Raw genomic sequence first — 72,089 nt, 5'->3', positions numbered from 1 at the left:
GGATGAACATTTTAAAAAAACTAAAATGTATCTAACTCTCTAAATGGAAATGTTTTCATTAATACATTTTAAATATTATATCTCTAAAACCAGAAAAATAAATTTAAATCATAATATGATATGATGGAAAAAATTTGCTTTTCAGATAATGTATAATACTTGTATTTCTGCATTCTCAAATACATTCCTCTTGCTGAATAGATTTTGGTTTCAATTTTACTGACATATGTTTGATAAACCCAAAGTTTTAAGCATTTTCTTTTAGTAAAATGTCAATTTGCACATATATTCAATTTGCTTCCAGTTTTTTTCCCCATAGGTATATTGACTTTTAGTTTAGTCCCTAAGGTTCTTAAAAATTATTTCCCCTTCCCTAAGATGAGGACTGACCTAACTCAAATTATGCATCTAAAAACTTAGTTGTGAGTAAATAAATACAACATTGACTATAATAAAAAATAGAGTAATAGAATTAACAACCCAGAGCTATGTCAGTCCTTTATTCTGTACTGCACAAGTCACTTTGATAGGTAACTCAGTGATTCTCCATTTCAGAATAGAGTCTCGACATGGTGTTTTTGTACCTTATTGTAGATTTTAATAAATTTTTGCTAAAACAAAGTGAAGTTGATGAGCTCACATAGTGATATCTACCTGAGGCAAATATATTCAGGGAATTTCTTTCATTCGGCTAACAACATCCCCCATTGAACCTCCCCACTCCATTTTTATCACACACGGAAGTAAAGAAAGGGAAGAGAAAATCTTTGGAGATGTTATCACTAAACACACAATTGTAAAATTGAAATGCTTGGTAGATGGTTCCTACTTTCTCTTGGAAAAAAATATCTTTCAGTTTACCTCTGCCTCAAACAATTGTCTGGTGGTATTCTGACATTGGTTTAGTCACTTGCCCTGAGCCACATAGTTTCTAGTACTGCTAGAGATGGAATCTAAAACTTGGGATGCTCACCTAATTCAGGACTGTATCTTTTTTTAACAGGAAAAAATGGAAAATGATTTTGAGTTAAACCGGAGGTCATAGATATCAGGGGATAAACGGGACAATCTGAATCCCTGAATTCTTTATATTCAATTGTACATGGTCCCAATGCCCAGATAATTCCAAAACATATTGTTTGAATTTTTTGTTAATGGCTGGCACCCATTGTGATTGGTTGCTGTATCCATTCTAATTGTCCATTGATATTTAACAGCTTTATTGAGGTAAATTGATATATAACAAACTACTCATATTTAACTGTATAATTTAAATTTTTCCATATGTATGCAACTGTGAAACCATCACCACAATCAAGATAATGAACATACTCAACACCCCCAAAAGTTGCCTCCTGTCTCTTTGTAATTCCTGCCTTCCGACCTCTCTCAATATAACTACTGCTCTGGTTTTTGATACTATATAATAGTTTGAGTTTCCTAGAATGTTACATTAATGATTGGTGCTCATTTTGTCTAGCCTCTTTCACTCAGAATAATTACGTTAAGGTTCTTCTGTGTTACAAAATGTATCAATGGTCTACCCTTTTGTATTGCTGAGTAATATTCCACTGTTAGAATATATTATGATTTGTTCATCTATTTACCTGTTGATGGACTATTCTCTAAATTTTTAGAGTTATTAGAGCTGTACAGGGTTGGGCTTTAGATGGATGGACAATTATTATTGCATTTTGCCTATTTACTTTTCTAAGCCTAGTTAGCAGTTCATCATAATGTAACTCTTCAAAGGAGTATTTCTGTTTCATGAAACATCAAAATCTCAGGGTTGGCAAGTTAGGAAGAATGGCTGATCTGAGACCTTCTAGAATGAATATAGCTTTTCACTGAGTTTCATTTATTCTTTCCTTATTTGCTCTTTTGTTTCTATTTGTCTGAGGAAACTTTCTAAAACTTAGGTATTGTTAACTTTTTTGTAATAAAAATTAATTGCAGCCTTATATTTATAACTAAGCTAAGAGTAAAAGAAATTTTTAGTTGAGGGAAAACTTTCATTTTTATTTTTTAATTTTGAGAGCTATTTTAAAAACTGAAAATATGATTTTTTTTGAAGTTGGAAAAATCTGTTGATGTTACTCTTTTAATTGAAGGGTATAGGACCAAGATGGGGCAGATTTCTAATTTTACTGATTGGCACTATAGGAAGATGCTCATATTTCACAGGTATACCATTATTAATGCCCAATCTTGTAGTCTTTTTTCATGCAGAACTCCCACTGGGAGTACCACATGAGAAAGAAATGCAGGATGAGACCCGATTATTATAATTCACAAAACTAATTATGACTTTGAGTTTTTCTGGATAAGCTAATTCTGTACCCTGGAATCAGTCAGCACAGAAGTAGTCTCACAAGGGTTTCACTGCATTTAACATTACATATATGTATAAATAAATTCAGAGACATTAAACAGCACTTTAGTCCTCCTCTATTTTCTTTGTGTTTTGTTTTTAAAATTATAAAAAAAATTAAAAGACAATGCCACAGGTGTAGTTCTATTAAAATGATAATAATAAGGCACACATCAATCATTCATTTTCTGGCTTTTGCTCATCTGTTTTAAATAGACTGTTTATTTTTATTGACATCACTAGTCAATAAGACTGAAGAGAGACATGAGAAAGCAAGGATTAAAGAGAACTTGAAAGAAAGGAGAACGATAGACAAATAGGAGGTGGAAGGAAAAGACAGACAGAAAAAGGCAGTTGTAGATAAAAGAAGACTGGCAGGAGGGGCTCTGCTTAATTTTCATTTTTATTTGTGGAGAGCTTTGTGAATGACATAAAATGATTAGATATTCTTGAATGATTTAAAATCTGTGTTTGATTTTTTTGGTTTGACAAATCTCACAAACACTGATTCCAGGGTTTTCTATGATGCCACTATCAACAAATCCCTCCAATAGCCTTTTTTATTCAGTCACCTATTGTACATCTATAGGAGAGAGAGTTTCTTTGCGTACTAAGTAATTTCCTTGTTGTGAGGTTTCTTGTCTTCAGATATCGCCAGTTGTATGTGTTAGTCAGAAAACTCACATAGCATTCAAAAAGGAAAACTCAAAGCAATATAGACTTTCATGCCTTTTACAAAGAATTAGAGCTGTGTGCCCCTACCAATATAGCAATACATTATATAAGGTCAATACTCCTTTTCACATTCCTCTAATACAGATACATTTTATGAGGTAGAACAGCAAACACTGAATCACTCTAGTAGAGATACACAAAACAAGTAATTATAGCTAGTTGCAGAAAAATAATTATGCAGTTGTGTGATGAAAACCAGTTTTTAACTGGGAGGCGAAATTCTACCAAAAAAGCATGTGGAAAAGCTAAATTTTGTACTCTGGGAAACAAGCCATTCTATGGGACTTCCTAATGCAGCTGTATCACCAAGAAGAGGAACCCTACTTTTTTAATAATAGCACATTGTACACTGGATGTAACACAGTATGCTTGTATACAAGGTACATATAATTACTGCTATTTTCTGTTGACTTTGTTGTCTAAGTGACCGTTTTCTCTATTATCAATTCATCTAATATTTTAGCAAGAATGCCCTTTATTGTCACTTAATGCTTACCAGGTAGTCCTTGATTATGATTAAATAGACACCTAGGATCACTAATAGTTCTTATTTGGCATCAGCTATAACTATCATAAATGTTACTGCATATTCTGTGTGTCTATGATATATAAAATAACATTTAATATAGGGGAAAAAAGCTAATGGGGCTTTATTTGTAATGCAGCATATTTTTCTATACATTATAGAAGACATCAATGAAATGTGTACATTTCCACAGAAGGTATTTATCTCAAATATCTACAGTGTTCGCTCTGCACTTACATATTTATTCCTAACCCCCATTGAAGCCAAGAGGATTTTGTTTCCTTGCTGTTAAGCATGGCTGTTCTGGGCCCTTTAACTAAATCCACCCACCATGAATGAACTTAGAGCAGAAACAGCAAGTACAGCTACATTTAGGCTTATATCAGCATTTCCGTTTAACACATTTTAAAACTACATTTAAGGAATGTGGAGGTTATGACATGAAGTGACAAAACCCAAGCGCGTGAGCTGGATGAAACTATCTTTAGCCAGGCTTCCTGGGCCAACAAAGTGAAGTATATGGTCTAAAGAAAGAGATTCGGCTTTGCCTCTGAATTTTCAGAAGTGTGAAGGCTCTTTTTAAAGTCTTAATATTAAGCATATCTTATCTAAATACTATAATGGCATCTGTGGCCAGCAAACAAGCCTGTGAAGCTTGAGGAAGTTTCCATCCTAATCCTTTCAATTGCTTCTTGCTACTTCCTCTCTCCCCCCACAGCCGTATACTGGGCTCCATACCACTACAAAATGAAAAGAACAAACAAATAAGGCTGCCTTTGGGGCATTTCCACGGTTGGTTTCAAGTAAAATGCAACTTTTCTGGGTTTAGTAACTTGAGTTACTAGACTCAGAAATTGGTTTAGTAATTTGAGGTTAGAAAAGAATTAGTCAAGATAGAACCTTTAAAAATCCATTTTATTATGTGATGGTCAGTGTAAAAAAATGACAAATATATCTACATTGAACATATCCATATACTCTTGTACTTTTGTAAAATAAAGAAACCTTGGCGCACGTATCTGGGGCTCTATGTTCATTTTAGCTCAGTTATCAGTACTATCTTTGAGACACATCAATTGTAAATCTATCTTTATCTCCTCATTTTCTAATCAGTTGTGGAGCTTGATAGTAAATACATATGTTGGTCTGATATACTGCATTGCCATTAATAATAAATTATTATATACCATATTCTAAATGTTTTAGTGGACTAATATTTTTTTCAACAACTTTAATGATGCAGTATAACCAAATATAAATTCTGAAATTATATCTATTGAGGTTTTTAATAGGCAAATATTAAGTCTTTGACTATTCTGCAATTTATTTTATTTTTTAAAATGTAATGTTTTCCTTTAAACCTTGGAAAAATAAATATTTGTTGCTAATCTCATACATTTATTTTGGCTTAGAGCATAGTTGTGATTATTCCAGTTATTTAATATTAATAATTGCTCTCTTTATAAAGCAGATCTACTCATTTTGGGGACTGGGTTTTTAAATATGTTAAGATTAGTGTGATTAAGTACTTTGGATTTTTAAATATTCATTTAATCATTTCTAAAAAAAAATCTAAGTGAAATGCTTTTAAAAGTTCTTCTAAAACCATTGTTGGTTTTATTTTGTAAAATCTGCTTCAAAAATTAGTCTACCACTGTGAAAGAAATGCTTTTAATAGAGAGATGAAAAAAAGGGAGGAGGGAGGATTCAGGAGGAGAAAAATGTCAAGTGAATCAATATGATTAATTAAATTAAATGTGGATTCATAAAATTCATATTCACAGATTTACACAATGTATTCACAGTGACATTTAAAACATGTTTTGAAAATCTCTAAAGTTCCATGTACATGAAGACATTTTTCATCTTTAAAAAATTTTAAAAAACTCTTACCTATATAATAGAATCATATATCTTTACTGGTAACTACTATGTATTTCAATAGTTCTCTGAAAAGAAAACAGGAACAATTTTAGGATGTAAAAGTTTTAAAGGAAATTATATCTAGTTTTACTATTTTCTGAGATGTTTATGCTTAAGCCATAATCTTGGCTATGTATATAACATAAATAGTTTTTCTTGTTTTATATCATATCAACATCATTTTGATGTCAACCCATTAAATTTACAACTCTTTATGCTGTTCTTCTACTGGGCCACTAAATTGTTAAAACTCACTAGGTCAAATATTTATAAGAACAAATGTTAATTTTTATAAGTGGTGAAATATAATATAGAGGAAAAGAACTGGTTCTTAGGTTTCTGAAATATATTGTTTTTAAAAAACTTGAGTAACACAAAGACAAAAGTGATGCCTTAAACCTACTTGTAGAATTAATATCTCTGAATGATAAAAATGAAAACAGAGTCTTTAACACAGCATAACACCTAAAATAAGAGATCTGGAGAGAATATTCAGGTTCAGACAGTACTTACTGGTGTGATTTGTATGTAAGTCAATTTAACTTCAGGAAATTAATAGTCTTTAAGTACTAATTCTGAGTTGTTTATGATTACTCTCTCACAAAAGTCTATTAATGTTAGTGGGTTTCTCCTCCAATCCTGTGTATTTCATATTAGTATAAAGCCTTTTATTCCTGCTTTCCTGAAGAGTATATTATATTGCTTCCACAAAAATTCAGTCATAGCTCAAGCTATTTTAACAAATGACAATTTTTTCCCTGTAAAAAAGGTTCTAAGATAAAGATTTTACATCACAGAGAAAAATGGGGGAAAACTGAGAGAATACTTTATTTCCTTTAGTAGCTTGCTATTGATGATAAAAACAAGGAAACAAATGTAATTGGCAAAACAAACCCCAAAGGAAGTTTCAAGTATCTCAAGCAGGGGGAAATTCTTAGTTGTAAATAGCTCAATTTTATTTCTAGAACCTAAAATATGTATTCCTACCCCCCCACCCCAATCTTGCTTCCAATTTCAATACTTCAGCCTTATCAAATAAACAAGCTATTGTTAGAATAGAGAAGCCAGCTAAAGGTTTGAAGGCTGCTGCCACGTCCCTCTCTTCCTAGCACAATTCGGTGCCAATAGCTTTTGGAAAAGGGAAGAAAGAAAGGTCTGCCACCGTGGTGTGTGGAAGTGAAGGGGCAGAGGGGCATCACTTCAATCTCTTGGCTCTGGTCCTTTCTCACTCTCGCATCTCCAGAGAAAAGAGATGCTCTTCATTCACAAAACAAAACAAGAAAATCTCTATAATTATTTTTGGCTCAGCTCCATTGAAATTCATTCTCCTGGAAGCATCTCTGTTTTAGATTAAAACAATGCTTAGAATATTCATTCTCTGCTTTCTCTTTCTTTCTTTCTTTCTTTCTTTCTCACTCACTACCCCTGCATGCCACACACCCCCGTCCCACCCTCCCACCCAGCCCCATTTTCCTCTTGCATTCTCTTTTTTTCAGTCTTGGTTTCTTTTGCTCTCTGCCCCAGCCTTGGGTTATATTTTTTCTTAATCGTTCCAAAGTTAGGCCTCAAAGGTTGCTAACACCAATGCCTACCAGTGCCTACTCGAGGTTTCCACGTTTCACATCGGTAGTTCAAGTCTCATCTCCCCTTCCAACCCCAGAATTTCCCCAATCCTGTGTCTCTGGTCATATTGTATGATTGTTGGTTTGCTATGATGTTGTGAACCAAAAAATAGACCACTTCTTGCCTTATTCTGTTCAATAAAATTGGGAACAAAATGTACTTTCTCTTTCCTACAGTCCTCTCTTCAATCCTCAGAAGATGGATAAAAATCTTTGTTGTCCATGGTAGGTGGTAGTTATTAAATTCCAGCAGCAAAGCACAAAAAATTATTATTTTAAAAATCTAAATTCTATTATGAAGTCACTGACAAAATTTAATGCATGAAACAAGAATGTAGCTATTAAAAATGTTTTTTTTTTTCTATCACCAACTTTAACTTTGATTTTTTTCTTTAAGGTTAAAACTTTTCCTTTTCCTTTTTGTTAAGGGAAAACAATGTCAGCAAATAGAAAGCAGAATTCCTGCTCCAGACAAAGTTTGTGTGTATGGATTAGCAAAAGTTATCTGTACTATGAAACATGGGATTCACTTTCCTGAAACAGTGGATTCATTTTGTATCCTACTACAAGGCAAGAATTTTATTTATAATGACTTATATTTTGTGGAATTCCAATTTCTTATACCTTTCAATTTTGGGTGACTGTAGACAAAAGTTGCTGATAAGCCTTTCATAGAAATAGGTGGATCTGACACCTACTTTCATTAGCATTAATGTGTTTTTCTATTTCTCACTTTCTAATTGGAATAATTAATCTGAGTTCGTTTCAAATTCTTGGTTGTTAGCAAAGTCATCCAACCTTAGTACCCATTACTCGTAAAGAGTGTGTATCCTACTTAGGGGTGCATTTCTGTTCCTTTGAACAATGAATGCTTTATGTGGATACTTTTTCACATATAAGTAAGCCCTAGCCTCCCTGCACTATCTTGACAAACAAAACAAAATCCTGACAGTTGCTCAGATGTGAAATGTCTCTGGTATTTCCTATCTGCCCCAAAACACTACAGCAATCGCACAATAATGTATTTTAAAGAGTTTGAAAATCTATTTCTAGGACTTCACAAAAACCCTGATTACTGAACTCCATTTGGTTTACCAAATAAAAAGGGGGAAAGAAAAAAAAAAAGGAAAACCACACACATTGCTGTTAATTATACTGTAAACATTTAATAAATATTCTTTCTTTCTATCCTTTGCCCTTTTCAAAAGGAAAGGTGGTAATTTACATGTACTGTGCCTCTTTCCTCCTGTTGTTTTATTTCTTTTCTTTCTGGCTTCTTTTTACTTATGTAGAAAAGAGGTGGACATGTTTGAAAGCTAGAAATGTTTACCTAGTACTTTTTTTCATATAAAGAAATAGCCTAGGCACCTTCTACTTTGTCTTATGACCTTTTTTAAACTACTAATCTGGGAGCTGCATTTTAATTACAAAATATTGTAAAGGGAATACAGTAGGAATACACAACCCCTGATTCTCAGCCAAATGAGAGGAAGTTTAATAGCAATGTATGGTTGCGGGAATGGTTATGTTTGGGATCCATATGCATGTTCAACTCACACATTCAGGCAGTGCAATAAAGCAAGGAAAAAACAGCTGATACACAAAAGGGACCGTCTAGACAGTACCCCATCAGTCTGGCTAAATTTGGTGCTGGCATTCCCAACGGGATTGTAATATAATTGTTCTGGTGTCTGCGTTCATTCCCCCTGTCAAACACCATTCCAAATATACATCCTTCTCCCCCCAACTCTTCTTCTTGCACAAATATGTAGCCTAAACTGTGCCATGTTGGAGAGGGTGTTAGATGGCTAAAGCCAAAGAAAACATCGTAACTTAGCAAAATCATGTTGTTTAATTCCTTTTAAAAATCCCCCTGCTACATCTTAACTCCAAATAGAATTAATTTCAGTAAAATTTTAATAATATAATTAAGAACATGGAAAAAACTTAAATGCAAAGACAAACAACCTTAAAATACTGAGTACTTTAGATGAAAGCAAATAGGCCTTTTTACCCTTCATATTTATTAGCCTCTGTCAGAAAATTTAACAGAAATCAGAGATGTGAAAGTGTAATGATGGACATGGATCATCAATTCTAATGAGGAAAAGGCTAATGAAAAAATGTTAAGCAAAAGCATTGAAAAAATGCAAATTGTGTACTTTTTCTTCCTTGAATTTAAAGCTATATAATTTTTTTATCTCTAAACACATTTTGAAAGTCAAACTTCTGATAATTTATATATCAATTATTTCATATTTTTGGCTTTGTGAAAGAGAAACCAGCAATATTTATTTACTCATTTGTAATAACTATCAATTGATATTTTTAAAATATTTCTGGTTTAAGACACAAGAAAATGAAAATCATCACTTATAGAATAAAATGGACCAAAAAGCACACCATTAAAATGAGTAATACATAGATTATTGACAAAAATGCTTATAATCTAAAAACTTCCACACATTGACATTAGAGCTGCCAGATTCTTTTATCTTTTTTTAAAGGAAAATGCAGATTTTAGGATTGCCATATAATATAATCACCAGATATACTTATTTTATTTTCTGTTTCAACGTAACACCCTCTGGGCATTGTTTATATATTAAAATTGACCAGGAAGCCTATTTTTTAACCTCTTGTTTTATACTCCAAGAAAAATATCTTGAGAAAGAAGCTAGTCCTTTTGTTTTATTAAGTGTGGGTCTATGTTTGTACTTCCAGTTTTGGAGGTTTAATAATCCTTTCCCTGATGCTGTAAACACAAATTTGTCTCCCACCTCCCAGCAGTTTTGAGATGCTAGATTAGGATCCCAAGTGAGTGGAGAAAGTCTCCCAACCTCCACTCTAGAGAAAAATCAGAGAAAATTCTTCAGGCACTAGATCCTGCCTTTATCCAACTTCAGGAGGTTGAGAGACAAACACACCAACCAAAACGGGACACAAGCGACAAATGGCTGTTCCAGAAAGAAGCAAGACACAGGGCCTCAACTCGCACAAAGACGGAGGACAAATTACACAGAAAATCACCACCAAATCAATCAAGAAATATCCAGATACGTTTTGTAGATGTTTCAACATTCTCATGTGGAAAAGATAAGAGTAAAAATAAGTGTAAGAGATTGTATCCTTCCATTTTTAATTTTTAAAAATGTCATTAGTGATTTCATATTTTTTCCTTCATTGTATGAAATTGCTATTCTGAATTTGCACGTGGGTACTAGAAAGAGTCATTAAAAAAGATAACATAATATTAGTTGAGCAGAGTGTCTGCCTGAAGCTGGGAGCTTTGCTTGTGATTTTTTAAAATTCAGTTTATCTTATTATTTTTTAGAATATGTACTTAGTACAAAGTGAAAGAAAGGCATACTGTAGTCCTCGGTGAGACGAAGCAGTGTAGCAAAATCTGAGTTTTATACTTAGTTTTCAAACTATTAAATAATATCCAAGAGACCTCTTGGGTCTTAACTGGATTAAAATGAATATATCTGTGCTCCGGCACTTTTCAGCTAACTAATGTGCATGTGAATTGATAGTGTTCGAGGGAGCGGGTGAGAGCAAGTGTGTATGACACTGGGAGTGGATGCAGGGGACAAGCTGAGTGTGACTGTGCGAAGGAGCGTGCAGGACGGTGTGGGCTGCCTGGACAGAGTGAGAGAAATGAAAATTAGCAGGCCTTGGGGTCTGGTGCGTTTTGTCGGGAGCCACAAGAGCAGCTTAGTTGGGAGATGAAGGGGGAGGGGAAGGGTCGTCGTGCAGGGAGGGTGGAGAAGGGGGTGTGGCATGTGCGTGTGCGCGCGCGCACGCGTGTGTGTGTATGTGTGTGGGGGTGTGTGTGTATGTGTGGCTCTGAGGTTTTAGTTATGGCTGAGCCTTGGGTTTTGTGTTGTCGGTTCCTGGCATAAACAGGCTGGAGCTTCAGGTTCAGGGTGGAGTGCATGTAAAGGCATCGTGGTTCGCTCCTAGTTTCTCCTCCTGGCCCTTCACCATGGTTGCTGCTCAGAACCTTGCTGCTGCGAGGGAGGAGTGGGGGGAGCAGGGAGGGATGGGGGTCTGTCTGCAGCTGCCCCTCTCACACTTGAATAAAAGAACTTTTTTTTTTTCAGGGGTAGGGAAGCTGTGAATACCTTTCCCAATAAGAGATGAGGCATATTGAAAACTATATTAAATTACCCTGATTAACAATTTAGCCACGAACAGGGGAGCTTTGGGAGATCTCTATAGGCAGGACTGGGGGCTATTCATGCCAGCAGCTAAGAGGTCGAAAGGTTTCTGAAGTTCACAGGCTCAGAGCCTTTGTTATGCTAACAGACAATCTCAAATCAGCTGCCTAGTGGAGTGTGAAATATAAATGATTCCTTGAGAACTTCCAATAAGTTGTCACTCTTGCTCTCCAAATACCAGGACAGGCTGCTAATTTCTAGCAGGCCCTTTTGCAACATTGCTAGCCCTAAATGAATGCCTTTGTAGTTCAAATAATCTTTTCAGGGGAGCTGTCCTAGCATCATAGCCCAAATGCATCTTGGTTTTGACTATTAAATGAAAATCAGGGCTCAGCCGTGCTTGACTTTTCCAAGCAGCCCGATGTTTGGGAAGGGTGGTGGCAGCTCTCATGCACAACAAGTTAGCACCCACTGCAGGAGGGCCAAGGCATTAATAACAGCCCACAGCCTGAGCTACCCCAACTCTCACCCCCACTCCCTACTAGAACAAAGCTCCAGGAGAGATTTACGTGGCTTCCCTGAGGCTGAGCTACCTTCCTCTTTCAACCACACCAACATTTCTCTGATTTATGGACCCTCTGTCCAAGAGGACAGCCAGCTGACCTCCTAGCATCTGACTGGTCGCTTCGAAGCATCAACTTTGGGAATAGATGCATGCATTCTTCAGGGCAGGCAAGGCCAAGGGGAAGAGGGCAAGGTGTGTGTCCAGGCCATGCCCCTACTATCAGATGCCTGTGGATATTATTTTATCATTTTCCCATAAGAAGGATGTGAACATGGCTTATGATCTTGAGTGTGACCTTTGAGCATGTCCAGATGGATAGAAAACCAGTCCTGGCTCTCTGAGTCTAAATTACAAAGCTTTTAAAATAAGGAAACCCTCCCTCCCCAGTTCTAAACCTCAAACAAGCTGAGGGGAGTGAGAATGAAAATCTGTCAAGGAGAGTGTGCTCAAATTAGACATTCTAGTAGAAAGGACAATGCAATTTATACAAATAAAGAAAACACACAAAAGGGAGGAAAGAGACCAAAGGAAATTAGAAATCCATCTGCATCAGTCTTCACAAAGGAAAGACTAAAACCTTAACAGCAATAACTTGGGTCCTAAAAATTTTGATATTTCTGACTCTACGGCCTCAATTCCCTTGCTGAAGCACAAAAAGATCCATGATAACACAGAAGCCTCTGCTTTTTCCAAACAGAGCAGGTTTGATTTTTGAGGCAAGGAATGGGAAAAACAATCAAATGGACTGTATTTCTTAATACATTCTTAGGATATGTTTACAAATGTATAAGTAATATTTTAAAATACAGCCTTAAGTAACTTTATAAAGGGAGATGATACAGCTATCCAGAACACCTGGAGGCCTTGATTTCCCTTCAGCTCATTCCTCTAACTACAATGATATAAAATTATTACATCAAAAATATTTAGAGGGAGTTAATTTTGATTGGTTAGGAACTGGTTTAAGTAAACACTTCTTTCTGCTCTAGATATACTAAGACTTATGACCACATATTAAAATATGAATTAGATATGAATAAGAATGTGGTATAACTTTCACCAGTTTTGAAATCATCTACCTTACATTTTTAAATCTTTAAAAAAAAAAAAAAAAAACAGATACAAAGTACAATTGTAAATGACTCTTGGATTCAACTCAGAATTTGGTACTTAGAATAGGAGACCACATTTAGGAACCAGGTCATTATTTGTCTTTCAAATCCTTATTTGTTTTACTCAGTAAAACAATCTGCAAATAATATTGCCTAGGAAAATTAGCCCATATTACTGATATTATGGGAGTAAAGTTTATGGTTTTTTCTGCCAAATATCAGAATTAGACAATAATTTGTTATTGATCCACTCACACCCTTCTCAGAGGGACTCAGCATTCCTGTTGTCTTTATTTCAGAGATAGCAAAATGACTGGCTCTGGATGCTTTCCTAATTATACAAAAAAGAAGGCTAAAAGTTCAGTGGATTCAATACAATATGCTTAAATTTAACTTTTCACACTCTTTCCATTTTTAAAAATTTAATTACTATTAAACTGTAGAGTATCTATATGTTATTGACACATGCTGGACATTCAAAGGAGAAATACTTTCCCTGCGCTTTCCAAATACTTATTTTACCACTTCGAAGTGTCCTCTCTTTCTGTCTTTAACACATCAAAACAGGGAAGAAAGCGCTTTTGTGTTATAACTACAGAGAAAACATTTGAGAATGTGTCAATGCAGTGAATACCAGCACCAGTTTGGGGGTTGGTTTGTTTTTTCCCCCTGCCGTGGTATTTCTTTTCCCTTTGCTTTTGCAGTCTTTAAACTCTGGCCACTTTGAGAAAGGCAATGGTTGAAATGAAAAGTTAGGACAAATTGCATTAAACCTGTGTGTTGCCCGAATATGAGCATGATGAAAGCAGTGTTGGAACATTACATAGCCATAGCAGCTCTCCATACAAAGAAAATTAGAAAAGTAAATCCTGCGGTTTTTTGGTTTTGTTTTGTTTTTTGCCTTTTTTTTTTTTTTTTTCCTTTTTCTTAAATATCTATGACCTAAGAGAAAGGGAATTCCCGTTAAAAAAAAAAAGTTTCCAGGGTTGCCATTTCTCCATGGTAGAGGTGTCTGAATGTGTGTGTTTGTGTGCGTGCATGTGAGTGTGTGTTTGGGGAGAAAAGAAAGAATGGGGGAGGAGGAAGGGCAGATAACTTTACTGACATATTAATTCTTTAGATAGCAGTAAATGAATGGTCCAAATAGACATTTGTTTCCCTTAATAGGTTTTGTACAGGTCTCTTACAAGCTGTGGCAAATGCTTCATTTATATGTATATTTATTTAGAAGGATAGAGAATAATAGATGTAGTCTGTCTATAGTCGCAGTTATTATTTAAAGTCCAAAGAGGTTACAACTTTTTTCTGCTCCAAACACGAATACAAAGGTCTCTTGTATATGCCTCTTGCTTTATGTTGAGGGCCAATTAAAAATAAAGATAATATTCTAACTGTCGAGCCTTAGGAGGAAAAAGAATGAGGCTAAAAGGCAAAATGACTCCAAGATGGCTGCCTCTTCCTTCTTCCTCCCCCTTACTGACTGTTTTCAACATAGAAATTAACGTAATATTTTGTTTAGAAATCACATTGTAGGTCATTTGCAAATGAGGCAGCCTCTGAGGCACCAACATCTGCCTAGAATGCCCCCTCATGATGCCATGGAGGTATGGAGAGAGATTAAAATGCAAACATTCAAATGTATTTAGGTTTGTACATAGTGACTAGACACACACATGCACACTTGAATGTGTGAACAACATACACAGCTGCAATGGAATAAAAGGCCAAAATCCTTCTTAATTCTTAGGACAGAAGGGCAAAGGAGGGTGCCAGGCCACCACCTTCTTCCCCAAAGGTTAGAAAATGCACTGTTCATGGTCTGGATTCGATTTTTTAAAAAAGATATATCTTACTGATGACTCTCTCATTAGGCGGACTTCTGAAGTCTGGGGAGACAAGATTTCCATAAATTATCTCTCTAACTCATCTCATGCTGGTGCAAAATGCAATGCTAAAATTGTTTTTCTATTTTTTTATATTTTTTTAAAAAGAGACAATATCAACTTAACCAGCTTCCTGACAAACATGTTAAAAGATTAAGATCACTAGTAATTATTACTATTAATTATAATAAATGTATACTTTTAATCATAAAATCCTACCCATAAAGCTAAACTAAAAATAATGTGGGGAATAAATAAAAGTATATTTGGTGCTTTCTAACAGATTTATAGCAGGTTACTGTGTAGACCTGACTGCACTAGGCAAAGAACAAAGCAAATGGTTTAGTTCCTATAGGAGATATATTAAAAAGAAAAAAAAGGAAAAAAAAAAAAAAAAAACCCACAACCCTTTATCTAAAAGCCATCAGGGACAAGCACTCAATACAAGTTAACAAGCAGGAACTGATAAGATAACATTTATATGAGGTCAGAAGTCAAATGCCAGTCAAAGGCTTTTAACCTCTTGGGTCATAAACAGGAATAGTTAAAAGTGAGAGGTAGTTATTTATCGGATTTTAAGGGTACCTGATCATTGCCAGAGAATCACCGATGATGAAACTAATTGGGATTTATAGAAAGGGAACTTTGTAGCTGTTCAAAGAAAATTAACCTACAAACCCACGATTCCTCAGTTGGTAGGGAGAAAAACAAACAAAAAACCCCTCTTTGGGGAGAAAAATAAATCTAACAATTTAAACAGAGTTACTAACAAAATCTCTCTCAGAAGCAATAATTTATGGCTAATGTACATATCAATTAATATATAGTAAATGATATTTTTATAAATTCTGTATTAACAATCTAACAACAAAAATAAGCATTACATAATTTATTTCCAATATTTTTTCTTTTTCTTTAATTCCTTTTCAGACCTCCTAAATTAGACAGAATATAATTCCAATATCACAATACTTCTTGCCCTGAGAATGCCATCATTTATAAATTTAAATATATATATTCTAATAGCAATTATTTTAAAACATCAGAATATTGAAACTGTTTAATTAAATTTTTATCTTAATCTGTCCAGAGAAACAGATGTCTCTTTTATTTGCTGTCAGAATATTTTTTCTTTGTTTTGATTTTTGTCCTTTTTGTCTTTTTTTTAGGTTTACATTCCAAACTCCCAAACAATTCCTGGTCCCTGAATCCATGCTAGTTTATATTTTCAAAGCATACCCACCCCCCTTTTTTCTTTTGCGATAAAAGAAAGCAGATCTAGATATTTCTTTCTAGAGAGAGATAGAGGGATTGTTGTTAGGCCTGCTAAGGCCCACTGTTTCTTTAAACAGAGTCCATAATACTCTAGGCGAACATTGTGGATTTAAAATGCTTTTAAATATTTATCACTAGTATTTTATCATCATATTCAAATGACACCTGGAGTGCACTCACCTTTATTGACAATCTCTGTTCTGAAAGTCCATTTGCTTCCTTAAAGCCCCCCAAGCAGAACAAGGACTACCCGTTTTCATTCAGTTAATGTTTAGTAAAAAACCAAGCAACCTTAATCAGCATGCTGATTGCATCGTCAACTAACAAATAATTTACTACTCTGAGCATTGCATTCCATTAAAAGCTCATTAAATTTTCTGTTCTCCAATGGGAGGTTTAGCTTTTGAACTGCATGCTTTTGCTTCGAATGATCATTTATTCAATCTTTGCAAAATGTTGTGGGCTTTTTTTCCTAAAGTATAGGTGAGCATTTCAATACCTATAGATTGCAAACATATGGAAACACAGCCCAGGGTTTGAGAATGTTCAATTTGATTTATAAACTCTGTTTAATAAAAATTCAACACGACACTTGTACTTTTAGGAAATCCTGAAATAACTGAGTGTATCTGTGGTTATGTGTGACCCAAACATAGTTTCAGAAATATTAATAAATAATATAAAATGTTAAATCCTTTCTTTAAAACTTAACTTTTCCTTTCCCACATATTATAGCTATTATTATTTTTACCCTTGTAAATAGTTATTTCCTAATGATTTAAAAAGAGGAATGATGCCACAAAGCCCTTACCCTATTTGATACAAAACTTAATACCTCTGGTGGGGGGGGGGAGGTGTTACTAGTTACCCAAAGAAATCCATATTTTCTAGGGTTTGTACATTTTTTTACAAACCGTAATCCCCTGAATTGTTTCCATGCCCAGACTTGTCTAGGAAAGAGTGTATTTATTATTTTTAATTTAGGGAAATGTAGGAAAATATCAGCACCCCAAGTTAACATGCATCTTTGGATTGCTAATTGTGCTCATTGCAAATTTGGGTCATTTTGCATGAGTGACTCTAATGTAGGGCTGAGATTGCCACACAGCCAGCGCAGTGGATTCCTGATTCCCCGCGCTAATCCTGAACTCGGTGATTGTGTCAGGTGCAGTTCTGTATGCTCTAGCAGCTGGCTCATCCTCATCAATGCAAATAAGGCAACTCCTACAATCAGAGCCTTGCGAGTGTGAGGCCTGATTGCTGAGGGCAGGCTAAAACACTACACAGACTCTCACTTTCAAATCCTGCTAAGTGAGAAGACAACTGCAATGTCCCTCCAGTTCAAAATCAACCTTTTGAAAACAAAACAAGGAGAAGGGGATGGCTACAAAGAAGAGGAAAACCCCAGTGTTTGGAAAGTGGACTTGTTTAGATGGGCTTTTTTTAGATACAGAGATAATGTAAAGTGCATTTCAACAAATAATTATTTAGGCTCCTATTCTGGGTAAAATACTTTGTTTTAGGAGCTGCAGGGGATCCAAAGGTGAGGGAGACACAGTTCCTGCCTCCAAGGAACCCTATCACTTGATTGCAGAAAATTGTAAAGATTAAGATAATAGCAGAACTATTATTAAGGAGCAGTCACCAAAATTTTAAATGAAAACCAGAAAACATACTTTTAAGGGAAGTATTTCGAGACGGCATTATGGCATAGATGTTAAGAGTGAGGCTTTGGAAGCTTTGGGCTCAAATCCCGGCTTTGCCACTTACTTGCTCAAGTTACTCTGCCTTTCTAAACTGTAATGACATCATCTGCAAAAGGGTGGCAACACAAGCACCTACCTCATAGGGATCTTAGAAGAATGAAATGAGCTTAAATAACATACCACAGTGCTTGGCACATAGTAAGTGCTCAATAATGTCAGCTATGATTATTATTATTTCCTCCTTAACACACAAAGAAGGAAGGGATCCAGAAATAACAGTGTGCCTCAGTTTGAAAGGCATTTATTTGATCTTGTCTCCAAATTCCCATTTTACATGTAGCACTTACCCTATGGAAGTAAAAATACTGTGAGTACTAAAAAGCCCTGTGTCTCTCAGTGGTGTCTGGACAACCCTGGCAACTCGGAACATGAAGGAGAGAACAAGAATTCCCTGTGCTTTTCCTTTTCTTCTTTTCCAAACACGTGTGCAGACTTCCCCTGCATTTCAGCCCCACCCTCTTTATTTTACTGCCTAATCTATAAAGGAGGATTAACAGCAGCACGCTGCTTTGGCATAGAGCAGATTCTGGGTGAGGACCTGTAGGTAGAGTTTAATGAATACAATTTTCTAGGACTGTGAGTGCATATTTTTAGCTCCATGCTGGGCTTCAGTGTTGGCTCTTGAGACAGATGAACAGACCCTTTGATCAGACTTGGGTGTTGCTCCAAGAAGAATCTTTTTTTCAGAAAGGAGTTGGGGAAAAAAATGTCTCCTCTTTCTCTTATTCCTAATGTGCACTCTATAGATTCAGATTCCAAATAGCTGGTCCTAGTCCCAGTAAGTTGCATTGCAACATTGAGATATACCATTGTGGGAAGAAAAAGGATTTCTGGGCAGGAATGGATCCGCTTTCTCAAGAAAGAGAATGGCTGGTGCTCGAGTGTGTGGTTGCCATCCTTTCCCTTTTGAGAGTAGGGTGGAGGTAGTTAACCTTCCTGGGGGAGGTTTGGCCTAGACAACATCATAGACACCATATCCCCCCCGGAGTTCCCAAACAATAAAACTGCTTCCTTTGCCAAACGTAAAGAATGGTCTGGAGTTGGATATTAGCAAACAGCAAACCACATAAAGGAGAAAGGAAGGGAGGGAGGGAGAAGGAAGAAAAGGAAAATAGGAAGAAGGATGGAAGAAAGGAAGGAATTAAATGGAGAAAAAAGCATAAAATAAGCTCTCTTTTCTGCTTTAGTTTGCCAGAGAGAGAGGGGCAGCCATCCAGTTTTGTCTTGATTTTAGCCAGTGCCAGGCAAGAATAGGAAGGTGGAGAAGAAGGGATTTTGATGTAATGCCAAGCAGGTCAGGGATGAGGCTTGGGGTCTTTTAGAAATAGCTGAGACTTTAATACCTTGGCATTGGAAGAGTGTGCGAAAGATGGGGAAGCATTTGATCTTTTGCATTCCTGCTCAGACCCTCTCCTTCTCTTTCTAATAGGATTAACAGATATTTTCCTAAGCAGAAATCAAAATGTGTCAAATCATCTGAGACAGTCAATTTGTTCACAATGCCCACGTTCTTGCAGTACCGATGCAGCACTATTCAAAAACAGTTTCATTTCAAGAGATACAATGCAGCGGAGAGGTAAACATTTATCTTCATAATCTTACCCTCCTTTCAGACTGCTTAATTTTTCCCAGTGATTTTCCCCTCCTCTTTCACTCCCCCCATTCCCCGCCCCAGCTCAGCTTCAAAACATCTAGTACAAAAAAGACATGACTTCCCCAGAGGATTCGGGTCTCAGTGATCCTGATGATGCAATGTGTGCTCTCCATTATTCCTGGGAGCTCACTGGATATGATCCTGCCTCACAGCTTCAGGAGTCCTTATTTTTGCATCCCTTACAAACCCTCCTCGTACACCTGCAAAGGTTACCTCCACCTCTTCCTCCCACCGCATCCCAAGTTATCAGGACTCCTGCCCCATCCCACCCCAATCCTATACTCTTTTTTGTTGTTATTATTGCTATTATCGTGCTCTCCACCACTAGCACAGCCCTCTGCAGCTTCTCCTTAGGGAGGCATTAAGTTGCCTTCCTTTGTGGTACCTTAAAACCGCTTGTCCTCGTCTGGCTCCCTTTGAACAAAACAGACCAGTGTCACCTTTGGAACATGAATGAAAGGAGTCAGAGTAGGATTCCAACTTCACATTATTGGCATTCCTGAAAATCTCATGCATTTTCATCCCTCCTCCACCTCCCTGTCTTCTCATTGAGACCCCATAAGATAGCAGCAATTAGAAGCTCTGAAATGAACAGAAACAATAGCTATCCATGTGTTTTATTCTTAAGACTTGAATAGCAGGCATTTAGCAAGCAGAATAAAGGCCAATTTTATTTCTTTTTCTTATCACTTGTATATTCAGTATACATGTATAGTTATCTTTTAAAAGTGTATTACTGACAGTAATTTCTATAATCATATATTTTCCATTAATATATTGGAGGTGTCTATTTAACCATAATGCTCTCTGTGATCTTGGTGTCAAAATATAATGAGTTGGTCCGTTCTACTGAGAAAGCTCTCTCCACCATTTTCCCTTCCCACCTGTTAAAATGCTACCCATTCTGCAGGATCCAGCTCATAGCACATCTCCTCTAGGAAATTTCCCAGGTCCTCCCAGAAGAGTTCTCCCTCCCTCAGGGCTCCCCTCATGGGTGTTTATGCATCTCCTCTACCACCTATCAGGGTCGGCTTTGTGATCTAGCTGTTGATGTCCATCGGCACACTAGACCATGAGGCCTGGAGTACAAAGAACTTATCTCCTCCTTTCTGGTTTTTCTGCCACTCCTATGAGAGGGCCAGGCACAACAGAGTGACTCTAGTGGCTGACGATGAGGTACTGATGATATCTCAGCCTTCTGAGCCTAAGAAAAGGCCAAAAGTACCTGTTTTGAGCCTGTCTGGGTGAGGGAGATGTCAAGCTACTCCTGGCCCACTTCTCCCACCCCATTTCCACTTATATATGACAATGATTTTGAGGCTTTCCCACATTAGAATTTTTAATATTTTTTCATCTAAATGCTCATCTTTAGTAAATACATGACTAGATGGATTGTGAAGTGAGGGAATTAAAAAGTGCTATCTTATATCTGAATGAATAAATCATTTATATTAGCTCTTCTGTTTCTAGGCTGGTCTGGAATTGGCAACAAATACCTAAGCATCAGTACTCTCTGACATAGTGTATTCATGTATTTTTATTTTTTTAAGCACTCTGACAACTTGTTTACTGTGTCAATTAGCACTGGCCTAAAAAGGAGTTGCTGTGCTACATGTGTTTATATTTAGCTTTTGAGTCATCCTGATTATTTTGGCTTTTATTTGCACAGGTATTTCTCTTCGAAGAATCACCACCACACCACCACCATAGCAAAAGCCCTACTTCAAATTTTAACATTTTCTTAAAACCATACCTTGTTCACAACCCTATCATTTCAGTATTGAATTTTTCCCCTGATAAGGCAAATGACACTTTAGCCTTAGTTAATGTAAAATAGGAAGGTGTTAATCTCATTTTCAACATGTCAGCTCTTCCAGGTAGGGTATTAATACGCAAGATCCCCTGCTGGCAGACTCAACAGAATCTTTCCGGCTGTGAAGTGAAGTCCAAACCTGGTAATTTTTGCTTTCCTTTATTGTGCATGCTCAGGTCTGCTTCATTCATTGAAAAAGGTATATCAGTAGCTAAATGCATATAAAGAAACAAAGGAACGTTTGCAAACTATTGACTTAACTCTGTACTCAGACACTATGATAGGTTTGTTTTAAAATATTCACACACTACAAACATTTGGGTATGTTTGATGATAAATAGCAACTAGGTAAGACATATTTAAAAGACTCTCTAAGATCTATAATTTTGCATCAGAGAACTCCAGTACTGTGTCACCATTTGTTTTGTTTAATTTGCTTTCTTTAAAACAATAATTGTAGGGCAGACTCCGTGGCTCACGCCTATAATCCCAGCACTTTGGGAGGCCAATGCAGGAGGATTGTTTGAGGCCAGGAGTTTGAGACCAGCCTGGGCAATATAGTGAGACCCTATCTCTACAAAAATTTAAAAAGTAGCCAGGCATGGTGGCACATGCCTGTAATCCTAGCTACTCAGGAGGCTGAGGCAGGAGGATTGTTTGAACCCAGGAGTTCAAGATTACAGTGAGCTGTGATCATGCCACTGTACTGTAGCCTGGGTGACAGAGCAAGACTGTGTCTCCAAAAAATAAAAGGAAAGAAAAATAATATAAAACAATAACTCTAAAGAACTAAACAAGGAAAAGTAGGGACTACGTTGCAGGAGATATTTCAGAATCTCTTATCAAATAAGAAAATTTATACACTTGAAGTAACATGGGGAGCAAACTTTTCATTTTTATTTTTTCTTCAGGGTGTAGAGATGAAAGAAGAAAGGGTTTTCATGGTATTGAGTTGGTGTGGACAGTGTCAAGGAAATATGTTTCCTACAAGAATTTTTAGGAATTCAGGGACTTGTTCTACTTATCATACTCGATTCCTATAAATACTAAAGGGAATTTTTTTAAGGGCACTTTCAAAAGAAGTCAGTTAGAAAAAGCAAAGAAGAAATCAGTAACTATAGTGAATATACAAGGACATTAAACTTAAGCTTTCTTATTTATAAATATGATTAATGGGTTTTAAAGAAAATTTCACATTGTTCTAATTTAAGGAAGAATTTGAATTGGCATTTTAATTTCACATAAGAATAGAATTTTATGTGGTTTTTAAAATTCATAGATAAACAGATTACAGATATTGATGAGCTGTTAGTTCATTTGAACTAAAAATACAAGAGAAACAGAAAGAATAAAATGGAATGGCAGCCCAGGCAAATAAAAGAACATTTCCAGGGTTGGGCAAGTAAAAGGCTTGTGGCTGTGAAAACAGATGGAAAGGCACGGGGCTCTGGAGGCACACACCAAGGCTTGTGCCACGTTGAGGAAAGATTTGAGAGCAGAAATAGCGATTATGCCACTGGGGAGGTTAATCTTTCTACACGTCCTCCCACTTGCTAGTCACATGTTCCTGTTCCGTAGTTGGGACGAGTATTATTCTGCCCACTTCACAGACGAAAAGACACAAGTGCAGAAAAGCTGAGACGCCTCTGAGTCATGTAGAGTTACGGGCAAGCCTCAGGCATGTGATTCTTCTTTCTTTCCTTTCTTTTCTTTTTCTTAAGTTTGGAATGGGAGCTTAAAAACTGAAAGGAAGGGAAGAAAGAGGAACCAAAAAGATGTGAAATAAGAAAAAAAAGGGTCACTAAGGAAATCCAAGCTGTCAAATCTATCCAGAAAAAAAAGACAGGGAAAAAGTGAGATGATAGGATTTTTTTGTTTATTCCTGTCGCAGTTAGTAACATGCTCAGTGCCTCTCTTTATTCATCTCCTGTCTGTACACATTTTCCCACACACCATTCTATAGCTGTAAAATTCATTTCCTTACCCACTGGGTCAATACTTTATCACTATACCAGTTTCTTTTTGTAATAGCTTTTTATACTCCTTGCCAGTGAAAGTATACCCCCAGAAGAAGAGGACAACAAAAGGAAGGAGAACGTGGGCAGGAAAGGCCTGACAAGCAAGGTCACTATTAGAGCCACATCTTGATTGTACCATCTCCCCAGTGGGCATTATTACGCATTTCCCCTTAAGCATGAAGCTATGTTATTTTCTGCATTTAGCTTTTACCTGAAACATGGATGAGCTTACCTAAAAATATAACAGAATTCAATTGTAGCATTGTTCATGGTAGCCACATTGCTGATATTTTGTATATTGCATCTTAAATCTCCTTTTGGAAGGGTAAGGCCTGTATAATTTGTATCATTGTTGACATTTTGATTTTCTTTGAAAACGATTTAGTACAACTTTAATTAAATGTCTTAAGCCTCACAAGTCAGTAAGTTTGGAGCAAGATGTGGAAATAGTGGGAAAAAACAACCCATCAAAGTAGTTAAATGATTTGTGTGTGTTCACAAAATTAGCTACATCTAGTTTGGAAAACTGGACTTTTATTCTAGGCTCTGTACCATATACATTGTCTCTCAAATTCAATTCAGTCATTGTTTATTGATCAATTGTCATGTGCTAAGTGCTATAGAGAACTGCATTGAAATTCCCCACTCATGGGCTTATTCTCTTATTAGGGTATGGCCCAAATAATTCTAGAAAAAAATTTAAAACATCTTTTGCAGGAAGAGAAATTTTTAAGTCAAAACCCTCTCCTCTCAAAAACCAAGACCCTATTTATTTATTATTTATTATTATGCAACAACATAAATGAGGGAAATCTTTAGCTATAAATAATGAAAAACAAACAAACAAACTACTAGCCTTATTTTTCTGCCTGCCAAAATAAGTAAGGATGTAGGCAGTGGGAGAAAAACTTGAGCACTAAGATGCCTTCCTTATTCAGAGCTACCATCTCTAAATATTTTCCCAGTCAACCAACAAATATTGAGTACTCCTTTCCTGTTAGGCATATGTTCGAAGCCTGAGAATGAACAAACAGATAAAATCCCTACACTATTGAATGAAATAATTTAGATATCTGTTCTTTCAAAATATACTTCTCAGCCATTCATATTTTAGTAAGAATTACTTTAGATGAATAATCAATTTTCTTGGCTATTTGCTCTAGGAGGATATTAATTGGCAACAGCTCAGTTTTATTGCTTATGGTGAGGCTGCAGAGCAGAAAACAGAGGAAAACAATAAAAAATGAGAGATCATTTTAGAGCATGGAGAATTTGGAAAAGGTGTCCCAGAATGGGATGTCACAGTGGAAACTCATAGTTACTGTAGGGCTGTGAATGTCTACAGAAAAAATAGGTGGAGGAGTGACCAGGGAAAACTTTGCATCCTTTTTGCCTAAGTATCTTGGTGGCAAGTCATTAACTCAGGAATCTGTGAATTTAGAAACTTTATTAGAGAATTTGGATTTTATCAACTTTGAGTGATACCTGCAAAATATCACCTCTTAGTCATCTTTCATGAGTGGTAGTTACAGCCCCTGAAAGATAAAATGAGAGACAGTTGTATGTTCTGATATAAGCTATATCATGAACCAGATAACTGATATTTTAGGTAGGTTTAGAGAAGTTTTCTAACATTTTCCACCAAAGTACCCCTAACTAGTAGCTGAGGAGGAAGTTTTGGGTGGCAAAACCCCATCAACAGAATTACACCAGTGGTGGCAGGAACCAGGAGAACTGTTGAGAGTAAGTCTGAAATGTCTTTAAAATATTGTGGTTGTTTTCCTTGAAACTTTAAGCGATTGTTATATACTACCCCATAACAGGTTCATGTTTGTTTCACATGAAAATAATACTTTAAAATACTTGCTATTATTTAAATTGACTCTCTGGGAAGAGATGCCACGATGACCGTGTGGGTCTTAGTCCACCCACACATTCCTGCACATGCATGGGTATGTCTACAGGGTTTCACTGAGGAGGATGCTAAATGCAAGGTTTCAATTGTCTGAGTGGTCACACTACCATGATTTGGTTGAAGTGGGAGTATCCTGAATTCGTTTGTAAGAGTGATTGCTCTATCTGCCTCATGATACCCATTAGTTTCTGGGACCCCAAGTTTCCGAGGATTTCTGTTTGACCTATATCTGACTGCCAGCGATATGGGCTCAGATGGCTAGGAGAGGTGGCAAATATGGGGCTCAGCATTCCAGGTCAAAATGAGTCTGGGTGAAGCATCACTGACAGCCAGGTCCCTCATGGGCTATTGATGGAGTTTTGCCATCTAAACTTCCTCCTCTGTTACCAGAGTGGGCCCCAGTCAAGGCAGCCTGGGTGTAAGACAATAGAGAGCATAGAGAACCTGATCCAACTCTGCCATTATCTAAGTTCTTTCGTTCCATCAATATTTATTAAGTATGTGGCAGGCATCATTGGCGACTGTGGGGATATAACAGGGAAGACAGACCAAGTCACCATGGTAGGCAGAATATTGGCCCCCAGAGATGTCTGTGCCCTACTCTCCCAGAACCTGAGAATAGTTGCCTTACATGGGAAAAGAGACTTTGCAGATGTGAGAGTACAGACTTTGAGAAGAAGAAATTATCCTGGATTATCCAGGCGGGCCTGATCTAATCATGTGGGTCCTTAAAATCTGAGAGCCCTTCCAAGCTGGGAGAAAGAAGAGACAAAAAAGGGACAGATTGAAAATGTGAGAGGGACTCAGCCTGTTGTTCTGGCTTTGAAGATGGAGAGAGGGGCTATGATAGAAGGAAAACAGCCCTATCAACACTTTCATTTTAGTACACTGAGACCTGTGTCAGATTTCTGATCTCCAGAACTGTAAGATAATAGGTTTTGTGTTGTTTCAAGCCACTCAATTTGTGGTAACTTGTCACAGCAGCAATACAAAACTAATACAATCTCAAATCTCTTTGTGCTTGTATTCTAGTGGAAATAACAAAAAATAAACATATATGAAAGGGTACTTACATATTATAATGAATAAGAGTATAATAGGCACATCTGAAAACTTTTTAACGCTTTGAGAATACTCCAATGCATGAATTTTGGTGATAGGCAAAGATTAGCTCCCCCTGTAGGAGTTATCTGTCTCCTTTGCTGCTAAAGAACAGGCATTTGTCCTGGGTTTCACTAATTAGTTACGGCCATGCTATTAATAGAATTTGAATCAGAAGCTAGTGATGCAAAAGGAAAGGATAGTTCAGGTAATTTCTTTCTCCCTCTCTCCCTCCATCCTTTGACCTTCCGCCCTCCTTCCCTCTCCCTCTCTCTCCCTATCCATCTCTCTCTCTCCTGTAATAGCTAGGGCTACAAGATAATACATGGCACAAAACAGCCAACCTGTCCTTGGCAGCTAGAGTTATTCCTTCACCAGATCTCTTCTGTAATATAGTTTTGGATGTTATTCTGGAAACTTAGCCCAAGCCTAGCTCTCCAGGCCTCTCAACAATACAGTAAACTACAAAATATCCTTTTATTAAATTCTTTTTCTGCTTAACCAACCAAAGTCATCTTTGATTCCTTACAACTGAAGGCCCTGATGAAAACAGACAGCAATTAGAAAAGACCAACTTTGGACACTGTGGTCAAGGAGGTCTGTTTGAGAAGATGAGATTTGGACTAGGGCAGAAGGAATGTGAAGGAACAAGTAATATGAACAGTGGCGGGGAAAGCACTCAGGCTGAAGAAGTGCAAAAACTACTGTATTGGAGCTGGGGTTCCAGAGAGCAAGGCAAATAAGACCCTTGCCTTCATGGAATTTACCTCTGGTTGGGGGAGGGGTTTAGAAAGTTAAAGGTAGGGAAATGATAGATAACATAATTTCAGATAGTGATAAGTGTTATAAAGAAATAAAAGAAAGAGTTGAAGACTGCAGGTAACGGACTATTTTGGATAGAGTGGGCAGGAAACACTTTTCTGAGATGACATTACATAGAGACATAAGAGATTTATGACTTAGAGAAAGTCCTTCGGGTACACTATTGGCACACTTTGCTCAGGGTGAACTTCCTAAGAGTTCTTCTAACAAAAACAAAAACAAAAACAAAAACAAATATTGCAGGGTCATCTCTGCCAAGGTTAGAAATGTTTGAAGAATCTAACAAATGTCCTTAGAGACAGATTTTTAAATAGCAGCTGTGATCATCTTTTTAATGATGTTCTCAACCTTGAACTTGCCAAATACACAGGACAACATTTTTTTAGGCAGATAATGCCTTACATTATGAACATTCTTTTACATCTACAAATTGGCTTAAATTTTGTCTTAGATGGTTGCTATGTGAACAAGTACTAAAAACAAAATAAAGGAGACAAAGGCAATTTTGGTTCTTCATCACTTTCTGAGAACCTCTTCTGGTTTGATCTAGGCTGTCAACAATGGAATGAAGCCAGCATTAATAGGAAGAAACCTCAGCTTCAAGCAATAGTCTTCCAAAACAATCTATCTGCAGGTGGAAGTTGCTGGTTTTATGTGAGCATGAAAAATTAATTATCAATGAAAAGGTATTTACTTCTTTTAGAGTTCATATATTTATTGACAAATAAATGGTTTTTTATCTCCCTAGAGGAAAGAACTATCTCTAAAATTGTTTAATCAACTTACTGACCTGAATCAAAGCCTTGGTGGAAAAAAGGAATGTATTTTCTCAGATAGATCCCAGAAAAGATAGGGCAGGTGGGTTTTTGGCGTGTTTGTTTTTCAGTAGAGCAGTTATCTGAAATATCTTTTTCCCTGAAAATAAAAAAATTATTCCAGTAAAATACAAACAGACTTATTGGTAAATGTGACAAATTCAACACATACATCTTCTTTTACTTTCTTCTCAAACCCCAGAAATGGCAATAAAAGACATTTTTAGGAAGTGCAAATCAGTAAGAACAGAGAGAACAGAAGAGCAGAACAAAACAAAGAAGCAAGTAAACGAACAACCTCGAGAACGGAAAGCAAATGAAGGAGTAGTAAAAAGAATGTAACAGACATGAGAATAGGGAACCCAAAGCCAACAAACGGAAAAGCTGTGGACTACCCCAAGTTTACACCAGAGACTCCACAAGGTTCTAAGATTGACAGCACTAGATGTCTCTGGAAATAGAGCTGAAGAGGGGTAGGTAAAATAGAAAGATTGGATGAAAATCCAAAAAATCAGTCAGATCCATCAACGACGTCCCCAACTCCCAGCATCCAGGCAACCACCACCCTTTTCCCCACCTGCTAACACCCTTGCCTTAGCAGAAGACTGGAGATCTAGTCTCTGGGGACAGTTAAACACAGGGTCTTTTGGCTGAGTTGGGGATGAAAGTGAGGATAGGATGCTGAAAGCAGGGAAAATAATACATGCTAAATGCTGAAAACCCTGCTCCTCTTACCTATTCAGCTTTCAGAATAGTTGACAAGTTTTTATCCTCGGCCTGGAGGTTGGACGTTCTTTCTTCACAGGGTCTGACTAGCTCAAAGGAAAAGGTTTAAGAAACACTGGCCTTCGCTTCCGGGGCAGAGGTCACCGTGGCCTCTGCTTGGTTTCTGATCTGTTAAGCAGGTTCTGGTTCAATTCTGCCCTTTGAGAAGAACGCAGAGTCCTCTAGGACCCTCCTCCAGGCGGGGAGAGGCAAGAAGGTGGACTCCACCAATCTCAGCTGCTTGGCGATTGCCGGCGTGAGGCAGAGCGGCTCCGAGCCCTGCGTGGATGAGCCGCCTGGAGCGGGGGGCGTCGCTTGATCATTCGTGGCGCCCACCTCGCCGCTCCGGAAATGCTCACGGCCTCCACCTCCCACGTCCAGGCCAGGGGCCCGGCGGGCAGTGGGGACAGGCTGGGCGCTGACAGCGCCAAAGAGACCGACAAGCAGATTTTAGCTGGGACTAGGGCACTTATCTAAGAAGAGCTTGACTTAATCATTCAAATCACTATCTGGAAGGCTACAGAGTGCAAAACAAAACACAAAACAAACCCGCGAGGCGTGTGGACGAACTTGAATTTATTTCACTTTCTTACCATCACTCACTGCTTAATCCTTTTGAATTTGGCTTCCCCCACACTCACTGAAGGTACCTCTTACTAAATGCAGTGCCAAAGAACACTGACAGACTGAGTGCGGTTTTCTCGGTTCTCATCTTTCTGTCTCAGTAGCATCTGCCGCTCTTAATTCACCCGCTTGTGGAAACTTTCTCCCTCTTGGGTCCTTTTTCTTAACCATAAAGGGGTCGTGTCCTCATCTTTCTTTTTCTTCTAGCTTTATTTTTGCTGAGGGATCTCATCTTCTGTCATAATTTGAACTGCCTTCCCTGGGGTTAAACCCTATATTTCTCTTTGGTTCTAATCCCAACTTCTTCTTTTTCCCCCTACCCCTACCTCGGGCAACACCTAATTCTAGAAAATGGAATGAATGTTCCTGAATCCCAACTTCTGTGCTATAGTCAGTTTACCTACTAACAATTTCCTCCAAATCTCCAGCTCCCACCGACACTTTGTCTAAATTAGGATTGATAATCTTATATACACATATACTTCCCCCCCACTTCCCCATTCCTTTTATTTTTATTTTTTAATTCTCCCTCCCCCTCATCATTCCTTTTAAAGGTCTGCCCGTCCACCTATGCTAGAAACCACAGTATTAGTATTTTCTCTGGTTCTGTCCTGTCCTTTTCCCTGCGTATCTGGTCAGTCAGTTCAGAATATTCTGTCTTTCAAAAACTCCTGTAATGATCTCTTCATTCCCATTCACTCTTCTCTATCATTGCATTCTCCCACCCAGTCTTTTTCCAAATTATTTTTGCTTCTGCTTAATTTTACCCTTCCAAAGTACATGATTGGTTTTATCTCCCACCACTACGTGTTTTAGAAAACAGTGCCTAAAGTGTTCAACATCCATTGATGTGAGTAATGAAATCAACTTAGGGGGTTAAATTGGCATTTTTTTAAAAAAATTAAAATAGAATAAAAATTATCAGAGTGTATGGCACATGAGAAAAAAAGACACTGGCATTCTAGGCTCCTCAACTAAACAGCCAAGCCAGATCACCCTAAAGTAAAACCGTGGTTGGAGAAGACTTCCCCACCTCCAGCCCCAATACTCCTACACAGACACACACACACACACACACACACACACACGGTCACACAGACTCACTCAGAGATGCCCAATGTCTTTTTTATTTGAGGGAAATGTTTAACTTGAGGGGTAAAAGGACCAAAATGAAGCAACAGATAAAAGCAGCTTGGAGGAAACAGATGCCCTACATGGAAAAGAAAACTCCAAAAACAAAATAAAACATAAGTCATATCCTCAGAAACTTAAAAAAAAAAAAGATATTACAATCATGAAACAAGGATACTATGATAAGTGAGAATATTCAGAAAACAAAACAAGCTATTGGAATTTTTAAAAAATATATATGTGATAGCAGTAATGAAAAACAGATTAGAAGGTGTTATAGTCCATTTTGTGCTGCTGTAACAGAATACCACAGACGAGGTAATTTATAATCAATAGAAGTTTATTCAGCTCACTGAAGGCTGGGAAGTCCAAGATTGAAGGGCTGCGTCTGGTTAGGGCCTTCTTGCTACATCATTCATGGTAGAAGAGCAGAAGGGCACAAGAGCACTTGAAAAAGAAAAGAAGGGAGCCAAACTCATCTTTTCATCAAGAACCCACTCCTGAGATAACTAACCCATTCATTAATTAATCCATTCATGGGAGCAGAGCCCTCATGACCTAATCAATTAGAGGTCCTACCTCTCAACATGATTGCACTGGGGATTAAGTTTCTAGCACATAAACTTTGGGAGACACATTCAAACTATAGCAGAAGGATTGGAAGGTAAAAATTTATGAAGAAATTTCCCAGAAAGTAGAACAGAAAAATAGAGACATAGAATATTAAAGAATAGATTAAAAAATAACTAGCCTAGGATATCCAAAATCCAAATAATGGGAGTCTCAGAAATAGGAAAAAAATTGTGGGGGGTTTGGGGGGGATTTATTAGTCTTCTATTGCTGCCTGACAAATTACCACAAACTTGGTATTTAAGACAACATATATTTATTATTCCACAGCTTCCATGGGCCAGAATTCAAAGTACACTTTAACTGGATCTTCTGCTCCGGGCCTCACAAGGCTCGTTCAAGGAGTCGGTGAGGACTGGGATCTCATCAGAGGCTCAGGGTTCACTTCTAAATTCATGCATTTGTTGGCAGAATTCATTTCTTTGCAGCTATGGAACCCACGGTAGCTTCCTTTTTTCAAGCTCAGCAAAAGAGAAAGAGAGAAAAAGAGAGAGAGACTCTCACTTCTAGACTGTCTTTTAAAAGTCTCACCTAACCAGGTCAGGCCCACCCAGGATAATCTGTCTTTTGATTAACTAACTTAAAGTCAACTGATTAGGGTCCTGTATGATAGGTGCAAAATTCCTTCACCTTTGTCACATAACATAGTACAATCATGGGAGTGCTGTTTCATCACCTTTGCCATATTCTGTTGGTTAGAAGCAAGCTCAAAGTTCCACTCACACTCAAGGAGAGGAATTCCTATACAGGCATGTATGTATACCAGGAGGTGGGACTCATGGGCCATCTTAGAATTCTGAGAAGGGGAGGCAACCACTAAAGAAGGATCAGACAATTGTTCAGATCTGAAACACATGATTTTCCAGATTAAAAGAACTCACTGAATGCCAGCATAATAATGAAAATAGATCCACTCCAGACTTTGAGAAAACTGTTAGCCACAAGAGGATCTGATAAACTTTCAGAGGGGCATGTAACAAAACAAAGGATTAGAGATGAAATTGGCATTGCATTTCTAAATGCAATGGAACAATGCCTTCAAATTATGAAGTAATGATTTCCATTTAATTCATTTTTGAAAAAACTTTTTAATTTTTATTTTTCATAGAGATGGGGTCTCTCTCCCCAGGCTGGTCTCCAACTCCTGGCCTCAAGTGATCCTCAGCCTCCCAAAGTACTAGTATTACAGGAGTGAGACAATGCACATGGCCTCTACACTTGAATGTTATACTTAGAAAAACTACCAGTCTAATTTTAGGATAAAATAAAGACATTTCACATGTGTAAGATCTCAACTATTGCTCATGTACCTTTTCTCAGAAGAGTGCCTGAGGATTTGCTCCATCAAAAAGGTGAAAAATGCAAGAAAGAGAACAAGACAGGAGAACTAACATAGGAATAAGGCAAAGGGAATCCCAAGATAATGGTAAAGAAGATCCCAAACAATCATTGTACAGGGTTGAGAAAGCAACACACCCAGAATTGGGACAGTGAGGGACTTCAAGAAAGATTTCTTCTGCAAGATGAAATTGAGACTAGAGGATGAAATTGATAGAATACATACTGCATCTTAATATACTTGTGAGAAATTTAGACAATTGACAAAGAGTCTGGGCTTGAATTAGTGGTAAATAAGTTAGGAAAAAACAAGAAAATAAACAACAATGTAAAGTGATTAATTCAAAAAGTTGTACAGTAAAGGGAAAGAAATCCTGGTTGACTACGTGACATAGTTATGTTTACTACATGGTACAGCTACATACATGGCACATGAATAATGTTTACATAGTCATAATAATGACTATGGGGAATAAATATATGGAGAATAAAGGAATAGTTAGGTTGTGTGTATGTTGTAGAGACATAGGGAGACATAGGGAGGGAAGTGAGCTAGATATTCAACTTCTATTGCAATAGATCAATAGATAACACTAAAACTGTCAAAAAAAAAAAAAAAGGAGGCTATGCAAGCATGCTATTTGGAAGTTAAATATCAAAAGATCAACCAAAAATGGTGAAAAGGAAGTGCTTCTGAGGAAAAGGGAATGGAATAGGAAGAGAAGGTAGGAGACTGCCATTTTCCTATAATAAGATGTATATGTTTATTTTACATTTTCAACTATGCAAATATAACTCTGATGCAAAACACAAAGGAAATAAGCATAAGCAGAAATGACTAAATAAAGCAATTATCTAGATAACTGTTTTATTTTTTATACTAGATATATTGACTGTTACATAAATTCACTATAATGTTCATTTTGTTGTTATGTTTTAAAATCAAGTTTAGTTGAACTTAAACATCAAACAAATGTTTTCTCTCAAAGCTTTCCCCTTAAGAAGTTGGGCACTTAGTTCAAAGTTGTTGCAACTACCTGAAATATTTTTGGAGCTGTCTGTAGAATTTCAAAGCCTGCAGCAAGCTTCTTTAAATAACTTTACAGATGTCAATTCATGAATTTAATATTTTAAAAGAATCAGAAATCATTTGGAATCACATTAGATTTCTGTGGTCAAACATCATAAAGCTATTTTGGATAAAAATCAAGGTATGAAAATAAAGTAATAAAATTTATTTTTTTGGGTGGCTTATTTAGTTGTAAAGAGGACTTTAAAAGGAGAAAGGATTTCAAAAATATTTTGTCTTTGAAGCATAATTATTACAATATATATATGAGGCTACATTTTTAGGAAAGTGTTCTCACAAAAAAAGTTTCTGCATGAAGCACACAAACATAAATCTATTTATATTAGATTCCTGCAGAAGTGATTTTAGGGGGAAAATGCCAAATGAGATAACATTGCTTACATGTTGTAGGTGCTCCTCACTCTTATAAATCCACATAGGATTGATCTACCCACTGAAATTAGCAAAGCACCTTGCATACCTGAGATGTATTTTCTTTTCTCAATGGAAGAGATATAACTAGAAGCAAACCATTCATTTGAAGGGACTTCTACCTTCTCCTAGGTGAGTTATCTAAGGGAAAAAATTGGTACCTCATGAGCTCTGACATCACTGCGTTGATGCATCCAAGACATTCCTTCCTTTCTTCAATGATGAATGGCATGGTTAACATGGTGTCAAAGCCTTCATGATTAGACTGGGATTATGGTGTGTGGGGGAGACGACAGGGGTAAAATGCTATTCTCATCATATTTTATTAAGGGTATGTACTATCAGTATGACTTATCCTTATTGATGTTAATCTTGATCATGTTGCTGAGGTGATGTTTGTCAGTTTTCTCCACTGGTAAGTTACTCTTTTTGCTTTTTCCATATCAAATTCTTTATAAAGCAGTCACTATGCATAGCCCACACCTAAAGAAGGAGTGGGGAATTATGTTCTACCTCCCTGAAGGAAGAGTATCTATAATACATAAGTTCTTTTGAATTCTTCTGCAGAAGAGATTTATCTATTTCCTCCTATATATTTATTTAATTATTTTTATATCAGTATGGACTCATGGCTATTTATTTTATACTTTGGGTTATAATTCAATCCCATTATATTTATTTTGTTGTTCAAATTTTTTCAATTTGGTCATTGGGAACTCTTTCAGTTAGCTCCTTGTGTCCCTTTGACATATGCCTATTGTGGTTTTTTGTTTTGTTTTGTTTTAGCACTTCCTTACTTTCTGGCACTATAAGATACTCCACACTCTTTGTGTATATTTTCTTCCCCAGTCCTAGAATCAGCCATTTCTCCAAGGAGCCCTGGTTCCTTTCATAGGAGAATGGTATTAGAAACCAAGGTCTGGGAACTAGATGTGCCTATCACTACTGGGAATGCCATAGCTTCTAGGCTCTGTCAGCTGATAAAAGGGAAGCTGAAGCAAAGAAATATAGATGTGTATATTAACTCAGGTATATATACATACCTGTAAATCTCTCTCTATATATAACTGCATCTATATTAAGCTGAACATGATTTCATATTGAAGTCTCCAACTCTAACCCATTACCATACGGATCATTCAAGCCTTTTAACCTTGCTGATCTGTAATCTCCCACTCCAATAGTGAGAAACCTGGGTCCTACCATTCATTATTGTCCTAGCCTTTTTTGTGCTTCTATAACAGAATACCACTGACTGAGTCATTTATAAACAATAGAGGTTTGTTTGGCTCACAGTTCTGGAGACTGGAAGTCCAAGATTGAGGGGCTGTATCTTGTGAGTACCTTCTTGCTGTGTCATAATATGGCAGAAGGCATCATGTGGCCAGAGAGCATATGCCAGAGAAGGCAAGAGGCTGAACTCAACTTTTTTCAGAAACCCCCTCCCATGGTAACTAACCCACTCACACGATAACAGTAGTTATTCATTTGAGAGCAGAGCCTAATAAAGTCTTAAAGGTCCTACCTCTCAACACTCACGCATTGGAGATTAAGTTTCCAACACTTACATATTCAAACCATTGCGGTCATCCATTTACTTAATTGCTCAATTCCAGTATACATGTATACTGGTTTAAGAATTAACTCATACCCCAAGGGAAAAAAGTTAATCAACCAGAATACAGTGCTTATGTACAGTTGCTTTTGCCTTTAGTCTTACAGACTTCACTGATTTCCAGAGTTACTTAGGTCAGCAACTTATTCCCCAACCACCTTTAGTGAGATTATTTTATATATCTGAAGTACAATTAGATTCTTATGTCACAGCCTGCATTTCATCCCGGGATCCTCCAATCTCCTAAATGATATTTCAAAATTTGCATACATTAAGGTTCACTCTTGATGTTACAGAATTAATTCTATGGGTTTTGACAAATGCATGGTGTCTGTAGCCACCATTATAGTAACATACAAAAGAATTTTACTACTTTAAAATTCCCCTGCAGTTTTCCTAATCAATACCCCCTACCATTACCACTACTGCCAAAAACACCTGGCAACCACTGATCTTTTTTTTTTATTGTCTCCATAGTTTTGCCTTTTTCAAAATGTTATATAAATGGAATCATATATTATATGGCCTTTTTAGAATGCCTTCTTTCACTTAGCAATATATGGTTAAGATTCTTCATTGTCTTTGCATGGCTTGATGGCTCATTCCTTTTTATTGCTACATAGTATTTCATTGCATGGATGTACAACAATTTGTTTATTCACTTATCTTTTGAAGGGCATCTTTATTGCTTCCAATTTTTTGCAATTATGAATAATTGCAAATATATAGGTTTTTATGTGGACATAACTTTTCAGATCAGCTATGTTTAACTTTATAAGAAACTACCAAACTATTTCCAATTGAATTAAACTCTGTGTGGCTGAAAACAGCAACAAAGTGGCTGTACTGTTGTGCATTCCATCAGCAATAAATAAAAGTTCCTGTAATTCCAGGTCCTTGCCAACAATTGGTATTGACAGTTTTTGAATTTTGGCCATTTTAATAGGTGCATAGTTGTACTTCATTGCTATTTTAATTTGTATTTCTCTAATGACAAATGATGTTGAATATCTTTTTATATGCTTATTTGCCATCTTTATATCTTCTTTGGTCACATTTCTTTTTAACACAATCTTTCTTTAAGAAGAGTGAAATATGGTTGACTGTATTTCATATTTTTTAAATTTATGTATTTATTTATTAGATAGGGTCTCACTCTATTAACCCAGGTAGTGTGCAGTGGCGTCATCATAGCTCACTGCAACCTCAAATGCCTAGGCTCAAGTGATCCTCCTACCTCAGCCTCTTGAGTATCTGGGACTACAGGCACTCACCACCATGCCCAACTATTAATAATTTTTCTATTTTTTGTAGACATGGGGTCTCACTATGTTGCTCATGCTGGTCTCGAACTCCTGGGCTCAAGCAATCCCCTTGTCTCAGCCTCCCATAGTGCTAGGCTTATAGACATGAACTACCATGCCTGGCCTGGATTTCACATTTTTAAATTACAGGCATATCTTGGACCTAATTTATCCTGATTGGTGTTTTCATAATGCTCCAAATCTCTGTCTCACTTTTAGACACAATATCTTGGATTATTTCTAAGGACCTAATTTCTTTCTTTAACTGTAGATTTTTATTAGTGTAAATCTCAAAGGGCAATCTTATTTCCAAATTCTTAATGTGAGGAAGAAAGAGGCAGCTTCATTGTTGCTACATAAAGTCCTATACCAGGTATTTTTTCTCTTTCTTTAAAAATATTATTTTATTCTATTGAACTATAGCCATACTTCAAATATTTTGAACTGCTTGACCTACTTCATAGGCTTCCTTTTATTATCCCAATATTTTTTTTAAGCTTTTGTTTAATGTAGTGGTTCCCAAACTTTAGTGTGTATCAGAATCTCAGAGAAGCAAAAAAGAACACTGCCCCAAGCTCATTAAATTAGGATAGGGCCTGGGCCTTTATATTTTTATCAAATCCCCAGGTATTTTTTATACCAACCAAAGTTTGAGAACCACTGGTTTGGTATTTGGAGAAAAGGCAAAAGTGAGGCAGTCCTCTCCAGCTGAGGGTCAATCTAACCTTGAGTAGAAAATACAATCAGCCTGTCTAGACCCCAATGATAGCTGCAGAGGCCAGTGTTGCTATCTTGCTAAGTTCTCAACCTAATACTTTACTGGGGTTTGTGTGTAAGACTTTTGTCTAGAGTTGAAATTGAACATCAGTAAAATATTTTTACTGTACAAGATACCATAAAAAACTGGCTTATTCTGCAGTGTTCACCAAAGAAACATTGTTAAGCCATCTGGACATATCACAGGTTAAATTGAAACTATTCAAAGATGTGCCCCCAGAATTTGCATTTTAAGAAGTACACTGTAACATACAGGATAGACAATCCATACGTCTTTTCATATTACTGGTTCCCTAATCTTCTATACAATAAAAATTAAATGGCTTTTTTTTTTTTTTTTACAACAAAGCATTAACCTAAATTGAGAAGACCATATTCAACAATGCAGCATTTTTTTATACCCAAAAAGGAACTATTTCTCAGATATTTTTTCTTTATAAACTCAGGTCTTCATGTGCTTTGTGTCCTAAGCTATAGCTAATATTCAATATAACTTAAGAGGGCACAGTTCCATTCCAAAGAAAAACTTCATCTTATCAAAACATTATTTGCATATTCATAAGATTCCACCTTCAGGCAGAGACATGAGCTCTTTTTCTTGCAAACTATTACATCAATAGAAATATACAAATAAGCATCAAGAAAAATGCGAATAAGGATATTAAATGAAAAAATGTTCACTCACCAGTGCACAGTTTAATATCAGGTGGCGAGTACGCTTGTTTGATTATAAGTAAATTTTAAAGGTAAATAATTGTGATCATTGCTCATATAGATATTTAATTGCCATTATTACTAATACTTGCTAATACTGATGAGTGTGCTTCTGAGTAATTGTTTGAATTTGCTAGAAAAATATACTAATATGAATTTTTTGGAAAATATATTTAAATTTTACCTGAGGGGCTATTTTTTTAATCAAAATAACACACCAAGGCATGGTTGAAAGCACTTTGCTTTTTCAAAGGTCTCTCTAAACTCAATTGTAATCCAGAAATGAGTATTTTCCCATGAAAATACAAAATATCAAGTGCTTGAAAATCCTTTGCCAGAAATGAGATTATGCTATTCATTTTACCAGTAACTAATGGTCACTCTTATGAGATATTATATTTCCTTACATTTTTGTTGTGAGGATAATTTTATAATCACTACCAGGCAAACATAATTTTTTTTATCCTTTTAAGAAATTTAAATTCCTACTCTTAATCTCATTTTTAGCATATTTGGATGTATCTAAACTTTGTCTTCAGTCAGTCCACATCAGATCATTTCAGTTTTTTCTCCAAATTAAAAGGGATCTTATTTCTTTCATTTAATACTAATTCTAAGAAGCAAGAAATACATGAAAACCACCAATATCTTTAATGGCTTTGATTTGTTAATCACTGAAACATACTTCTATTTGACCCCTACTGAAGCACTAATTATTACAGTGTGGCATAAACAAAGCATTTTGAACATCTTTAGGACACAAATCCTATTAGTGAGGGTGAGCCTTCCTAAATCTCTTTTTGTGTATAATATTAATACTTATAATTATTAATTTACTTATTAGGAACAAAAGATGTCCCCCATAGTTAAACAAACATGTTGACTTCCCTAAATATAATCATGCTATTACATTTCAACAATTCTAAAAAGTCACTTCGAGGTGAGGTTACCACAATTTCCATGAATCAAGGCTGCCTGAAGTTGTAACTGGTTTAAGAAACCAAAGGCAGCCTGCTCAGTTTGCAAAAATGCTTACTTGTGAGGTTCAGGTCATTATTTACTGGTGTCCTGAGTTACAGCTTCTTTAACCTCACACTTTAACCTCAGAGGCCCCCCACAAAGACAAATTTCAGGGTCAGCAGAGTCCTTTCATTGTATTTTTGTCAAAATTGAGTATCAGTAGGTGGGAATGCCATGCCCTAGCCTTGGAATACCTTAGGGAGTGGGCCGAGAGCACTTCTGCGCAGCTTTTGAAGGTGGTTGCCAACAGGTTGTTAACTCACTTCTAAGCCTCAGAGCACATCTATTGACTTTATCCTTTAAACTGGTTCCTTGTGAAGCAGTGGAGTGGCTTTCAAATTGCATTTCTGCCCCAGAAGACCCTCAGTGATCCTGTTCCTGCACCCCGCATAAGCTCCTTTCCCCCATTCATGCACTGCAGGTACAAGTCTATTGTTCACATCTATTTAGACATATTGAAAAGGACTTTACATTTTCTTCAGTACACATCTAGAACACTTCTCTCCATTTTACATTCTCATATTCATGCTAAGACTTTGATACATGCAGGCCACATGTGAGAAAATAGCCTACATTTAACTTAATTAAATTCTTATTGTCAGTCATGAATACCAATTTTTAAAGATTTGAATGTACCTGAACTGTAAATTTTTTTTAAATAAAATCGCCAACTCAAATGATATATGAAGAAGAAAATATCCAAACCTCTCATATGTATTTCAAAAGAAATGAAATGTTCTAATGAGAGTTATTGTCAAAACTGTATTAGTGTTTAGTAGTTAAACCAAGTCATAACACACTGCAGGTCTTTCCTGTACGTCCCACATTTCTCAGCAAGAATCCACTTTTTGCTCAACAACTTTATTCTTAAGAAAAGAATTTTTCTTTCACAAAAGAAAAATAGTTTCACCATTGATAAGTAAATTAAAAGTTAGCTTTATAGAAGCAGCAACCATTTCATAAATGAAATGGAGAGAGTACTTTTCACACTTAGGTGTCAAAAGAGAAGTCCCAAGTCTGCCATTTGCTTGCCTGAGATGCATAAAGTTACTTTATGAATATTCTTATATGAGACTTTATTGCAACTCTAAAAACTGAGTTCATTACCCTCCTAATTTGAAAAACAACTTGGTTGGGCCTAAGTATCACATTAAAGTGTTTTTGGTATTTAGCTGCCAGAAAAAGAAGGAAAATGATTTCTGAAACAAATTGTGTGTGTGTGTGTGTGTGTGTGTGTGTTTGTATGAATGCTCATATTTGGTTATCTGTTACATTTAAGGAAAATTCTGCTGACATTGATTACTATCCTCACATGTCAATGTGGCAGAAAAGACTATTTCATACCAATAACATATGTGGAAATATAGAGAAGTGAAGTTTGGTTTGTGGCTACAGCTCTTTTGTAGATCTTGTTACTGTTTGTGTCTTCACCTCTTAGATTCTGTCTAGACACTAAGGTCAGAGGGGCCCAACCACCAACACCAACAACCATGCACCATCTCCAGCGTGGCCAGACCAGCAGAGACCCAGTTATACTCTTCATTTCAATTAATCTTCTGTATAGACAAACTGAGTTGATTAATTTGATCAAAAGTTTTGGTCTAAACTGCTCTTAGAATGTTCTCTGACCTTATATATAAAGATATGAAGAAGCTATTTATAATTGGTAAATTAAAGGACTAAGATGACTACATAATTTAGTTTTGCCAAGAAAAAACAAAAAGAATTTCAGAGAATGAGTCACTGAAAACATATTCCTAGGCTCCTTGGGAGACAAAAGAGCAAGGAAGAAAGTGTGGAATTTGATTCAACTAATCTAACTTTGTTGGCCATTACCTGTCCCATTCAAACTTAATTCAAACAAATAGGCAAACCAATGAAAAGTCTTTATGCTGTCAGCAAAGAAGGCAGAGTTAAACCAGAAAATAATGAGACATTTGAAAAGTTCTTTGGAACACATCTTCTACTTAGGACCCTTTAACGTTATACTGTGCTTAACTTCTGAAATTGTCTAATTCCAAAAGGGAAACTAAAAATATGAGTCTATTTTACACAAATTAACTCTTTAATCGTTTACAATTTTATTATTTAATTGATGTTTTTTTAAAAAATAATGTAATAAGCACCTGCAAAAGCACCACTCAAGACAAAATTTAGGACCATGGAGAAAACCTATAACTAACAGTTGGTTCTCTACCAATATGAGAAAGTCCTCATTCTAACTTGACATAACCGTCATTCAGCATCCTATTTCATAACTCCCATGCTTTTCTTTTTGTGTTGTCTTAGTGCATTTATAAATAGTAGTTACAGAAGTTAAAGAATATTTTTATTTTGTTTTTAACTTTACAAAAAGAATTTCATGCTATATGTACTCCCCTGTTTTTCATACCAAATCGTGTTAGTAATGTGCTCTCTTCTTTTACGCCTATTTGTGAGGTTAAGTGGGGTAAGGAGTGTTCAAAATATTCTTACATCTTGGAACTTTGGCTGTACTCCCACTCTTCCTTCAGGCACAATGATCTTTCCCAGCATGGTCAACAATCTGGGTAAGCACAACATATGATACCGCACTCAGACAGAAATAAAAGCAGTTAGGAAAGAAATTTGCACATGGGTTGCAGCTTGCCTGGTCTGCCACTGGTTTGCAGAATCTTGATCATAGCAGTGATCTCGATGTCCATTCATAAAAATATTTGGTGGGAACATTCAAGAGTACCACAAAATTATGCAGGTATCTTTAATGTAATTATCACATCATTTAGAATATTTTATATTGTAAGCACTGAAAATCCAATTGAAACTAGCTTAAACAGTAAAGAGTGGGCTTCAGGATTGGTTTGATTCAATGGCGTAAAGATAGTAAAACAAAGTTGACTTACTTTGTTTTGTTTTGTTTTGTCGTATTGGTCTCTCTTCTGTCTTCCACATCATCATCGTCATCCTAAAGTTGGTTTCTCTTGTCCTGGCAAAATGACTACAGAAAGAGAGGGCTGGCTTGTGGAGCTACCACAGAAAAGTGAGGAAGCTTCTTTTCTAGAAGCCCCTAGAAAAGTTAATCTCATGTCACATTGGTTTGGATTAGTAAAAAGTCCTTGTAATACTTTACTTCTTACAATAGTCTCTTCAAAATGTTGTTATTAATTACTTGTTGGCCCCAAATAACTCCTCTTTTGACTTATATAACTCTGGAATTTGTTGTCTCTAAAAAGTATACTCAGTGATGTATCAATATTTGTTCACCAGCTGTAATAAATGTATCACGCTAATGCAAGATAATAATAGGAAAACAGTGAGGGTGGGAGGAGCATGAGAGAAGGAGTATAATTCCTTCACAATCTTTCTGTAAACCTTACATTGCTCTAAAAAATGAAGTGTCTTTTAAAAAAAGTATACTCAAAATCCTCTGGCCATCTGCCTTTTTGTTCTGCACACAGTGACATAAATTGTGTTTTCCACTATCTCCTTTGGCATGAACTTCTAAATTTATTCCTAATTGATTCCTTTACCCCTCCCTAAACAGACACATGGATACCATGACTCTTCCTATGCAGCAGTATTAAATATCCTCCCAAGATATGCCAATATGGGGTAAAAATGTGTTAGCTCTTTCACTCCCACCATCAATAATACCCAAGTTTATTTTTCAATGAAACTGGACAAATATAGAATCTAATAATGGATGTATTTGAGTTATATCTTTTCTGATATCTTTTAAATATAATGATTGGTCAAAAATTAAAGACTTTTGGAAAGGATGAAGTAAGAATATATATTACAAAATGTTTGTAAATAATTCTTTGATTATTATTTTCCCTTTGTCTTGGCTTTGCATACTCAAAAGAATGTGGCATTTATATTTATTTTTAGTTGTAGTACATTTTGATTAAGTAGAAGAATATCAATATCCTGGGGTATAAATAGCTCTAGCTGAGAGCAAACAAAGGCTTCTGGGTGCTATGTAGTGCAGAGCCAATACAGTTATCATAAATTTCACTTCTAACAAAAGACATGAGGGTTAACAAAATTGTTTAATTTGCTTAGGCAGGATGAACCTTGTGCCTCTGCAAATTATTTCATGAGCTTTATGTTGAATAATGCTCTAGAGAGATACTTTTTTCTCCATTTATACCCGAGTAGGAGTTAGCGTCTAGTTTATTTCAAGTACATAATATATGTGAAAAAGTGCTTGCAAATTAGAGGAATTATTGTAACACAAGTCTGCCTTAAGACATACAGGCTCTCAAGTTAAACAGGAATTACATTCTTTAGCTAACAGATTTATGGAATGTAATGAAATTTTGCTACCGAGTAGTAAGAATAGACTGTGTAGTCTATTTCAATGGAGAATCGGAAAAAGTAAGTAGGAGACAGTGTTGAGAAAGAACAATAGGGTAGGAGTTTAGAAGCCCTGTATGACCTTGAGCCATCTGACTTCTCTGAACTTTAGTTTCTCTATCTGTAAAGTAGTAATTCTACACCCTATTATTATTAGGATCAAATTATATAATAGATAATGTATTTTATGTCTTTCAGAGAGCTAACTATATTAACTTGATATGTTATTATGCAAGAGGTAAGAAGGCTATCCTACAAAGTCACATGAAATAGGGTAAAAGGAATATTCTACAATATATAGGGTAAGCTGTGTTAATGAAGAAAATCTTTGCTAAATGTCTTTATAAACCCAGGTAAGTGTTCTGGGAACTGTCTTAGGGAAAATGTGTAAAGCAGAGCTTCTCAACCACAGTACATACAAGAATCATCTGAATCTGGTGAAAATACCAATGCCAGGATCTCATCCACCATGTGTATTTAAAATAACAAATGAAGTGCACAAGTGATTGTGAGGGATGTACTCATTTAAGAATTACTGATCTAGAGTAGGTGTAAGCAAATTTTTTCTGTAAGAGGTAGCTAGTAAATATTTTTGCTTTTGCAGGCCAAATAACATGTCTGTCTTTTCTTCTTTGTTGTTTTCTAAAAACCCTTTAAAAATGTAAAAACCATTCTTAGCTCCCCAGCCACACAAAAACAAGCCAGGGTGAATGTAACTCTAGGTAATGAAAGAGCTCACATAATAGTTTATAAATTAGTACATGATACATATACAATATATTGTAACTATCTATATGGATGCTTAACTTTTTTATTACTGTGAAATCTTTGAATATAAAGTCTTACTTGCTTTTTGTATTCCTAAAACTTATCACATTTCCTGGCACATCACAGTCACTCAATAACTATTGGATAGATGTATGGAAAAGAGAAAGTCTATGAAGAGATACAAATCTTAGAGGTTATAACATTTGCAAAATCTATCTGATGGTAAGAGACACAACAGGTTCCCAGTTAATTTCACCAATGCAAACAGTAAACAACAAAAGAAAACAATAACAAACCCTACTGGATTAATATTAGTATTTTTGACATTAATTATGTAAGACAAATATTGGCCAAAATCCATTTTACTTGTTGTTTGGAGGGAACATGGTCTTGGTTTTGTGTTACTTTTAAGAAGATAGAGGCTCAATTTTGGGTGCAATATTTGGGGAAATTTGTCTGGAGACTGTATCTGAGGATGAGAATGGATGTATACCTTTGAGAAATCTATAAGTTTGTCTCTAGAGGAGAAATTTGTCAGAGAGAAATTTGATCTGTAGAATGAGTTATGTACTTAAAGCTCTGGATTAGTACTGGACATACTTAGTTGAGTCTATAAATGTGACTAGTTATAAGAATGTATTGCTTAATTCAAAGCTATCGATACTGACAATATGAACATGGTGGTGCAGTATGTTATTACAGTGGGTTCATAGTCATCTGATTGGCTTAAAATATGTCTGCTTTATGTAGTTCCACCTCTTGGCCTCCTGGATATAATCTGATATCTTATCTCAGATCAAACTGAGTGCCCAGTCCTTTCGATCTGATTATTGCTTTGACTGCTTTCCCAGCTGAGGTGCATTTTCTTTCTCAGTAACTCTCTTCAGTAGTTTTATAGCTCACATTGTCTAGATTTCTCTTTATAACAGCTTTACTCCATCTCATAGGACAACATTCAGCTGAGTATTTGACTACCACTCCTTGATTCCAGTGAACATTTCTTTCTGAATTGCTGCATTAGCCTTCTAACAGTCTCCTACTTCTAGGACCAACCGCACCAATTCCTCATGTTTCTTAAATTCGCCCCATTTATCCTACCTCATGGCTATTCCCCTGTCTCAAATGCCCCCTGATTTGCTTAATAGCATCATTTTATTAATAGATATTGATGCTGTGGAACTTTCCCTGAGCCCTGTGCTATTGGAAAATAGCTACAGTTGATAATCACTGCTCCCCCACCCCCCAGGCATCCTTCTGTGCTCCAGGAAAAGACTTACTGCGAAGAACCACTCTTCCTTTTTCAACTTAGATAAGACTCACTTATCTAATCAAGGAGCTACTCCTTGTTTACCTATGACATGGCCAGACACAGACCCTCTAATTTCCATTCTTTGTCTCATAATGAGACACTGTTTGTCCCCACTGACCAATATGGACAAAATACTGAACTTGACCAAACTTTAGTCAGGATTCTCTCCCTCCTCCAGACCCCTGAACTTTGCCCCACCTTTGAGTATTTGGAACACAGAACTGTCCCTCCTTAACACCCTCTCCAGATAATCCCCAGACCACAAGGAAAGACATTCCCTGATCAAATGTCCAATCATGCCGCCTGCTTATCCTATTTCCCCATGCCTGATTCTTTCTAGCCATTTTCTCCCTTCCTATAAAAAGAAAATTCCTTTCTACATGACCTTTCAGATGTTTGCAGATATTATAGTCAAAGCACTCTCCCGATTCCAATAGTCCCCTTCCCCATATTGCAATAACCCTTTTGAATAAAATCTCTCGTTACCTAAGCACAGATTTGTTTTTCTTTCACAGTATCATTACTCTAGCAAGCTTTCCTACCCCCCAAGATTGGGTTAGATACTCCCCTGAGAGATTCCGTAATGTCGTGTGGTTACCCTAATCAGAGGACTAATCACACCAGGGAACAAGGCTGTGTTCTTGCCTCAAGTCCTCAATAGAATGTGTGTTTCTGAGGGCTCTGGGCCCCTCTTTATCTTGTATCCCTGACCCCTTGAAGAGTTCTAGGACAGTTGAGAGGTGCATTAGGGTTTAACTGCTTAATTATTTAATTAACTTAACAGCCAGCCTTTTTCCCTGTGAAGATGGACAATGGTCTGAGAACTGTTTGTGACCTCCACGGGTGAACGAACTAGGGGTAGGAGTGGGAGGTCACATGGAGATTATTTTTCTCCTTCTGCATGGGAATGACATTTGAGCCCAGAAGGAGCAATTTTGATTAGACAAAGATCTGGCTGAGAGCCCTGCCACCCTCCACTGTCCCTTATAAAACCATGTGGGAAAGCAATTTTGATTATTGTTGTAGAGGCAATCAGTTCTAGAAAAATATCCCAGAAGAAAATGGGTTTTTTTATTCCTTCTGGCTCAAAATAGTGGCTTATACACTTCTGGAGACTGAAGGAATACCAGCTTCAATTTATCAAATACATAAAATGTTAACTGTGTCATTTTATTGAAACTTTATGACATACATCACCAAGATATGATTTATACATCAGAAATGCTGCTTCCACATTCCCCTCGCCAGCCAAGGGATCCAGCCTGGCCTCAAGGACTCCAGCTGAAAAGCCTCAAGGTAGTTAATACAGGAGGCTGGTTCCCATGTTCAGAAACAGTCTCTGACCTGAGTCATAATATCTTTAGAATGTCAAATTGTGTTTTCTTTCTTTCCTTCAGATGTGCTCTGTTCCTATTATTCAGATTCTTTGCTTAAGTTCCTGACCCATTATTAATCTGCTTATATAGTCAGATCTCCAAATTTCTGATACTCAAACCCTTTGCTTAAGAACTGTCTCTGTCCAACCTACTTCAGTGCTTTGTGGCATCCTAGTCTATCTCAGTTCTCGCTGTCTGGGCCCTTAGACACTACCCATCAGTGTCTAATCCACGTACCTTCAATCCGTAGCTACTCCTGAACCTGATGGTGGTTTTGACCCAGTTCACCCTGACATATCTCAGGCTGCTCTCCTTCTCCCAAGGTACATGCCCCCTCGTGTTCACTGTGCCTCCTTGTTGGCTACTTGTCTTGCACTTTTGCATGTTGCTGTCCACAGTTCTAGGAATATATCACATGGTTCAGAAATAAAACATCTAGAAAACTCCAACATATTTTCATTAATTCTAAATTTAATCAAAGTAATACATGTGCATAGTTTTAAAAGTCAATGGAAGGAGGCAGCATAGTACAGAGACTAAAAGCTCTGGCCCTAGCATCAAACTGATCCAAGTTCAAAACCCTATGGTGACAAATTGGTATGTCTCTTAACTTTTATGAAATAAAAAAAAAAATTTTTTAAGTCAATGAAGAGTGCAGTCCGGAAAAGGTGGAGGTGGGGGGAAGAAGAATAACTTTATAGTACAGAAACCAGCCAAACACTACCACAGCCAGATGATCAAGTCCAATATCAGCAGTGATAAGCCACATGACAGTATGTACCCTAGATACGATGTGATGAAAATGGCACTTTACCTCTGAGGTCTTCCTCTCAGAAACCTATAACCTCAATATAATCATGGGGAAAACATAAGACAAATTTCAATAGAGAAGCATCTTACAAAATACTTCACCAGTATTTCTCACAACCGTCAAGATTATTAAAAACCAAAAAAAGCCTGAGCAACTGTCCCAGCCATGAGGAGCCTGAGGAGACAAGACGACGAAATACAATGTGGTGTCCTGGATGGTGTCCTGGAACAGAAAGAGAACATTAGGTAAAAACTAAAATAACTTGAATACAGTTTGGGCTTTGGTTAACAATAATGTACCAGTGTTTGTTCATTGATTGTAAGGAATGTACCATACTAAAGTAAGATGCCGACAGTAGGGAAACGGGTATGGACTGTATGGAACCTGTATTAACTTCTCAAGTTTTCTGTAAATCTAAACTGTTTTAAAAAAATAAAGTCTATTTTTGGAAAAAGGAAAATGAAATAAATAAATTAGATAACTAAAAAAAAAGTCGATGTAACTACAGTGCTTAAAATGAAAAGCAGCAGCTTTTCCTGCAGGAGCCAGCAGGTTGAAAGGAGCGTGGCCTTCTCCTCCCCATGCCACGGCTCGTGCATGTCCACTGATATCAGTGTACTCCGACCAGGGGCAGTCATCTGGTAAAAATGTCACTTTGCCTGCTGTCTTCAAGCCTCCCGTTCGACCAGATATTGTGAACTTTGTTCACAACAACTTGCACAAAAAAACCCCCCAGGCCTGTGCTGTCAGAGAATTAGCAGGTCCTCAGACCAATGCTGAGTCTTGGGATGCTGGCAGAGCTATGGCTACAACTCCCAGAGTTCAAGGTGGTGGGACTCACCGTTCTGGCCAGGGTGCTTTTGGAAATATGTGCCACGGAGGCCGCGTGTTTGCACCAACCAAAACCTAGCAGCGCTGGCACCGGAGAGTGAACACAACCCAAAAGCGATATACCATCTCTTCTGCCCTGGCTGCCTCAGCCTTACCAGTACTGGTCATGTCTAGAGGTCATCGTATTGAGGAAGTTCTTGAACTTCCTTTGGTGGTCGCAGATACAGTTGAAGGCTACAAGAACACCAAGGAGGCTGTTTTACTTCTTAAGAAACTTAAGGCCTGGAATGATATCAAAAGGGTCTATGCCTCTCAGCGAATAAGGGCTGGCAAGGACAAAGTGAGAAACCGTCATTGTATCCACTGCAGGGGACCCTGCATCATCTATCGTGAGGACAGTGGTATCATCAAGGCTTTGGGGAATATCCCTAGAATTACTTTGCTTAATGTAAGCAAGCTGAACATTTTGAAACTTGCTCTTGGGGCGCATGTAGGATGTTTCTGCATTTGGACTGAAAGTGCTTTCTGGAAGTTAGAGGAATTGTAAGGCACTTGGCGTAAAGTTGCTTCCCTCAAAAGTAACTACAACCTTCCCATGCACAAGATGATCAACGCATACCCAAGCCGAATCTTGAAAAGCCCGGAGATCCAAAGAGCTCTTTGAGCACCACGCAAGAAGATTCATCACAGAGTCCTGAAGAAGAAAGAACTGGAAAACCAGAGAATCATGTTGACGCTGAACTCATATGCAAAGACCGTGTGCCGAAATACCATTTTTCGCCAAGCCAGGAATCACAAACTTTGGGTGGATGAGGCAGCTGCAAGCAGTACAGGCTGAATCAGATGAGAAGGAGGTTACAGGTGAGAAGACTGTAGTATGGGAGGCCGAGGCGGGAGGATCGCTCAAGGTCAGGAGTTCGAGACCAGCCTGAGCAAGAGTGAGACCCCGTCTCTACTAAAGAAGAGAAAGAAATTATCTGGGCAACTAAAAATATATATAGAAAAAAATTAGCCAGGCATGGTGGCGCATGCCTGTAGTCTCAGCTACTCGGGAGGCTGAGGCAGGAGGATCACTTGAGCCCAGGAGTTTGAGGTTGCTGTGAGCTAGGCTGACGCTACAGCACTCTAGCCAGGGCAACAAAGCGAAACTCTGTCTCCAAAAAAATAAATAAATAAATAAATAAAAGAAAGTAAAAAATAAAATAAAATAAGAAGACTGTAGTAGTGAAGAAAGGGGAAAAGCCTGTTGGTGTTTGAAGCAGAAAAAGCCTTTGGTGGGAAAAAAAGCTGCCTCTACCAAGAAACTATTAGCTGAAAAGACTCCAGTAGAAAAGAAACCTACCACAGAAAAAAAGAAGCCTGCTACATAAACTCTTAAATTTGTTTATTCCATAAAGGTCAAATCCTTTTCAACAACTTATTTTGAATAAAGATGTGATCAAAGAGACAAAAAAAAAAAAAAAATTAAAAAAAAGCAGCAGTTCCTGTCATAACTGCAAGTCTTTTGTCCTAGTGGCAACTGTTTTCAATTCATTGAATTGTTTCTCATGGCTGTGCTATATTTCTAAATATGTGCTTTTGTGGCATTTTTTTCATTTATCCATTTTGGACAGTGCCCACCGACTTCCTGCGATGGCAGATGAGGATACCTCTCTTTCACCAGGTTCCTTTTACTCATCTCCCAACATATATGTCACAAATTTTGGCTAATCCACATTCAGTGTTCAATTTACTATAATTATGTAATTTTGTTCACTGTTGAGCTAAATTGTGTTCTGATTACTTTTCCTTTGTGAAAAATTTTACTAAAATTAATAACTGCTTCTTTTTAAAATTTTCTTGGTTCTTTATGTACATATTGCTAATTCTTCCCAAATACCCTAAAAGCTACATGGTTAAGCCTTCTCAGTATTATTTCCAGAATAACAGACATTAGAAAATCTATCTGGCTCATTTTGTTCTGGTGCCTCTCTTATGCAAACCTTTATTTCTTTTTTTAACTTTTAAATTTAAATTTTTTTTAAAGAGACAGAGTCTCACCCTGTTACCCAGGCTGAAGTATAGTAGCACAATCATAGCTCACTACAGCCTCAAACTCCTAGGCTCAGGGGATCCTCCTACCTGAGCCTCCCCAGTAGCCAGGACTACAAGCATGCGCCTCCATGCAGTATAATAAACATGCATGTTTTCCCTTCTACTCTAGGCCATGCCTTAGGTATCATTACAAAACTTCTCTTTATCACACTTCTGATGAGTCCTGTGTTTTTTGGATCAAATATCTTCTTTCTTGATATACTTTCTTATTTAGATACAGAACATTCTCTAGTATCTTTTTTCTCCTCCCCGTCTTTTTTTAAAATTTATTTTTATCAACATTATGCATGTACTCAGTTTAAAAAAAAAGTTTTAAAGGTATTTTAGGAAAAATCACAATCTCCTTGCTTCGGATCTCTGGGAAACCAGGTTCAAAGCAAAAGCTTATGTTTTACATATATATATTTTGTGGTGCAATCCAGGAACACAGTGGTGAGGGAAAAATAAAGTAAGAAAGGGAAAGAGGGGGAACAAATAACAGAGTATGCAGTAGGTAGCTGGTCTCAGCTTTGTGGTAGCTGTAGCAGATTGCTTGGTCTTGTGGGATATCTTTACTGAGATCATTTTAAAAAGATAAAATATATGTAACAGTTTATGGGTCCCCTTGGTCAAAGTTTACTCCACTGAACATCAGGTCCCCAGCATTTCCAGATTGCACTGTCTAGCCTGTCTAGGCAGCTAGTGGAGAATCCTGAGCTCAGGAATGCAGTGTGACATCTGAGGTTTAAACCACAGTGCACACAGACAGTGAGTGAGTCTATGCAACTGGCAATCTCTCTCTGTCCTTCAGTAAACTGCATCCATGTGAGCCCTGCCATATTGTAAACTTCTGAGGATGCGTGGGTGCTGAATGGATCCAGTGGCTTCTTCTTGTACTTTGTTGCAAACAGAGATGAGCAGAGGAGAAGAAATGAGGGGCTCCTTCCCGAAGACATGAGTCTGAGAACTTTTGGTTTGCTCCTGTGAGTAACATAAGAAACTAGCCCCTACTGGTATCACTGGCTCAGGAAGCTGCAATGTTAAACAATTTCTTCTAATTATTTTTGACAAACACTCTGGAAGTAGAGCTTTTTCACTGAGCAAACTCCGAGTCAGGACAAATAATGACAAGCTCTGCAAATAAAGTTTTCCCTGGAATTTCCAGATATCTCAAATAGTGACAATTCTCTGGGGATGAATTTTTTAATATTCATTATTTTTTAGAACAGTTATAGGTTCACAGAAAACTTTAGCGGAAGGTACAGAGATTTTCCATATACCCTCCTGCTCCACACACATGCATAGCCTCCCTCATTATCAAGAGCTCCCACCAGAGTGGTACATTTCTTACAATCGATGGACCTATAGTGACACATCATTATTTGAGTGATACCAGTAGGGGTAAACAGAGGATGGTCAAAAGACTTAACAGGAATATGTAGAGTATGAGACATCCATATAGGGGGATTTAAAAAATCCCACATATTCATGGGAATCTGGAAGGCCATGAGCATAGGCAAGATAATGTGTTTGTCCAGGAAAAACCCCCGAGAACACCTTTATCTTTCAACTCTGGCTGACCCTGAGGCCTTGTACAAACAGGAAGTAAAGGCTAAAACAGGGTTGCCAACTGCCAGAGCCCCAGTATACACAAAGAGACCCTACACAAAGGACTGAAGATTTACTGGTTCAAGACATTTCAGGAAGTTTATATCCAATTATTACCTGACTACAAAGCTAACCAAGGAGAAATATCAGTGGCCAAACACAACAGGGCATGTTAGTCCAGAGAAGTCACTGAGCAAAACGACTAGTAAAAAACAATAATAAAAAAAACAGCAACAACAAAAACTCTGGGGTGAGGTAAGACTTGATTTCCAGAATTACCACAATATCCTTTAAAATGTCCACTTTTCAATTAAAATTATGGGATAGAGGAAAAAAAAAAACTAAGAAAGTATGACCTATACAGAGACGGGGGGAGGAAAGCAGTTCATAGAAACTGTCTTTAAGGAAGCCCAAATGTTGGGCTAGCAGACAAAGACTTTAAATCAACTTTTATAAATATGTTCAAAGAACTCAAGGAAACTGTCTCCAAAGCATTGAAGGAAAGTCTGAAAATGATGTTTCACCAAATAGAAAATATCAGTGAAGAGATAGAAAGTATTAAATAATTCAAATGGAAATTTTGGAGTTGAGAAGGATAATAACTAGAATGAAAAATTTATTAGAGGAGGGCCAGGTACAGTGGCTCATGTCTGTAATCCCAGCAGATTTGAGTTTGCAGAAGAAAGAATCAATGAACTTGAAGATGTATCAATAGGGATTATTCATTCTGAGGAACAGTAAGGAAAAAGAAAGGAACAAAAATGAATAGAGCCTAAGAAATCTGTGGGACACCAAGCATCTAACATATGCATAATGTAAGTCCCAGAGGGAGAGGAGGGAGATAAAGATACACAGAAAATATTTGGTGAAGTAATGACCAAAAACATTACCAATTTGATGAAAAACATAAATCTATACATCCAAGAGCTCAACAAACTCCAAGTGGGATAAATTCAAATTATTGCACACAGATATATCATAAACAAATTGTCAAAAGCCAAAGACAAAAAGAGAATCTTGAAATCAGCAAAAGAAAATGACTCATCACTTCAAGGAACTATCATTGAAGAATTCTATATTCAGCAAAACTATCCTCCAAAATGAAGGGGAAATTAAGACCACCTCAGAATAAACAAAATCTGAAAGAATTCGTGACTGGAAGACATGTACTACAAGAAATAATAAAGGGAATATTTCAGGCTGAAATGAAAGGACACTAGAAAGTAACTTGAGTCTACACAAAGAAATACAGAACATTTATAAAGGTAACTATATAAGTAAATGTGAAAGACAGTATGCATTTATTTTTATTTGTACCTCTTCTATCTGACTTAAAAGACAACTGCATAAAGCAATAATTATAAAACTGTGTTGATGGGTTTATAATAAAGATATAGTTTATATGATAATAATATCACTAAGGAGGGGAAGGAAAAGAGCAACTTTGAAGCAAAGTTTTGGTATTAATCCAAACTAGATTGTTTAAGGCTAGGCATGGTGGCTTGCAGTAATCCCAGCTACTTGGTAGGCTGAGGTGGGAGGGTTGCTTGAGCCCAGGAGTCAAGGTCATCCCGAGCAACATAGTAAGACCCCATCTCATATAAAAAGAAGAAGAAAAAGAAAAAACACCCAAAACACGCTAAGAAAATAACTAAGAAAATAGTAAAAGAAACAAGTGAAGTAAAATAGTATACTAGAAAAATCTATTGACATACAAAAAAGGTAATAATGGAAGAACAGAGGAACAAATATAGACATAAAAAATATATCCAAATGGCAGACATTGATTCTACTTTCTCAGTAAATGCATTAAATATAAATGGATTAAACACTCTAATCAAAAGGCAGAGATTGACAGATGGATTAAAAAACATAACCCAACTATGTGCTATGTACAAGAGATATACTTTATGAAGACAGAAATATGTTGAAAGTAAAAGGATGGAAAAAAGATACAATGTGGAAATAGTTACCCAAAGAGAGGTGGAGTGCTTATACTAATATAATTTAAACACTATTCTCAGCTGGACTGGAAAGGACATAATTAATTTTCCTTTACAGCTTAACTTCTATTTGTCTTGAATTTAATAATTATCTTTTCTTATTTGTTTTGTTTTACATGTATTTATCGGATTCCATGCAAACTTCTCACAATTGTCTAAATCTTCTTTCAAAATGTTCAAATGCATCAGAATTTCCATCAGTTTAGTCTTCCTAATAGAGTTTCTCACAGAACCTTCTGCCATGCTTCAGGATGTATGGGTTACCTTCTATGCCTGCATTTTTCATCCTAGGATCTCCCTTCATTAACATTACAATTATTACCTTCACCTCTGTCTTGAGTTAAAAATACTGCTTCTGTTTTGCCAGGTCTTCTAATTGTGATTTGTTCCCTCATTTTGGTAGAACTCAGCCTCCAGGAGCTTCCTGAGAGAAGGGAACAAGGAAAATATATTTTTCATGCCTGAACTGTATTTATTTTATCCTGAAACTTGATTAAGATTCGGCTTGGTATAGAATGTTATGTTAGAAGTCATTCTTTCAGAATTTTAAAAGTGTGCCTCCAATGACCTTAAAATTCCTCTATTCCAGTGAGAAGTATGCAACACTTTTGATTTTTAATTCTTTTTATGTGACCTATTTTTTCTCTCTAGAACACCATTCCCAGTGTACTAAAATTTTACAATACTATGTCTTGGTATGAGTCTATTTCATCTGTTTTCTGTGGGTTCTTTTCTCTTACTTCCTTGTGAATATTTAAAGATTTAGATTACATATAAATTTTGATGATCAGAACAGGCTCACAGGAATAAAATACAATTAGCAAAAGCCAGTAGCTCCTAATCTCTGATTTAGAGACACCATAATATAGGTGAGCCCTGGCTAACTCAAGCAAGAGGAGTAAGAGGTTTTTAAAGCAAGTGAATGGATTGCTTGTTTTAACATGTATTCAATCCCAAGTGTAGTCACTAGGGCAGAAAAACAGACTGGCATAATGAAGATTTTGTGTATAAGGTTGGTAGTTTGGGGTCATTTTGAGGAAAGGTTTCTTCCTATTAAAATATAATGTATATTGTAGCCTTAATCAAATGTTCTATCTAATGTGAGACAGTCTTGTTTTTCTTTTTACCTTCTGTCCATTCCTTTTGATGAGAAATAGTCTTTAGACTCAGAATGCCTTTTTTTTTATCATGTCTACAAACTTCTGTCATTTTCACCTCAAATATATATAAATGTGTATTTTTGTAAGGTATAAGTCTTTTGTAAAATTTCATTAACTGTAAATAGGATTGGAATAAAATTTAAGAAAATGTGTTTTATTATCAAAATTCTATTGCCCAATTCTTTTCTTTTTTCACCTGAAGCTAAAATCAAAGCATCCATCCTAAGGTATGCATAAAAACTAATTTTTTGGATGATATATTGTAAAAGTAGAAAAGGAGATTATTCAGGATGGGAAGAGGATAGGCTTAACTAGAGAATGTGGCAAATATTTTCACTGGATATTATTTTATTCACAGTATCTTATCTCTATTTAAATCCTATGACATAAAGATAAATAAATTCTATGTGGTCTGTAAAATATTTAATGTCAGCTTTTCCAAAGTACACTTTTCTTTTTCTAGTCTGTGAAGATTGACAAAGGCAATTTAACAAAGAAGTTTTATTCTTTCTTTCTTTTCTCATCTAGGGAGATGAACTTGGTAGACACACTGATACTTAACTATTCTATTCCCAAGTTACTTTAATTATTAGGATAAAAAATTTTCATTCCTAGAGGCAGTAATACTTCAACAGTTTATTGGACTTTACCAGAGGGAAAACACTTCTAAAGATATGGTTCATTAGGTCTGTGCTCTCAACTACTGAATTTAGACACTTATCTAGAAACTAGATAAATGACACAAAGCAAAAAATAAAACTTAGAGTGAGAAATTTAACATGTCTGTGATTAACTTTTATTATCTTGATGTTATTAGTGAAAACAATGACTAATAAATGCTGAATTAGTCTCATAAACTCAATTTTTAAAATTATATACTATTTAAGAATAATTTTGATTGCAAGATTTAAGATGATAATGTTTCTAGATCCTCTCAAGATATTCTTGAACGCTCTCTTATTTGATCACTTAAAAACTGTTAATTTGGTAATTGCATAATGAGGTTACTTAGTCAAAATAGAAAGGGCAAGAAAAAGATTGAAAAAAATAAAGTTAAGTGCCACAGAAATTTGAAGAGAAGGAGGCAGAAACTGATTATCAAAGATTTGGGAACTGCATTTTAACACTGACCAAGTAAAAGAACAAATATGAGCCTGGAAGTCCAACTGGAAAAATATTTATTTACCTGAATCACTACTGGTAACAATGTATCATTTTGAATTGAGACATTGCTGATCTACTAATGTTCCCGCATAGCTTTACCATTTATTATATTTTCACATCTAAAAAATTTTTTTTAAAAAGTCAAGTTGCCTTGATCTTTTGGATTTAGCATGTAAATCCTGAATTCGCACCAAAGGGTAAATGTTATTCTGAGTAGGATAGTCCTACAGATTGAAGATTTTAATTCTATCTAAAGCTGTAGAGCTCTGGTGCTTTTCTTCCCACTTACCACCAATGACAGTATACTGTAGTTAGCAATAACTGGGTGAGTGATGAATCAGACAGAACCTAAATTAACTCTGTGAGCCTTTTTAATGTTGACTTCTGACTCACAAAAGTACACTATCATATGAGGGGATTATACCACCAGGCTTCAAATAACCACATGAATAACTCCTATTATGAGGATTGTATTAAAGTGTATAAGTGGTTTGAATGGACACATGCTCTTGAAGCCCAGACCTTGTGAGCATACGTTAGTTAAAAAATAAGTCTCCAAGGTGCTGCCAGGAGTGATCTTCCAAACTATTTTAAAGCACACAATTCTTCCAGTTGTTTATTCACTACGGAATTTGTTCTCATTGTAACAAACACCAAAGTCATCCATGAAATGCCTTCCCTTCACAAGTGTAGAGCAAAGATGACAGAATGAGAGAGTACTCAAACTTATCCAGTTCTCATATTGTAATTTTCAAAACTTTTTATTATGAAAGGCTTTAAATCTACAGAAAAATTCAAAAAATTTATATTTGTTTTAAATATGTTTTATAACTGCACTTTTATATCCTTTTAATCTAATAATTATTTAGGACATTTCATGTATTTGAATACTTGAATCTTTGTTTTTGTTTAATCTTCGATTATTAATTTTACATTTTATTGCTTCATAGTGAAAGAATGAGGTTTGTATAATTTTTATTTTTTTAAATTATCAGGGTTTTCTTTATGGTCTAATTTATGATCAATTTGTTCATGGAGTCTTTTTTAAAATTTTTTATTTTTTATTATTATGGATACGCAATAGTTGTATATCTTTATAGAGGCATACAACGTGAATTAATCAAATCAGGGTAATTGGGGTGTCCATCACCTCAGGCATTTAACATTTCTTTGTGTTAGGAACATTCGAATTCCACTCTTTTAGTTATTTTAATGTATACCCTAACTTATTGATTATAGTCACTTTTTTGTGCTATCAAATATTGTTCGGGATTCTTGAAAGATAATTTATCCTCTGTTCATGGGATACAGATATATATATATTTAACTAAGTGCGTTTGTGTGTGTATGTGTGTACCTCTCTAAATATACACAGAAAAATATCTCCAACTCAACCTTAAAAATTATGCTGTTCAGATACCATGTAAACTTATTAAATACACTTTGTCAATTCATAATATTATCTATAACTTCTATAGTTTTGCTTTAAACATTTTGATGGTATGTTATATGCACAATAATTTATGTCTGTTACAGAGTTGTCCTTTATAAAAACAAAATAATCATTATCTTTGTCCTGTTTAATGCTCTTTCCTTGCCTTGGGTTCTACTCTGACCAGCATTAATAATGTAACATCTGATTTCTTTTCCTTTTTAGTTTTGCCTGAAACATTTTAACTTTTTTACTTTAAAATATTCTTATTTTATTTGACATTGTGACTGTGTAAAGAGCATATATGTGACTTTGTATTTTGACTCAGAGAATATTTCTTTTGTAATTGAAGAAATTTTTATTTCAAAATATTAGGAAGTACAAATGTTTTTGTTACACAGATATCTTGTATAATGCTTAAGTTGGGGGCTTTAGTGAGGCTCATCACCAGAAGAGTGTTCATTGTACACAATGGATAAGATTTTACCACTCACCTCTTCCCACCCTTCCCCTTTCTTGGTTTCCAATGTCTTTTACATCTCTTTGTGCCTGTGTGTACCCATCATTTAGCTCCCAGTTTTAGAGTACATGTGGTGTTTGTTTTTCCATTCCTGAGGTGAGTTCACTTAAGATAATGTCTCCAGTTCCATCCAAGTTGCTGCAAAAGACGTTATTTCATTACTTTTTATGGCTGAGCAGTACTCCATGGTATATATACACCACATTGTCTTTGTCCACTCATGAATTGATGGGCGCTTAGGTTGATTCCACATCTTTGAAATTGTGAATTGTGTTGCAATAAACATTCAAGTGAATGTGATTTTTTTTTGATAAAATGACTTCTTTTCTTTTGGGTAGATAACTAGTAGTGGGATTGCTGGATTGAATAGTATGTCTACATTTATTTTTTCGAGGAAACTCCATACTGTTTTCCATAGAGGCTGTACTAATTTGCAATCCCACCAGCGTATAAGCATTCCATTCTCTCTGTTTCCATGCCAGCATCTATTGTTTTTTACTTTTTAATAGTGGCCATTTTGACAGAGGTAAGGTGGTATATCTCATTGTGGTTTTAATTTGCATTTCGCTGATGATTAATGATGCTGAGCACTTTCTCACATGTTTGTTGGCCATTTTCTATCTTCTTTTGAAAAACTTCTGTTCATGCCTTTTGTACACTTTTTGATGGGGCTGTTTGCTTTTTTCTTATTTAAGTTCTTTGTAGATTCTGGATATTTGCCCTTTGTTGGATGTATAGTTTGCAAATATTTTCTCCCATTCTGTAGGTTGTCTATCGACTCTGCTGATTATATCCTTTGCTGTGCAAAAGCTTTTTAATTTAATTAAATACCATTTGTTTATTTTTGTTATTGCCCTTTTATTGGGCCTTTCATATCTTTTATTTGTTTAAGTTCTGTTATCTCTTTTGTAATATTACCTATCTCTTCAGTGAATTTTTCATTCATGTCCTGATTTATTTATTTATTTATTTTGTTTTTTGGGGATGGTTTTCTACCATCTCCTCAATTTCATTCATTTTACTAGCCACTCATAATCTGAATTCCATATCTGTCATTTCACCAGTTTCTTTTTGGTTAGAGTACATTACTGGAGAGCTATTGTGATCTTTTGGGGGTGACAAGACAGCCTGTTTTTTCATGTTGGTGGTGTTTTTATGCTGATACCTTCTCATCTGGGGCCTCTTCTCTCATATCAAAACAAAGCATATATGGTACACCTGTTCTCCTCTGCTGAGACCTCTGTTGCTCAATGAAGATAGGCATGGGTCCTTTGATGGTGTGCTTGGGTCCTACTCTGGATGCTTGACTAGGCAGTGGACAGGCAGATGCATGGTGAGCCTTTAACACTGTTGTTCTGCTGTGTCTCCCCTGTTCCACTGTGGTTGACAGTGTGCCACTGTGGCTAGGTGTGCACGTGAAGTGGAGCTTGATGGCAGGACAGGGTGTGTGTGTAGGATGGAGGAGATCCGCTGGGCATGGCACACATATGCAAGCCTGGGCAGCCAAGGTGCCAGGTGCATGTGCTGTGTGAGGTCTGCACAGGTGCTGAGGGCACAGCAGCCCTGCAGGACCATAGGGCATGGGGCAGAGCGGCTCCCAGTGCAGAGCAGGCCAGGAGGTCACAGCTCATGTGCAAGGTGAAGCAGGACCCCTAGACAGAGCAGACCCATGGGGCAGGATGCCTATTTGGGATGGAGCGGATCAATGGGACATTGTTGTCATTCACATGGGCCAGGGCAGCCATGGGCAGGGAAGGGTACAGGCAGAGCATGGCACCCAGGGTGCTTGTGCAGGATGGTGTGGGTCTGTGGCGTGCAGACTGCCCAGATCCAAAGGTCACAGATTTGCTGGCATTTGCCCTGCTCAGGTACTTTCAGGCAGTGGCAGTAGTGGTCCAGCTGCCCTGGTAGTGGGCAGTGGGCACCGAGGGCTATGGGCACATGCTCCACCCAGGTCCTGCAGGAAGTGCAGTTGAGCAGGATTGTCCAGGCCACACTAGCAGGTGCCAGGCTCTTGGTTTCCACCAGGGTTCTCAGTGGCGGCAGTGGTCTCAGGGATGCACATCATCTGCCACAGGGTGCATGTGAGCTCCTGGATTCCCCACACCCTTCCCTGCCTGGCAGGGGTCAGGGGGAGGCAGTAGTCACAGATCTGACCATTGGGCAAAAGTAGCATTCTGGGGTTGGGATGTTATAATGACACTAGCACAGTCCCCAGGGCTTGCAAGACAGGAACCCCTTCTCTCTGGAGGAATGCAGCTGCACAACCTCCAGTGGGGTCTCTGTATCAGTCTGGAGGCCTTATACAGTGGAGGGTCCCTCCCACTGCTCTGGTTGCCATATCCTCAGGAGAAACATGGAATCAGGGATTTTCTCCTCTTTTTCTTTCTCACACGTGGGCACTTTCCCTAATTACCTCCAGTCCTGCTGAGCAGCTCATCCCACTTATGTCTTCTTCATTTCACTCTTGCCTGCTTTCCATAGATTACCAGTGCTCTCATTCAAACAATGGATTCAAAGGTGGGTATCTACACCCAATCTTTGATCCTGTCCATGAGAGCAACATTGTGCAGGCTGTTTCTAGTCTGCCATCTTACCTTTTTCTTCACTGAAAAATTTAACCCATTGATAGTTATTGCCATAGCTGACATCTTTGTGCATGTTAACATGTATCATTTCAATTTTGTTGTTACACTTCTTTGATATTTCTTTTAGTTTTGCCTTATGAAAACTAAAATTGACACACTTATTCTAGTAATTTCGATGCTATCCATTTTTGTCATTCAATGATTATCATCATATTAAATAAATGAATTCATGTTTCCTTAATGATTAGTATATGGAATAAAACAAAATGTATAACATTAATATGAACAAATTACTACTCCTATCCACCCAACATCCATATTATTGTAAAATGTTTTTATACTATTTGCCATTTTTTTTAAGTGATCTTTGTCTTCTTCGTTTGAAACCATTTAAAAAAACCTTTTTAGCCAAGCATGGTGGCTCACACATGCCTGTAATGCCAGCATTTTGGAAGACTGAGGCAGAAAGATTGCTTGAGGCCAAGCGTTCAAGATTTGCCTGGAAAACAGTGAGACTCTGTCTCTAAAAAATTTTTTTAAAAATTAGCTGGGTGCTGTGGCATGCACCTGTAGTCCCAGCTGCTCTGGAGGCTGAGGGAGGATGATTGCTTGAGCCCAGAAGTTCAAGGCTGCAGTAAGCTACGACCATACCACTGCACTCCAGTCTGGGTGACAGACTGAGATCCTGTCTCAAAAAACAAAACAAAACAAAACAAAACAAAAACAAAAAAACCTTTTTATTAATTTTATACTGCCTTTCATTGTCTTCAATGTTTACAACTAAACCTTTAATGCCATTATTGAGTTTTATGTTTGCTTTATTGCTCCTTTAGTTGACATATGTCCTTACAGTTTATTTAAGAGGAATAAATGAATGGCATAAGTTCTAAGGTCTTATATAACTGAGAATTATTTCTGCTGCCTTCACATATAGATGACAAATTTGCTTTTGTATGAAATTCTTGAATCTTAATCTTTTTTTCCCTCAAAACTGTAAATGTTTCTCTATTTTTTTGTGGTTTACTATGAGATGTTTATTTTATTTCTATAAGATGTCTAAGACAAGCCTAATTCTTATTCCAGGATAAGAAATCTGTTTTTCTTCCTGATGCCTTATAGGACCTTTTGTTTTGATTGGAATTCCCTGAGGTCATGAGAGTATATTTAAATAGTAATCTCTTTTTACAGTAATGTCTTTTCATTAATTTTGTCACCTATGAGTCTGTTTGATCTATATATACACTAGTCTTTCTTCAGACCAGAAATTTCCTTCTATTAAATGTGAAATTTCACTATACTTTTATTTGTTCGCTCTTTGGTTTTTTGACTCTCTGTTCTCTGCCTTCTATTTCTATGATCTTTTCTTTCATAATTTTCTTTTTCTTTTTTTCATTAGAGTTACCATAGTGAGTCTTTCTTAATGCCAAAACTTTTTTTTATATCTGCCATTTATTGCTTATGATTCTGCTTTCAATTCTACATATGCACTTTTGTTGCTTTCTAATCTTTCTGTATATAACTCAGTTCACCTAGTTCTTAGCCAACTCTCTTTTCATCCCAGTCTATTTCTCTCATTTCCTAGCTCCTGATTCATAAAATCTAAATTTTCCTGGATTTGGGGGAAGGATGAATCCTCTCTCTCTCTTTTGAGCTGGGACACCCATCTGATGCCTTTGGACATCACAGCTCCTGGCTCTGAGGCCTTAGGACTCTGAGACTTACATCAGCAGCAGCTCCACCCTGCCCAGTCCCTGCCTAGTTCTCATGCTTTCAGCCTTGGGCGGGTTGTGTTTCTCTAAAGACCCTATTACAAACTCATCTGGTTTTTTTCCCTATATATTCATGAATAAGGAAAAAAATCTGCCTAGTCCAGTCTTCCCCTCATTGTCTACTTGGTTGTTCTTGGATACATTGCATTAGATATTAAGCTGGAGGGCTGGTTGATATGTTTCTATCCAACTTTCTGGATCTCTGCAAATGTAGATCTGCTGGTCAAAAAATAAAATAAAATAAAATAACTTGATCTTGCTGCCTGTGTATCTTAGTATGACAAATGTGGTTAAAGTTGGGTCATATGGGATAATTATGAGTTATTCGCTTGCTACTGCTCTTCCTGGTTTACTCTTTTTATGTACCCAGATATAAAATGATGCCCACTTTTATTAAATGTCTGAGCCCTCCCAGCTCTTCTCTTGGAGTTCTGCCTAGTTATATAGGGAGGTGAAACTGCAAGGCTGGGTGTGGGAATGACTGGAGAGTGAGGAAGTTGCAATGGCACCGTCCTCCCTAGAAAGCATCTCCCACCCAGTGTGGAGGTGGTTTGCTTCCCTATGGTTGATGGGGGTTCCTTTCTTTAAGGTAGGGAATCACACTGTGAGTGGATGGATAGAATTCTCCCACTATATTTCTCCTGGAGCCTGACCCTGCACTACAGCATCCTGCACCCAAATTCTAGGAAATAAAATTTTCTTCTGATGTCTGAAATATATATGACTAAGATTTCTAGCCGCTATGATATTGAAACAGCATACCTCGTTATTTATATTTTAAAGGAATGGTAGATAAAGTTGAAAAGCCAGAATAAATACTTAGAAATACTTTTGAGGCAGATACTACTTAAAGTCTGAATTCTGAGTAGTTGCAAAAGACATAGATTTCTCTGTACAAAGCACCAGTCCATATACAGGTAGTAACTAGTCAGATACTGTCTTATCTAGTGTAGGATATTGAACAGTGGAAACAAAGTAGAGGAGTCAGCATTTGACCCAGAACCAGAAGGCAAAAGAGAAAACTGAGATAGAATCAGTTCTCACATCACTACAAAGCTATACCTTACTGGAGGTTTTTCAGATTCTCCACTGAAGAATTAGAATTACTATCAAAACAATACAGCATGCTACATTCAGTTTGTTGTAATAGTCTTGCTTAAGTTAATTGTCTGATAAACTTTTAGTTTATTTTATAGTCATAGCAGCTCATTTTATGGTTATTACCAAATCACCATTAAAAAGAACTCATGAGATATTTTAACCTTAACATGGCAGATCCAATATACAAGCATCATCTAGGTTATTACGGCCCTTGATGGAAGTCAGGCTCCTCTTACAGAATGCTGCCTAAATAAGAACTGTTCCTGTTTTCATTGTGCAGCATGTTCGTATTAATCATGTCTTTTATTTTCTGTATTTCCTCATGCTTTGACATCTTGGGACCTTGTTGACATTGGAAGGACTGCCCCTCTTAGAGTTAACAAATACCTAAAAGTACCAAACAACTCTTTCATAGGCAAAGCAGGCAATCTGGAGCCCATACCTTAACCACCTACTTTATCTGGCTCTCACACTCTGGGCCACTATCCATCTGCTGTAATTACCCCAGGGCCAGCTACCGGATAACTAGAGACAGTCTCTATGCCCCGGAGCTCACTGAAATTATTCAAACTAGCCAATCCTGAGCCTGCTTCCCCTGCTTCTCCCCATGTCTTTTGTTTCTAGGGAATCTGTGAGTACAAACTTTTTCCTTTGTGACAGTCTTTTCATGTCTATTCTTACCACACTTGATTAAAACAAATACCAGGTACCCTCACAACAAGACTGGTGTGATATTCAGTGTCGACCTTAACTGGTAGCACACTCTAACAATTAATTCATGTTCATCCTGGAAAGGATTAGATAAAGAACTTTCCAAGTTGATCCAGGCTTTTATTTAGTGAGGGCCTTGTTTTAAATTTTTCAGTTGAAACTTTGGTCTAATAAAATACTAGTTTCCAAATTGGTACAAATCTATGGGGCTTTGGTAAAGTGTGAAAATGACAGACTATAATATTGTCATGTAAAAATGGCTACAAAATTGTCATGAGAAAAACAGGCATGAGATTCCTGCTTCTGAAAAGATGGAGTAGATGTACTTTTCCCTAATAATACAAATAAAAACTCTAAATATTAGAGATAAAACAAGTATAAGAAGACTCTAGAAGCTAGAGAGAAATAGGCAGATTGATTAGAGATGATGGGATCTGAGGAATGACATGGTGGTAGTTCCCTGGGTTTTTCTTCTTGCCTCAGATATTCCAGACTTGGAAATAAAAAGGCTGAAAACTAGGAACTACCGATGGGAACAGACAAAAAAAAAAATTCCTCTAATAAAACCTGCTATCTCTAACCAAAGGACTAGTAAAGGATTAGCCAAACAAGACAAAAAACTTTTATAAGCAATAATCACTCTACTACAGCCAAAGCCCACAGAATACTATGGTCTCACCCCCAACCTCCACCAGCAAAGGCCAAGTGGGAAGTCTAGATTTCCACTCTTATAAAGTTGTAACAAGGGTCCCTAACACCCCTGCCTAGGTGGTACCAGAAAAGGCAAAGTAAGAGAGCCAGCTTTTATCCCACCAGCTGGTGACAATCATACCCCCATGGTGTCAGTGGAGACCAAATGAAGACCCTGGACTGTCTTCCTCACCTGCCATTAAGAAGGTATTTCTTCTCCTCTCTGCTGGGGCTATACCAGAAGAAGCCTAATGGAGGGCCAAACCTTTCATCACTGCCCAATGGTAATGCAACTATTGCTATACTGGTGTCAGTGGAGGCCACGTCGGGGAGCTGGAACTCCCAGGTCTGACCTGCAGCAACAAGGAATCTCCCCCTCTCAGGCATCAATGGAAGCCGACAGAAGAACCTGGCCTTCTGCCTCCACCTGGCTGTAATGAGGTGATGCCCCCACTTTCCCTGCCAGAGCATTATTGCAAAAAAAAAAAAAAAAAAAATTAAGCCAGCTAAAACAGAAAATTTAAATAAGATCCAGAGTCTCATAACGTAATATAAAAATGTCCGCATCTCAATTAAAAATTACTCATACCAACAACAAAGAAGATCTCAAACTGAATGAAAAAAGACAATCAATACATGCCAACATGGAGATGACAGAAATGTTAGAATATTCTGACAAAGATTTTTAAAATTACATCAAGTGAAAATGAAAATATAACACATCACATTTGTGGGACACAGCTAAAGCAGTGCTGAAAGGGACGTTTATGCAGTTTTTCCTGAGCATAACTTAGGAAATAGGGAAAATGTCAAATCGATAATATAAACTTTCACTTTAAGAACCTAGAAAATCAAGAGCAAAATAATCTCAGGGCAAACAGAAAAAAGAATATAATAAAGATAAAAGCAGAAATCAATGAAATTGAAAACAGAAAAGCAATAGAGAAAAATCAATGGAATAAATCGCTAATTTTGTGACAATATCAATAAAATTGAAAAACCTCTAGCAGGACTGACAAAGAAAAAAGACGAGAAGATACCAACATCAGAAGTTAGACAGGACATCACCAGACATCTAAAAGATAATAAGAGAATACTACGAACAGCTCTACACACATAAATTTGGCAATTCCTAGAAAAACACAAATTATCACAAAAACTCATTCAATAATAAATAAATAATATTTTTAAAGTAATTAATTTATTTTTGAGACAGAGTATCACTTTGTCACCCAGGCTAGAGTGCAGTGTGGTGTCATCATAGCTCACCACAACTTCAAACTCCTGGGCTCAAGTAATTCTCCTCCCTCAGCCTCCTGAGTAGCTGGGATTACAGGTGTATGGCAGCACACTTGGCTAATTTTTTTTTACTTTTTTTAGAGATAGGGTCTCACTATTGCCTCAAGCAATCCTCCAGCCTTAGCCTCCCCAAATGCTGAGATTACAGGTGTGAACGACTGCACCTAGCCTTAGATAAATAATATGAATAGGCTTGTAACTACTAAAAAAATTGAATTTCTAATTTAAAATTCCTGAAAAAGAAAGCTTCAAGCTCAGATGGTTTCACTAGAAAGCTCTATCAAATATTTAAAAAAGAATTAACACCAGTTCTATACAATATCTCCAAAAAAATGGAAGAGGAAAAAAAAACACTTCCCAATTCACTTTATGATACCCAAACTAGACAAAGGCAATACAAACAACAAAAAACTATAGACCAAAATCCTTGATGATGAATATTGATAAAAAAACCTTAACAAAATATTAGTAAATAGAATTCAACAATATATAAAAAGAATTATCCACCATGACCTAGTGGAGTTTATCCATGAATACAAATGAAGAATCCTTGTGATTATGGATCTATTCTGTATCTTGATTGTATCAATGTCAATATTCTGTTTGTGTCATTACGGTATCCTGTACTATATTGTACTCATAATAAAGATGCTATGGGGGGGAAACTGGGTAGGTAAAGAGTACATTGCATCTCTGTATTATATCTTACAACTGCATGTGAATCTACAGTTATGTCAAAACAAAAGGTTTAATTTGAAAATAAGATTTTAAAAACAGAACATTCGGACATTTACCAAGGAATTGTAAGAGTGACCAAATGGAAACATTATTTGGCAGAGGTGGAGAAGGAGCAATAGAAGATAGAGATGAAAGTGAACCTTCTAAAAATAAAGAAAATCCCATGGGCAATATTGGTGTTTACAACAGTGTACATACAAAGTACAGTCAGATACTTGCTCAGGAGCAATTAACTGACTCAGATCTTCTGGTTGTGACCTACTAAAAGATTTTGTCCTGAGAGAAGGAAGGATAGAAAGTGAATCTTAAATTGATAAGTACTCTTTCTCCAAGGTATGGTTTACTTATTTCAGTATGAGACGTTTAGAATAAGACCCCATCTGAAACTTCTAGGATTTACCTTGACTGCAATGTCATATGATTTTCTCAGATGTCATTTATTCTGTAGTTCTAAATATATGAACCAAAAATTGCTGGTAGTTGGTAATCCTGCCTCTCTCACCTCTTATTTGGGTGGTGCTAAACCACTGCACAAAGCAAGATTTTCTGCAATTATTCGTATCACTTAATGGACAAAGTGATGACTTTTTCTTGAGCTACTGCTGCCACCTCTGTACATTTCATGTTAATTAATGCCCACTACACCATTACATTGCTACAGTCCTAATATGATATTGAATACTAATGGCTAATCTTTACTGAGTACTTACTATGTGCCAGACACATGCTAGGTACTATTTAAATACTTTATGTATAAACTATTTATATGTTTATTAAATTCTTAATAAGCACCACTTGATATTTATTAAATTTTAATAAATTAATATTTATTAACTTCCTAAAAACTCTATGGGTTAGATGTTATTATTGTCACCATTTTACAGATAAGATATACAAAGATGAATTAATTTATCCTACATGACACCTGTGCTACTTAGTAGTGAAGCCAGGACACAAATCCAAGTGATTTTAACTCTAGAGTTCATACTTCTAACCACTGTGCTTTTCATGAATTGCTTTTCATAAATTGCTTTTCATGAAACTGTACTATGTGGTGACATATATGAGAATCTTCTAAAATCTGTATGATACAAATATAAGACGTGATAGAATTCTAACTAGTTTGGACTTGCATTTTGGTGCAGCCAGGTGACTGAATTTGGGCTAATGGTATGTGGGCAAAAGTGACACACATCACTTTTAGGGCTAACTCTCAAAACCTTCCCACCATGATCTTCCATTTGCTTTCCTATCCTTTGGCTAAATGGAAAAAGCTTCAAGGACTTAGAAGAGGGTGGAACCACAAGGTAGAAGGAGTCCGAATTCCTGCACTGCTGCTGAGAGAAAAGCTATCTAACCAGGAACATCCACATTAGACTATTGCTTGAATGAGAAATAAACTTTTTTTGTTTTAAGCTATTTAAATTTGGCATTGTTGAGTAGAGCTGGGTGGCCACCTACTTGGGAGGCTGAGGTGGGAGGATCACTTGAGCCCAGGAGTTTGAGGTTACAGTGAGCTATGATCGTGCCACTGTTCTCTAGCCTGGGTAATAGAGCAAAAAGCAAGACCTTGTCTCTAAATAAATAAATAGATATGGCATTATTTATTTTTAGCCAATCTTAAGTAAACACCAGATGTTAGTAATAGTATTACTGAGTTCTTTTCTGTCTCTAGCTCTTTTTCTTTTCTCATATCAAACCAAATCCTTGCTTCTCCAAGATTTTGTTTTCAGTCCTCGTCTTTATTCTCTTTACTCAACCATCTGCTCAGCAATTTCATGCTTCAGTGATCTGTTCCATGTTAATAAGTCCCAAATTTCTCTCTTCCCCTATTACTCTCTTATTTTTATTTTTTGAAAAAATAAATTTTACTGTATATATTTGAGGTTTACAACATTATGTTAGGGGATACATATAGATAATATTAATAACAATGGTTACTATAGTGAAGCAGATTAACATCTGTCATCTCACATAGTTACTTCTTTTTGTGACAAGAACAGCTAAAATCTGCTTATTTAAGAAAAATCCCTAAAACAATAAAATTTTTTAACTTAGTCCTTTCATTATACATTAGATCTCTCATTTCTCTCTCTTTTAGAGAAAGAATACTCTCCTCTGCCTTTTGGTCACCTCTATCTAGATGCCCTCTTCCTCACCCTTCAGACTAGCCATGGCCAAAACCTACCTTGTCTTCACTAATCTGGATCCTGACGTCCCTGTTTCTGTGCTCCCAGACTGGGAACATAATCTTGCATTTATCTTTGATTCTTCTCTCTTCTCTCTCCTCACAATTCAATCAATTATTCCGATATTTTCCCTCTACAGCTCCTTTCTTTTCTATCCTCTCTTTTCTGTGTCTACTGTCAGTGTTATTTTCTGTATTGTATAACCTCTCCCGAATGTTCTAATATCCCCTTAACTGGAATTTGAATTCAGGTCTGCTTCACTTCAGTCTCTTTCTTTCCCCCATAATCAAAGCCCTATCAAGTCATACTAAAGTCATTAATGGATATTAACTGTTGTAATAATTTTAAATGTCACAATTTAACATTCAAAGTTACCAAAACAATAGTAAAAATAATGTTTAGCTTTATCTTATTTTTCTATATTCCAATATATATAATACTTTAAGCTCCAGCTAAGAAATACAACTTTAAGTCTGAATATCCCAGAGCATTTTCAACTACATTTCAATCTTCCTCTTTCTACCTGAACTTCTTGGTTTATCAAAATATGTCTATCTCAAATGCCCCTTCTTTCATGAAATTCTTTTAAGACACACTTTCTATTATAAAAAATTAAATGTATTCAAAAATGACCAAAATGGTATAATGAACCCTGATGTACTCATTATATAGCTTTAATAATTATCAACTCATGCCTAGTCTTGATTCATCTATACTCCTACCTACTACCTTCTCTTTTACCAAGTTCTAAGCTGAATGTAATCACTTCCTTCTCTTTGCATCTCTCTTGCAGCACTAATATTGCTATAAGCATTTTATAGCTATCTGTATTTATTTTATATTCTCTCCTAGATGTAAAGTCTGTTGAAGGTAAGGGCTCTGTGTTGCTGCCTTCAGCACCAACCTAGCACTGAGTTTAACAGGAAAAAACAACACAATTTTGTAATTTGAATCACAATACCTAATGCTATTTTAAAAGGAGTTATTTCCCCCATAATTAATAATATATTGTTTGACAAAATTGTCTCTATACAAAGCCAACATGAGCACCAATCCTATTTTTAAATTTTCTGAGAAGAAGATACATGTGCTTCTTTAGTAATCCCGTGCCCTGTTTGGATTATCTCAATAATCACTCAATTCTATGCTGAGCCTTAGCTCAGGGTGACATTGGATAAATCATGTGGAATTAGCATAGTGAATATATTCTCTTTGCCTGTTTCCTTATTAACAAATTGCATATTCCCATTCTAGCTCACAGAAGAATTATGAGATTAAATCTGGTAGTCACCTATTTATTATACAGGTTATGAACCATTTGGAATTTCTTTTGTGCCCTTTCTAGACCTGTTGTCCAATTTGTTTTTGTTATTCACTAACTCTCCTTTCAAAAGATGATGCAAATGGAGAAAGAGGACATAAAGTTTAAATTAGTTAGCAGTGGGGGTCAGCAAAAAATTTGGCAGTGTGGAAAATTAAAGCAATTAACTAAAATGAAGATCATCTGTCCTTCATTAACAGGAATGATGAAGAATCATCTGTGAAGCATTTTGAATTCCTTAGAGAAATTCTTTATTTGTGGTTGTTAGTGTCTGTATTTTTTAATATAAACAGCCTTAATTTCTTTAAACTTAATATTTCCTTGATTCAAGAATTTCATCATACCTTAAGAAAACTTATAGAATCAAAAATATAAACTTCACAAAACCATCTGCTATGTTTCCACAGTAATTTCTAGTGTTGAGAATGAAATTGTGGGTTGTATTTAGTTTCTATTATGCTTATGCACACTTTGGAGTGAAATACTAAATCCAACATTAAACCAAAAATGGGATTATGGAAAACACTATGCAAAAGACTCTATCTGATATATGGTCAACTAATTTTCAACAAAGGCTCCAAGAATACACAATGAGGGGGAAAGGATAGTCCCTTCAATAAATGGCATTAGGAAAGCTGGATATTCACATGCAAAAGATGAAATTGGATCCTCACCTTATATCATACACAAAAATCAACTCAAAATGAATTAAAGATTTACATGTTAGACCTGAAACTATAAACCTCATAGAAGAAAACATAGGAGAAAAGCTTCATGACATTGGACTTAGCA

General features: G+C 36.6%; 1 pseudogene; it reads left to right on the top strand.

Annotated features, from left to right (window-relative positions):
- Nucleotides 1–34,967: 34,967 nt before the first annotated feature.
- LOC138398036 (large ribosomal subunit protein uL4 pseudogene) lies at nucleotides 34,968–50,351 on the top strand (annotated as a pseudogene).
- The last annotated feature ends 21,738 nt before the right edge of the window (nucleotides 50,352–72,089 follow it).

The sequence above is a fragment of the Eulemur rufifrons genome, chromosome 17 (assembly GCF_041146395.1).
Source record: "Eulemur rufifrons isolate Redbay chromosome 17, OSU_ERuf_1, whole genome shotgun sequence".
In the NCBI taxonomy this organism is placed as follows: domain Eukaryota; kingdom Metazoa; phylum Chordata; class Mammalia; order Primates; family Lemuridae; genus Eulemur; species Eulemur rufifrons.
The sequence above is the reverse complement of the archived record's forward strand: the minus strand, read 5'-3'. Positions and strand labels throughout refer to the sequence as shown.